General features: G+C 31.5%; 5 protein-coding genes across 10 annotated transcripts in view; all 5 read right to left on the bottom strand.

Annotated features, from left to right (window-relative positions):
• LOC133780260 (heavy metal-associated isoprenylated plant protein 28) overlaps positions 1-1296 on the bottom strand; it is a 1515-nt gene extending 219 nt beyond the window's left edge. The window contains exons 1-2 of the mRNA XM_062220102.1: positions 1086-1296; positions 1-248 (exon numbers count right to left, since the gene is read on the bottom strand). The exon at positions 1-248 is cut by the window's left edge and continues 219 nt beyond it. Coding sequence (XP_062076086.1) covers positions 1-248; positions 1086-1212 — 375 coding nt within the window. The 5' untranslated portion in view covers positions 1213-1296. The remainder of the gene's footprint in view (positions 249-1085) is intronic.
• A 9186-nt stretch (positions 1297-10482) lies between these two features.
• LOC133834369 (heavy metal-associated isoprenylated plant protein 9-like) lies at positions 10483-12654 on the bottom strand. The gene is made up of 5 exons (XM_062263962.1): positions 12305-12654; positions 12016-12178; positions 11731-11903; positions 11515-11605; positions 10483-11241 (listed from the first exon to the last, which is right to left on the bottom strand). Exons 1-5 carry the CDS (start codon positions 12326-12328, stop codon positions 10757-10759), a joined length of 936 nt encoding a protein of 311 aa, XP_062119946.1. The 5' UTR covers positions 12329-12654; the 3' UTR covers positions 10483-10756.
• A 16067-nt stretch (positions 12655-28721) lies between these two features.
• Positions 28722-31387, bottom strand: LOC133834368 (IAA-amino acid hydrolase ILR1-like 5). The gene is made up of 5 exons (XM_062263960.1): positions 30884-31387; positions 30582-30707; positions 29765-30079; positions 29387-29515; positions 28722-29212 (listed from the first exon to the last, which is right to left on the bottom strand). The coding sequence occupies exons 1-5, from the start codon at positions 31220-31222 to the stop codon at positions 28847-28849; spliced, it is 1275 nt and encodes a 424-aa protein (XP_062119944.1). The 5' UTR covers positions 31223-31387; the 3' UTR covers positions 28722-28846.
• Positions 31388-40488: 9101 nt separating this feature from the next.
• LOC133834366 (NAC domain-containing protein 91-like) lies at positions 40489-43504 on the bottom strand. Of its 3 annotated transcripts, none has more exons than XM_062263959.1 (6): positions 43073-43504; positions 42503-42783; positions 42133-42414; positions 41490-42026; positions 41102-41329; positions 40489-41014 (listed from the first exon to the last, which is right to left on the bottom strand). In XM_062263959.1, exons 1-6 carry the CDS (start codon positions 43251-43253, stop codon positions 40778-40780), a joined length of 1746 nt encoding a protein of 581 aa, XP_062119943.1. In that variant the 5' UTR covers positions 43254-43504; the 3' UTR covers positions 40489-40777. The 3 variants fall into 3 exon arrangements, with proteins under 3 accessions (XP_062119943.1, XP_062119941.1, XP_062119942.1); XM_062263957.1 differs by having other exon boundaries at positions 41484-42026; positions 43073-43503; XM_062263958.1 differs by having other exon boundaries at positions 40489-41011; positions 41484-42026; positions 43073-43502.
• A 3622-nt stretch (positions 43505-47126) lies between these two features.
• LOC133834365 (uncharacterized calcium-binding protein At1g02270) lies at positions 47127-51235 on the bottom strand. Of its 4 annotated transcripts, none has more exons than XM_062263953.1 (10): positions 51001-51235; positions 50713-50817; positions 50500-50632; positions 49933-50153; positions 49216-49292; positions 48999-49107; positions 48757-48910; positions 48136-48296; positions 47935-48042; positions 47127-47843 (listed from the first exon to the last, which is right to left on the bottom strand). In XM_062263953.1, exons 1-10 carry the CDS (start codon positions 51163-51165, stop codon positions 47601-47603), a joined length of 1476 nt encoding a protein of 491 aa, XP_062119937.1. In that variant the 5' UTR covers positions 51166-51235; the 3' UTR covers positions 47127-47600. The 4 variants fall into 4 exon arrangements, with proteins under 4 accessions (XP_062119937.1, XP_062119938.1, XP_062119939.1 ...); XM_062263954.1 differs by having other exon boundaries at positions 50500-50605; positions 51001-51233; XM_062263955.1 differs by having other exon boundaries at positions 48136-48246; positions 48785-48910; positions 51001-51232.
• Between the last annotated feature and the right edge of the window lie 20854 nt (positions 51236-72089).

Raw genomic sequence — 72089 nt, 5'->3', positions numbered from 1 at the left:
CCTAGTGAGAGCCAAAGAAGGTTTGGACATTGATATGGTGGAGATGTAGTCATGGTTTGAAGAAGAAGAAGAAGAAGATTTTGATGGTTCTGGCTTTGACTCTTCCAAAAAGTCAATGTTTTCGTTAGGGTTCCAAAATCTTGCTTCTTTTCTCTTGCTCTTTACAGTTGTTAGCACATCATATTTGTTACATATTCCCCAAACTGTTACCTTCTGTTGATTATAATCCACATTAACTGAGTATATTCCTGCCATTAATAAAACAAAATTAACAATAATTAGCTCGAGTTATTTTCACAAATACCACTTATTCTTAAACCATGAATCATACCAACAAATTAGTGATTAAAAGTTCACTCCCTTTGGTTTAATTGTAAACTATGAAATATAGTGGTTTGGTTTATTGGGAATAAATCATATGAAAATTATGGTAGAAAAAATAGTGATGGTATAAATCAATTATACATTAGAAGGTGGCATACATCTAATAGCTTTTTCTTCTGGCCCATTTATACAGTTCTACTCTTTAATAATACTCTCATTTTACAAGTTGGGCCTAGCTATTTCATCAAGAACAACATCAGAGAAAATCATTGATCAAATGCAAACTGACTTAAGAAAAGATTGACACCAAATATAAAATTAAATTTAGGGGATTTTTCATAAATATGGTTTTCATGTTATTATTGTGCAAAAATATGAGGATTATACTTATCCTAATTTGTATGTGAAAATTTATTAAAGAGAAAATCAAAGTACGAGAAACACAATTGCTAAATAAATAGATAGTGAAAACTTGATTAAGAGTAAAACTATGACATAAACTAACTTTTATACAAAAATATAGGAAACTAAACCCATAAAAGTGAATAAATTTAGAAAAAACCATAGAATAACTTTTTTTTTGAAAAAAACCATATTTTTGCAAACTTTATTAAAAAAACCCATATAAAATGTATATTCTTCTTAAATTTAGGAAATTTTCTCAAATTTTTTGCATCATATGTGATCATTCAAAAAGTATATACATATTCATAACCTTGTGATTAATAAGCTATTAAGAAATGGGTTTAAGTAAAATATACCTTTGAGATGAGATAAGGACTTCTTTATTTTCTTCTCACATCCATAAGAATAAAGTGGCACCATCATCTCCACATATTGAGCTTCCACATTATTTCTGTAAGCTGGAACTATTTGCAAATTTGCCATAATAACTATATATATATATATATCCACTAATCCTCAACTAATTAGCATCCAAAATCTTTGAAAATTCTCTCTTCTCTTGTTAGGTTTTTGTGTTTGTCAATGTACTAATGGATTTTCAAGGCTTTATATAGAGTAATATGTGGGTAGACAATTGAATAATGAGAGCCCTTAGCCTTTGATCCAGGAAAAGTTGACAACTTTAACACATTGGCATGCATGCATTGACCTCTCAATATACATCTTTTTCTTAATTTAATAATCTACACTACTTTAAGCTTTGATCATGTTAGTTATGTGCTTTAGTTAATCTAATCAAAAGAGGACCACAACACTAATTAAAATCAATTCTACTCTCTAGCTTTAAAGACACTTGGGTTAAGGGCTGTGACTTGGCAAAGTGCATAGCTGTGTCAGCAGTTCTTTTGGATATATGTATATATATATATATATATATGAGATTTTTTTTATCGGGACTTTACTTTAAATCTTACCGGTAGGGCTCTCAGTGTTTAATACCCGTGAACAGTTTTCAGCGCGATTCTTTTTTATGACCATGTATATTGTAGCTATTTAGAGCATCCTGCAAATTTTCAGAAAATTCCGAATAGTTTACAGTACTGAAAACTAGGTTCAAACATGTTGTTGCACGCGTGACTAATTTTTTTTATGCGCGTAAAACACAACATGTTTGAACCTAGTTTTCGATACTGTAAACTATTTGGAATTTTCTGAAAATTTACAGAATGCTCCAAATAACTACAATATACACGGTCATAAAAAAAAAAGTCACACCGAAAACTGTTCATAGGTCGAGAAACACTGAAAGTCTTACCGATAAAAGTTAAAATGAAGCTCCTATAAAAAAAAATTGTCCTATATATAATCAAAAAATTAGAGCTATATATGTATAAGATCCCTTTCATGGGATATGGATTTGGATTTGGATATGTTGATGTTGATTTTGGATCCCATGTGGGCTGTTTTTTCTTTTCCCTATTAAAGAACTTGGCTCTTTATTAAAACATTGGAACTTGATGAGAGTAAGTTAAATCATATAGAATATATATATATAGTATATTTTAGAGGTTAAAGTATGATGATGATGTTTCCCATAATGATGCCCATTAAACTTCTGTTTAATGCTCCTTTGGTACTCACAGGATCATCATTCTATTAGGCTTTCATTGGTGAAACCAACATGCACATGCATTTATATATATATATATACATATATATATATATATCACTACAAAATAAACTATTGCTAAAGAAATATTATCTTAGCTATTCTATTATTAAAAAGTCTGTGACTAAAAGTATTAATCACAAAAATTATAATTTGTTGTCATTAAATGTATTTTTAGTCACAACAAACTTTATTATTAAAAATAATAGACTGTAACTAAAACTGCATCAGTGAGAATTTGTGATTAAGTATAACATTTTAATTACAAATAATTTTTTGTCGTTATTAAAATTGACATTTAATCACACAAAATATATATTGTAACTAAAAAGTTACCACTAAATGTTACATTTACTTATAGTGTATATATATATATTTCTCTTTTTATAATAACTTGCAATGTAGAGACCAATGCACCTTTAAATTTATATTTAATAGTAACAAAGACTATGAATCATGTAGTTTGGTTCCCTATAGTCTCTTAGCTAGAACCATCTTTTTCATTAGTTAATTAAGTATACTGTCATAAATCAGTATATACAATTAGTAAATCTAGTATATAATTAAGCTAAGAGAGACATATATATATATATAATTAAGTATATATTAGTTTCTTTTTCATACAAAGAAAGAAAGAAAAAGTATCTTTTTCATTTAGATATAGTCAAAGAATTTGGCACAAGCATGGTTTCTTTTTGGTAAAAGAAAAAAAAAAAGTTGCTGAGTGCATTCATCATCTTCTCTTTTTGACATGTTACATGAATATATATATACTTACAAATTAAGCCATGATTAATTAATAAGTTGATCAATCTTTATATATCATATTATGTCACTTCAATCGTTTTCTTAACCTCGTCACTATGATCTTTCATATATATTATATGTATCTTTTATAATATAGGACAATTCTAGTTAAGCTTTTTATTGGTGTGTTCAGTATTTTCGATTTGTGAATAGTATTCAGTATGATTTTTTTTTATGACTGTGTATATTGTAGTTATTTAGAGTATCTTGCAAATTTTCAGAAAATTCTTAATAGTTTACAGTACCGAAAATTAGATTCAAACATGTTGCTTTCTACGTGCATAAAAAAAATTAGTCACGCGTGCAACATGTTTGAACTTAGTTTTCGGTACTGTAAACTATTCAAAATTTTCTAAAAATTTACAGAATACTCTAAATAACTACAACATACATGGTTATAAAAAAAATCTGACGAAAACTCTTCACGGATCGAAAACACTAAATGTCTCACCGATAAAACTTAAAATGAAGCCTCAATTATAAAATTATCCTATGTATATGTGGAGGTTTATGATGAGAGCGAGAGACAAAAAGACAAGTAAAGATGGCATATAGTAGTAGTAGGAGTAGCAGTGCCGGACTTTGCCGACTTAACATGCATATGTTACATATATATATATATATATATATGATATGATATGAGATATGATGATATGTGGTTTGTTTGGCTTGTTGAGATGAGTCAGATCTCAATTATAAGGGCTGGTGTGGGACCTTAATCCCATGTGAACCCACACCACACCATACCACACTATATTATTATTTCTTTCTTTCTCATAGTATTACAGAGAATATCATTTTCTTTCTTTAGTCCCACCTACGTCAGATTTTAACCGTCTTTTTCACATGTGACATCCACAAACATACACTACAAAATTTTTTAGTTTTAGTCTGACCGAAATTGAAGAATAAAGAAAAATTATTTTACTTATATTATCACTAAAAAAATTATAGTTAAAAGTATTGGTTACAAAAATTACAAATTAATAAGTTTTGGTTAAAATTATATTAACGACACATCTTATGATTATAAGTATACAATTTTTTAGTAGTAAGAAATTTTTTATTGTGACTAAAAGTAAAAGTGACATTTAATCACACAAAGTATATATTGTCACTGAAAAGTACTTTTATTTGTAGTGATACTTTACTATATTTTATAAATATACAGTAATATCCACACCATATCTATATATTCTTTTCGACTAAATAGAGAAAGTGTAATATTTGGAGAGTAAGATTAGATTATATATATATTATGTAATTGACTCAACCTCATAAGTTTGCAATGTAATATTGTGTAGGAAAATATAAATATTAAGAAAAATTGTAGTTCTATAGTGGTAGCAAAGATATTGTGAAGCTCCTACCACATAGATCTATTATGTCTTATTAGCATTGTTTATGTTGTATTGTATTCTCCTAATTATATTATTTATTTTGACATTGTGAATTTTCTCTTCTTTACCTGTTTCTAAAAAAAATTCATATATAAAATTTGTATATATGTTTTTTATTTTCTTGTTTATTGCAAGTTCGTATTTTTACATATTCTTTTCGATTAGATAGTTTTTATTAACTTATTTTCTTCTAATTTATAATTAGTATATCATCAATTGATTATTGATATATTTCTTTTAATTTTTTTTCTCTAATTAATCTCATCATATCTAATTCAATCTTATTTCTAAATATGACCTTAATCTGACATTTACAACTCAATCTCTAGTAGTTGGATGTATAGATAATAGAGACATATACCAACCACTAATACACCACCTGGTTGGTCATTTCCATATCACATATTAAACTTTATTTGGCTTATTCAAACTAATTAATTTTCTCAAACCACATATATTTTAGAGAATTTACTCATTTGGAACCATTTGTTTTTGCAAAGTATCGTTCTGGTACCCTCTGTTTTCAATAATGCTCATATGGTATCCCGTATTTTGAAAACATAGATATTTGGTATCCAAATTGATAAAATTTTGTCAATATGAACAAACTGTCAGCAATTATATATAATTTGTAGCTCGTATGATTGAGAGTAATTTGATTAAACTGATAAAATTTTATTAATTAAATTTGAGTTTAGGATACCAAATATGTACAATTTGAAAATACAAGTGTTATCCCCATTTCCTGCATGGACTCGGGACCTTCGTCCAGGCCCATTGTCAGGGGTTGTTAAGCATGCGGGCCCGGCCCAAGGCCTCTTGGTACGGAAGTGTCCGAGAGGAGGGGTATGGGTCGGGGGTGCATGTCTGAGCCCATCATGGGGGTCCGGCATGGTCATCTGGGTTCCGTCTTCCGGGGCGGTCATCCGGGAGACGTGCAGATCGTTCGAACCCCCACGACATACACGTCTTGGTCCCGGACCCTGCTACGGTCCGGGCCTGCGGTAGATGAAGAGGGACAAAAGTAAACAGACCCGGATCACATCGTCCCCCGTTGGAGGGGCCAAGCGTCCAGGAACCTGAAGCCACCTCACTCCGCGTGGGCGTTGTCCCCACTTTTCACTTGCAGAAAAGGCCAGCTCGGGATTGCACACCGTTGTTTCAGGTCTGCGCTACCAAGTACTCTGACTGGTCTTGTCTCTTGAATCTGCCTCGTAACTCGAAGTGTCCAGACCAAAAGCGTCGTTTTGTCGGGCGAGATATAGCTCTTGAGCCAATGTATTGGGCCTTAGCTGGTCTGGAATTTATGTATGTTGTATCTTTTGTATTGGGCTTCCACTAGAAAGGCCAAGAATACCCGTATCTCTAATGGGCCCGGGTCATACCCGACCCAAACCCAGTGTTCCCATAAGCCTATAAATACAGGCTATAGAACACTGTAAGAGGGAGGTCTCGTCAACTAAGATATAGTTACTCTGTCAAAACACAGAGAGAAACTCCATTGTAAAAGGTTTTTCAAGCTCTAATACTACAGACTCGTGGACTAAGACTAGTTAACGCCTCAACCACGTAAAAACCCTGTGTTAATCTTCTAGTTTCATTATTATTACTCTTAAATAATATTTATTAATATAGTTACCGAAAACCTCGGTTAACAACAAGGTACCAAATATGTACGATTTCAAAATGCAAGGTATCAAATAAGTATTATTTGTAAACACACGATACCAAAATAAAACTTTGCAAAAATATATGATACCAAATAATTACCTACCCTATATTTTATTATACTTGTAGTTCTTTCTACTATAGCAATAAGTTGGATAATATAAAAGAAAATGAAAATAAAAAAAAAATGGTTATGATAAGATACTTTGTTACTAAAAGATGACAGAAAAAAGTGCATGCAAAAACTTTAGATATAGAAAAGATAACACTTTAAGTTAAATTTTATTTTTCTCTTGTATTAATTTTTATTGGAACAGTACACAGACCCTTGAGCAATTTTTATTTTTATGTGTATGAAAGGGCTTGTTATGGATATGGTGTGAGGGGAAAGGTCGGTGTATTGTGGCTCATCTGTCATTAATACAGATTAGATAGCAGCAATAATAATAGGACCAGGATCACTCTACTTGGTTATATACATTTAAAGAGGGTGTTTCTATGGTAGGGTTAGAAAAAGAGGCGCTGAATAATTTTCCGCGTCATGTTTTTTTATGTAGTGTATATTGTAGTTATTTAGAGTATTTTGTAAATTTTTAAAAAAATTCGAATAATTTACAATACCAAAGATTAGGTTTAAACATGTTGTATTTTACGTGCATAAAAAAATTAGTCACACGTGCAACAACTTTTTTAAATCTTATTTTCGACTCTGTAAATTATTCAAAATTTTTTGAAAATCTATAAGATATTCTAAATAACTAGAATAAATACGATTATAAAAAAAATTATACCGAAATCTGATCGTGGTATGGAACACAAAAAAAGCATACTGATGCGCCTCTTTTTTAGCCCATACCAAAAACAAAAAATCTATATATATATATATATAAATGATATTAGTTCAATATACGTACGAAATGTCTCTTCACCATCACTGCCACATATATATATATTATAGAATAAAGTTTGAACACCTGACAATTCTAGTATAGTTGATTCGATTTTACATTTCAACTATTCTTTATTAGAGGACTACTTGTAATAAGGTTATTACTAAGGCTGGCCGGATATGAGTCATTATTGCAAGGGAAGTTTCAAAAATGAGAATTACTAATGGGATTATTGGTGTCTAATACCACAAGAAATTAATATCTTGTTATTGATGCAATCTAATATCGGATCCCACATATTTTAATTTAGTAAGTATATTATAGGATATCGCTAACCAACTATAGGTGTCACCTCATGTAATGTTGGACACTTTAAGATGCCAAATAACAACATTATTTAAAAATTTGACATCTTCGTAGTAAATGTACATTATAATTTTGATAAATTAATAATCTCGATTAAATTATTTTTTTGTCCGGTTTCAATTCAGGAGAAATGTAATAAATTAATAGTTCACTAAATTTATAATGTGATAATTGTTTAGAAAAATACATAGGTCTCACTTGATATATAAATTAATAATCTCACTATATATTCATGAAAATAATTTTAGTTTTTTAATATGGATGGATTCATGATTTCTATTTATTGTTAATACTAATTGATACATTAAATACATTGCATATACGTTTATATGAATTTGATATGAGTTTAGTAATTTAGGTATATTCATTAATTTTTTGATATGTATATATATATATATCAATGTATTTTCATAATTATTACTTTGATAAATTAAAATTTATTAACCAATAATGCACAAATTCATTAATTTATCATAATATTTTGATTAAATAATAAATTTTCATGATCCCGGTGTTATTAATTTATAAAGGGCTTTGCTATATATATAAAATATGGTTTTACGGTATATCTAAGTTTTTTTTTTTTTTTTAAAAGTCATAATTAATATGATTTTTTTTAAAACTAATTAACTTTTTGAAAATACAAAAAAATATGGCTTATTTATAAGCTTATACATTTATATGAGAATTTAAAATAAAATAAAAACTATAAAAATATTAACAAATAGAAATTCCTTTATATAGTTAAAGTAGCAAAAAAAACTATATGTGGTGTAATTTTTATATCATATTATTAATTAGGAGCCTTTCATTGACAAACCCCATAAATTTATTAAAAAAAGATGAGTGTTAAGAAGACTCTCTTGCTCACTCTTTTTTACATTCTCTCTTCAATTTGATGACATGTGCTATTTTTTTAAATCATATCTATTTTTATAATATAATTAGTCATGATATTTTAATTTTATTACAACTATATCACCATTAAATACTTATTATTCTATATAAAAAAGTGAATATATAAAAGAAAAATCATATAAATAATAACAATCAACTACATATAATAAGTTATAAAAATAAATAAATAAATAAGGCATATTGTCTATAAACATACATATATTGTATATATAATTCATTTGTAAAATATGAAGTTGTGATTTTTGTTTTTGTTGAAAAAAAAAACGTGAATGGTGATATTTAGATTAAAGACAATTTGTATGTAATTAGATATCTTTTTATGACTTGTTATATGCATATTGAATGTTATATAGTTTTAATTTTTAAAATTTTCTTAAGATACATTATTAGCAAGACATATATTATTAATGGAAATATATAGCTGAATGTTTTAAATTAAACTATTTTTTTAAAGTTCATTTTTTTAATATAAAAAAATGAAATAAGTGTGGTGGCATAATTGTAATAAAACAAAAATATTATGACTCACTATTTTGTATAAATAAAACTATTATAAAAGATGACACATGTTATAAAATTATAAAAAGAGTGCAAAAGAAAAGAGTATCTTTATCACTCCTACAAAAAAAGAGTAATGATATATACACTCAAAATATGCACCCAAATATTACACACAGTCACGTGTCATTAATTTTTAAAATAGTAAGTCCCAATTTAATAAATGTAATTAGCTAAACTAAACAGTTACATCACTACATATTTTTTTTGTTCACATACTCATAGAAAAAATAAGGTACTCATGAGGTCTAATTAGAACTCGTACCAGTTCATATTTATTAGTGTACGTTCAAATCAATACTCAGGAAAAAACAATCCAGCCGTTTCACACTATTGTACTTTTTTCTTTTGTTAATTAGTAACTTTGATCATTGACAATAACAATAATGCGAATTCGAAGAATTTTTTGGACACTAATAAAATTTATAATTTATTGTCGCTATTTAAATATATTTTTAATTACAACAAACTTTATTACTAAAAATAAAAAATTGTAACTAAAATTATAATAATAATTAAGTAAGACTAGTTATGATAAACTTTTTGCTGTGACTAAAGATACTTTGTTTGTAGTAGGAGTTAATTAATAATTCGGACCTTAGCCTTATATATTAAATGTTAAAAGTCAACATATACATGCTAATGTGTTAAAAAAATGACTCATATATCTCTGTAAGACTGTAACCATTATTGGCAATGTTAAATTGCAATTCTCTTAATTTGTTTGTATTTTAGCTAGCTAGTAACATCACATATAGAAAATGTAAGTTTGTTCCTAATAATATTCTATATATTTCTATTATTTTGGATTAATTAATTAGGTGATTAATCTTTAATTAAACCTATATGACTAGATACATATATAGGCAAATTTCATGATTTATATATGATGACTTAGTGAAATTTTTTAATAAATTATTATCTCAAATATATAATAATTTTAATTTTTTGGACAATAATACCTCAAGTATTTAAACACTCATTTTTTCTCCCAGTTTGAATTCTCTCTCTCTAATGTCTCTCAGTTTCTCTCTCATTCTAATATTGTAGATCTCGAAAAAAATACCAAAATTAAAAAAAAAATCATCTAAAACAGACATTTGAGTGAAAAAAAATATGAACTTCCAAAATTTTCGTCAAATTTGAGTGCAGAAGATCTAAATTGCATCCAAACTTTAATTTTTTAATCTTTTGAGAATATATATATGTAAATAAAGTTTGGTATTTTTTTTTTAATTTTAAGTGAATACATATATTTTATTGGATATTATTTCTAATTAAGTTTCATTTTTTTTTCAAATTTCAAATTTAGTTTACATGGATTAATGAGCCAATACATAGAATATTCCATTGGTTCATGGATATATATATATATATATATATATATTAAAATTAAATTCTCTAAATATATAACATGAAACAAACAAACAAGAAATATGAATCTAATAATTTTATATATTTAATAAACAACACAAGATACAGAATATGATTTATATTATATTAATCAATTTATAGCTAGAACATATAGAGAGAATAATAATCAATTATAGCTCTAAATTAATTAACCATTATTCATTACTACCCACCAAACTTGCTGACGAAAAAAATACTATCATCACCAGTGGTAGTGGTAGTATACACATCAATATTCATACATAATATATATATATATTAATTGTACATCATATATATAATAACATTTCTTTAAGTGTTATTATATCTAGAACTTGAACACAATGCATGCATTCATATTATGAAATGCAACATGCATTAGGATTCTCATCACTGAAAAGCTGAGGAGCTGGGATTCGTTCAATCACATACAGAGGCTGATAATAGTGAATCATTCTCTTCATATTTTCCTCTTCAACACTTCCGAAACCATTGTTGATCATCATCATCACTTCTTCACCATTATTTTCTCCTATGTTTTCATTATTATTATCAATATTCTTTCCCTCTTCGACCTTACTTGCTTCTTCTGCTGCTGCTGCTTCTTCTGGTTTTTTCTCTTCAGCTGGTTTTTTCTCTTCCTCTGCAGCCTTCTCTTCTTTCTTTTCGGGTTCGGGTTTGGGTTCGGGTTCGGGTTGGGGTTGGGGCTCAGGCTCAGGCTGTGGGACAATGGTGGCTTGTTTTTTAGTGCGTCTGTAAACATATTCCACTAGCTTGTTTGCGTCCATGGTTCCTTTCACAATGACTTTCCCACTACTGAGCTCAGTAACAGCTGTTTGAACTCCTGTAATATGAAAACAAAGTTATAATAATAAAAAGTTGTATATATATGGTAAAATATAATGGCTTAAGTTGTCTCTAAGTTTGAGCTAGGCTTTTAGCTTAAAAGGTTTATCTTTTTCAACTTGACACAATTATTAACAAGAAAAATTAGCCCCCAATAGTCAATTTCAAATAGGACCCTCCACCTTATATATATATATATATAGCCAAAATCTCTTTAATAATTCTCTAATGAGTCTTAATGTCAAACAGTTGAAAGACTCTTTTTTTTTACCTCTCATTTTGAGTATCTTGCTCTTAAGTTGCTCTGCACAGGCCTCACAGTGCATGTTTACACTCAGTTCAACAGTAACTGGTCCATCAACCTGGTGTCACACAACACACCACTCAAGTTAATTGGCTTATAAATATAAAATAAACAAATATATGGCTAATTTGCATGGAATACATATATATATATGTGTGTGTGTTTGTTTATAAAAAGAAATACCTGTGAAGTGACAACTTCTGGTATAGGCTCACCCTCAGCTGCTGGTAATGGGGACAACACTTTGGCTCTTCTTTTAGTTTTTTTCATAATTTTTGTGCAAATTGCTTGAGGCTCCACTATTCCCTTTATAGTCACTTCATTTTTGGCAAAATCTATGGCAACTGCCTCAACTCCTATAACCAAAACCAAATGTTACATATATGTTATAATTATACATCAAGGTTCTCTCATCATAATTAAATGAAAAAAATATATATTATATATATGTGTATATATTATTTTTACCTCTAATTTTCATGATAGATCTCTCAATCTTCTTGGCACAACCTACACAATGTAAGTCAATAAACAAAACAAAAGGAGATGGTGCTTTAGGCTCTTCTTTCTTTTCTTCTTTTTTCTTCTCTTCGACAACCTCAACTGGCTTAGCTTCTTCCTTAGCTTGTTCCTGGCTCATTGAGAAACACTCACAACAATCAACATATAGAACAATTGAAACATGAAATTTTGAAAAAGAAATAGTAATAAAGGGTATATATGCAAAAAAAAAAAAAAAGAAAGAAAAATCACTAACTTGTTGCTTAGCTTCTTCACCCATTTTCTCTTGTATCAAAATATTATCAAGAGGATATTGAATGTAACTAACTTGAACACAACAAATGTATAAGAAGATAATATGAGAGAGTGAGAGAGAGAGAGAGTAGTAGAAGGAGAGGAAAGATTTTATATATAGTGAGGTTTTTCTTCACATGAAAAGGAAAATTATGTGATTTTTATTCCTGATCACATGTATTGCCACTAAGCATACAAAGAAGGTTTATTATAATACTAATTATTTTGGGGGGGATATTATTTCAGGTTCCAAAGGCTGAAGAAGTAGAAAAAGAGGGAGAAAGCATTGGAGCTGGGGTGGCAGATTTATAGATGGATGAAGAGGCAGAGAGAGTGAGAAAGTAATTGAAAAGAGGTTTAATTTGGAGTGTTCACACATGTGTAAGATCCTCTCCTATGTGGACAACCTGGATACCTTTGGTTCCAAGGAAAAAAAAAGAAGAAAAAATCACTAAATTTATCAATCAATTAATCACAAAGTAAAATTAGTAATTTGTTTATTGGTAAGTTTGTGGTTTTGCCACATGTACATGACATTGCATATATATTTATTGGGAAAATATTATTTTGGTGAGTGTGGTTTTTCCGAATACACGATCGGCCTTTGTGTTTTACAAAATGAATCAAAACAGTATCTTAGACCTGATTTTGGTCAAAATATTTTCAATTATAAAATCAATTCTCGGGCCGTTAGTGATGCGATAGGTTCAGAGAAGTGAAAAAAGTGATCGAGGAGCTGAGAATGAAATATTATATTTGAATTTTCTTAATCAAAATTGGGTATAATGTAATATTTTGACCCATTTTGTTAAACACAGGGTCCGAATTGTCAATTAACAAAGAACAGAAACCGATCACGTGTTGGGAAAAAACACATGGGCGAAATTGATATTTTCCCATATATTTTTTCATATACAATTTGTTCAAAGCTTAGTTGGCTTACTTGTTATTCAGGCTACCTTGAGTTCTATCCTATATTTTGAGATTTCCCAAGTACAATTAATTTTCAATAATAAAATAATAATAAATGTTATCTCTTTTGTTTATTTTCATTTTTTTAAACAAACCACCCAAAAAGTACTTTTAAGTAAAATCCTTAAGCAAAGTACTTACCTTTGCAAAACCAACCAAGTTTTGGGATAGATGAAACGTGGAGATCCACACATTACAAAAGATACTCACATGGGTTTGCAACCACATATCACAAAGCTTATTAATCTCCTTTTTTTTCCCTCCAATAATTCTTTTGAGTTATTCTAAGCATGTTTTTTCTATAAATAGTCCTTTTTAAAAAATTGTCCTTTTTCTCAGTCATTCAATTAACTTTTTGAATATACCAAATAGTGACAATAATTTTTTTGAATGAAGTAGAGAACAAGTTAATACTACTTAATGGCTAACTCAAATAATGGTTAGGTGTGTGTGAAAAAGGAGGGGTTCAAATCGACATTGTATAGCTAAAATGTCAGCTAAAATTAATTCATTAAAAACCATTATATAGCAGAAAAAATCGTAGTAAAAGACATGAAATTTAGAATTAAAAGATAAAAAAGAAAAAAAATATATCCCAATGATCAATAACATGAGAAAACTATGTACACTATTAAAAAAAAATGATAAAAAAAAGAACTCAATATTAACAAGTATACCCTTTCAATACATTGTGATATATAACTTAGAGAAATTTGTGAAAATGACTTTTTTTTTTTTTTTAAAGTGATTTTGTACTCTAGTCTACTTTTGATAATTTTTTACAAAATGATCTCTATCTGAAATTCGACTAGTTGTGTAAATTTTTCGACCAGCTGTCTAAAATTTTCGACTACCTGTCTAAATTTTCTATTAGCTGTCTAAATTATGAGAGGTCATTTTGCAAAGAATCATTAAAACTAAGCTAGAATGCAAAATAACTTTAAAAAATAGATCATTTTGCACAAAAGAAAACCCTAAAACTTATTGTCAAAAACAAAAATTAATTCAAGATGAATTTTCCAATCCATGAGAAAAGGGTAAACATATGCTAAAAAGCCCTTTTTCTATTGTTGTTTTTTAGGTATCATAAAAGCTTTCTATAGTCTTTTCTATCCTTGTTCTTTTTTCCTACATGGAGGGCCATTTTCCAACTTACCAAAGATAAAACAAGTCCTTTCTGTCAATCTCAAAGCCAAATCATATTCCCATTAAAGAAAACCAAAGAAGATGTATATCATCCTTTATTAGGTTTTTTCTTTCCCAAGTTTTCATGTATATTTATATATAATAAACTTTGAATTAAAAAGATTTATTTTTTAGTATAATTTGGAGAAAGGAGGAGGCAGATGGCCCAATTTACTAAGATCATTACACGTGAGAATGACTCAGCTTGAAAGGACACTTATTATTAATTCAAAGTATTAAAAGTTTGGGTCCATATACATATACAATCTATATAATCTCATCAACTCAATTCTCAACCACTATTTTTCTTTTTTCTTTTCAGACAAACAATTTTCACCAACCCAACAATTATTTACTGTACCTGATATGCATGCAAGGGTTAAAATCAAAGTCTAGCCAAAAAGAAAGTCACAAACAACTCAAGAATATATGTAGGTTTGACTTATTGTACTATATTGGTTATATATATCTTTCTATCTTTTGAGGACTAATATTACTAATTATTTCTTTCTCAAAAAGGTAGTTAAGTTTATTAATAGAGATTCTAATTAAAGAAAATGGGGTCCCTACTATTGTTATCATGGGCGGTTAAGAGAATAATATATGGGAATCTAGATGTGATTAATTGGCTTTGTTATATGAGTTAAGTAATCATACTCAACCACCCATTAATTAATTTCTTAGTTTAATTATTATTTTCCTAATACTAAAGGTTAATGATTGAAAAAGAAATCTATTATTATGTCATTACAAAACAAAATTATATTAGGACACATGGCTTGCTCTTATTGGCTTCTTTGTCTAATTAGAATGATCATTAAGTAAAATACATGGATGAAGACAAGTCTATATTTATAGATCAAATATATAAGAATTTTATTAGGACATGTCATTGTGGTAGAATTATCATATTAATTCCCAACAAAGAATTTTAAAATGTGAGCAAATTTTGAGCTTTAAAAGGTAGAAGAACATGGTGATCTTGTAAGATTATGCATATTGTGTTCAAGATTCTAACATTAATTATGTGGTATAAATATATATATAGGGCAATTCTTCTATAGGGACTTCACTTTAAGCTTTACCGGTAGGGCTCTCAGTGTTTCTTGACCTGTGAACAGTTTTCGGCGCGATTTTTTTATGACCGTGTATATTGTAGTTATTTAGAGCATCCTGCAAATTTTCAGAAAATTCCAAATAGTTTACAGTACCGAAAACTAGGTTCAAACATGTTGATTTCCACGCGCATAAAAAAAATTAGTCACGCGTGCAACAACATGTTTGAACCTAGTTTTCGGTACTGTAAACTATTCAGAATTTTCTGAAAATTTGCCGAATGCTCTAAATATCTACAATATACACAGTCATGAAAAAAAAAATCGAACCGAAAACTGTTCACAGGTCGAGAACGCTGAGAACTCCACCGGTAGGGCTTAAAGCCCCTATACAAGAATTTTCATATATATATATATATATATATATATCTTGATACTTTGTATGCTTAGGTGGTTCCCTTATTAATTGTTCTACTTTTCTCTATGAAATTGTTCTTTATGTATGGAACAACTATAAATTTCTCCATAATTGGGGTAGAGATCTCTTGAAATATTCTATATATAATTTTAAGAAAAAGTTTAAATGATCATTGTTATATAATTATGTAGTAGACAGAATGTTTTCGCAGATTCAATTCATTTATATTCTTTAATTATATTGGGAAAGAAGACATTAACATTTAAGGAACAAAAGAATGTAATGTGGAGAGCACATGAGAAAATTAATTATTAGCTAGAATTTCACTTTTAATTGTCTCCTAATACTACCAGGCAAAGGTACAAAGATTCATCTTTTATATTAAAAAGAAAATGTGTTACGTAGATTTTAAATGAAGCCCTTTTATATAAATATATATATATATTTATACTAGGTAGAAGTAGTTAATGTGGAATGCATGTTTTCTTAGTTTTAAAGTTGTAAATATTACAATATATATAATAGAATGAATTATAGTTCTGTAGTATATATAAATATTTATATCAATAATCTTTATATATGAGATCTGAAGACAATGTTGATATAAATATATATTTACATGGTTACATAACGTATATATAAAATATAATAATATTTAAAAAGAAATTAATAATAAAAATAAAATAAGAATAGAATAAGTCATAGTGTATACAGTAATATACATGAATCAACTATTTTTAGTTTCTAATGTGCATCTTACAATGTCCTTTGGTGAATTTGATGAAGAAAAAAAACTCCAATTACTTTATAAAAAATAAACTACCACACAACTTTATAAGATAAAAAATGATATGTATGCATTTATTATTTTTAAATAAATATGATTTAATTAATTAAATTATCATAAAATATCTTAAAAATATCATATTTTAATTAATTTATTTATTTATTTTTGTTTAAGTTTATGTTTGTTCTAGTTTTTTAATTTGGCAGTGACAATAAAATATTATATATTATATGTTTAATATAATATTAAGTTTAAGTTTAATTAAATTTTATTTAAGTTATAAAATATATAATTTTATTATTTTAAAATAATTATCATTGTAAAATATCTCAAAAATATCATATTTTAATTTGTTTAATTATTTATTTAAGTTTAAGTCATGTTTACAATTTACCCATTAAATATAAGAATATTCTGTTAAATATAAAAATATTCCGTTAAAATTAACAAAAAAAAATAAAAAACTGTTAAAACTAAGAATTTTCATTGTCTACACACTCTCTATACAGAAGAGATGTAAGCTACTTTGACAAAAATGTTATATGCATCAAATTATATAACAAAAGTGTTCAATGTTGGAGTAGTTGTTTGAGTATAATAACCAAATTAAATACAAAGCTTACATACTATATTACTCAAAAATAAAAAATAAAAAATAAAATCCAAAGTACCGCACACAAATGCTTCAAATTTATCGTGTTTGCACTAAGAACATATGGTAGTCAACAATTCTTCAGAGCAATTTAGTTTTAAATATGAGGTGTCACAATTGGTTTGATATAGTATGAGATACACTAATTTGACAGATGATCTTGATTCTATAAATAAGGGCATGTTTGACACCTTAATTAACTATTAAAAACTGTTTATGTTCTAAAATATAGAAAATTGTTTTTAGAAAATAATATATGGTGTTTGGCAATTTAAGCCTTGGGCTAATTGTTTTTTTTTTTAAATCCAGGAGTTACATGATAAGAAAGTTATTGATTTGGACTAACTTCAGTAGGTTGAATAGACTCTCGTATTATGTCTATGCTAAGCAAAATTGTGGTTCCAATGCTGTGGAGATAAGTGTTGCTTATCGAACTAATCTACCGCAATAATTCTCCTTCACCGAGCCTAAGATTCACTATTCTCTCAAAACTACACTCTAATCAGGCTCTAAAACAATGCCACATGCCATCTTATAAAAATACCAAAAATAATAAATATGTAACAATGTTCTAATCTGATTATAAATGAGAGGGGGCTTACTCAATTTTTAAAAAAAATTTAAAAATTTCTTATTAGTTTGTAAAAATGTTTTAATACAAATCAAATAACTACCAAAAGTGAATTTTTATTCCTATAATGGGACAATTATACAATATAAGTTGGTTGGCAGTTATAAGCTGTGGTGATTGTGTACTATATCACGGTGAGCCTAGTTTTCGGTACTGTAAACTATTTAGAATTTTCTGAAAATTTCCAGGATACTCTAAATAATTACAATATACACGATCATAAAAAAAATCGCGCCTAAAACTATTCACGGGTCGAGAAACACTGAGAGTTCCACCAGTAAAACTTAAAGTAAAGCTCCGGTAAAAAAATTATCCTATATATTCATTTGTAATATTACTATAGCATTTTGTAATTTGTTCAATAATCTAGGTGAGCAATAAAAGAGCAAAAAGTGAGGTACATATTTATAAACTATCGAGATGTATTTGAATATTCTCCAACACTCCCACTTATTATATATATTATATATGAACTTGAATAGTGAGTTATGTACATAATAAAGCAAGTAGTGATAAAACTTTGTCAGGTACTTGTTCCTTTCCTCTCTGAACTTGACTTAGCAGAAAAAAAAAAGAAATGAAATATCTTATCTTAAAGAACTATCATGGATGGTTTGATTTTTTCAAATATTTTGAAGTATTGCATGATTTTTTCAAAATTTTGGAAGGATTACATGATGAAAAAACGTATATTTATTACAAAAATATAATACTATAAACTTTTCATTTTTTAAATATATGTCAATTTCTAAATATAACTAGTATCTCTTATATTGATTGGAAACAATATTAATTATGACAAAAAAATTAAATTCAAAATTAATATAGAAAAAAATATTTACTTATTGGTGATTTATTATACCAAATCACTATGTTATCACATTATCATAATTGTTAGTACTCATCTATGAGTAGTATCTTTAAGATTAAGATGTTTTCTATATATATATATATATATAAATAAGAAAGAGAGAGTAAAGGACATGGATTTGTTCAAAGGCAACATGATAAAAAGGGTTGTGATATACTTGGTCTTATACATGCATATATGAATGCCTTTATCCTCCACATATATATCTTTAGTTGAATGTGACATGATTTTGTTTGTTTGTTTTTCTTTTTTTGCTTTTTGGTAGACATATGGAGATGTTTCTGGATGGGTATTTGGCCAATGTAAATTTCTCACCAGTCAATGTTTCTTCTAAATGAAACATCATTAGGGTGTATGGGAAGGAGTACAAAGGGCAATTATAAGGGGTTAGGTGAGGAGGTATAAAGGGGGTTGTGAGAACATGAATGGTGGGTTTCCTTTTTGTTTTCTTAAGTAAATTTTAACAAGAAATTGGAGTATTATTTTGGTCACATTTTGATTGGACAACACCACGTATTGTTATTGGTGTAATTTAATATCAAATTTCGTATATTTTAATTTAAATTCGAATATGTGAAACTCTAGGGATGAATACGAGACAAGGAACTGGCAGAGAGTTACTTTCCCATCCCCTTTAACGATTTTAATATCTAACCTGGTCCCAATCCTTACATATTCCCGGGTAGAATCAGATATCCCCACATAGACCCATTTATTTAAAAAATTAATTTTATATTAGAACTTTAAATAAAAATAAAAGTAAATTATATAAAAATTAAAATGATGCACATGATTTATATTTCAAAATACTAAATATTATCCCAAATAAAATTTAAAATCTATAAAAAAGATACAAATATACTATAAAAAACATATAAATAAAGATGAAACAATATTAAAAAATGAATAAAATATTAAAGTGAGCCATGTTGAGGCCTCTACCTCATTTAACATTTGGGGACGAAAAAATTATCCTTATTCCTATCTTCGTCCCTACCCAATATTAGGAATGCTCCCCGCAATGCCCCATCTCAAGGAAAACGTGTACCCCTAGACCCGATATTAAATTGTACCAATAACAACATACATGATCAACCGGTGTCTGTATCAAATAGTATTGGATACCATAAGTTAGCTCATTACAATATTGACTAAATTTACATAAACATTTGTCACCTTTTTGGTTTCCTCTCTTATTGTAGCCAAATTGGCCACCATTTTACTCAAACTCTCACAAAAGCATGATAGGTCTTCTTTGATAAGGATTTACACTTTCCACTAGTAGAAAAAGATAGACTTTTCTCCACTCTTGTAGTTTATTATGCACTTTCTCTTATATTGCATTATTCTTGCTTCTCACGCCTACACAAAAATATTTATCATGAGATTGACTCTTCTAAAACTTCACAAACCATAATACACCTTCTTTATGCTCATTTTTTGCAAAAAATTATACATAAGTAATTCTTTTGCAAATTTATTGATATACATTATTTGGCAATGCCATATTATTACTTATCCTAATTTAGTTGATTTCCATATTCGCATGATTATACCCCAAAAAAATAGAGGGATATCTCCTTCTATATTGATAAGAAGATAATTAAGATAATTTACAATGCTAAAAACTGAGTTCAAACAATTTATTACACGTGCGCTTATTTTCTTTTATAAGCGTGTAAAAACAACTGTTTGAATTTTATTTTTGACACTATAAAATATTCAAATAAAGTTGAAAACTTACAGGAGTTTCGTTATAACTACAATAAACATTGGCATGAAAAAAAAGTGGGAAGAAACACTCCCACATACTAATTAAATATTTGTCAATTTTTTTTATAAATAAACCCCATATAAAGTAAGGATTTATTTAGTTACAAATTCAAACTAAAAATAGAGAAAATAATAAATAAAAAATTAGTGAAAATTTATTTTTTAGAAAAAAAAATTTTAAAAAAAAGTTTCCCGCCCAAATCGATGGTCGGGTTGAACTTCAATTTTTTTTAATTGGGTGGGTTACAAGTTGAAAAGTATCAACCCAATTATAAGTTTGAAAAGTGTCAAAAATCCACATAACCTGCCCAAATCGACCAATGAACACACCTAATTTTAATGGTCATTTACCTTTTCATTGCAATATCCACAATATTTTGTCGTTTTTACACTTAATATTGTCGTTTTCTTAATGCTTAGCTTTGTTTACTTTATGTCGTTTTTATATTATATGTCGTCGTTTTCTAAAAAGTAGTCGTTTATTCACAATGATGTCGTATGTTCGAAGGTAATAATAATATCACTTTTTTAACTCTATGTTGTCTTTCTAGCTTGATGTCGTTATATTTTTCGGTTTTGATTGTTCTTCTTCAATTTGCATTAATATATATTTAGAGTGCCTCTATATGTACTTTTTTTTTCTCAACACACTCATTCTAAATAAATCCTTCATAAATATTTTTTTTTTAAAATCCACATCAAAAATTTATTATTTTTAAAAAAATTAAAATATCTTTGACACTCTCAATTAAAAATAATAACTTTTTAAAGATAACAAAATTAATCAAAATGTTATTTTTAAAGAAAAATATGAATAGAAATAATTAAAAATTTATCTCATTATAATTAAAATTATTAGTAAAATCACAATATTTAACTTTTATGTTTGTAAAAATTAAAATATGAAAAAAAAAATCATAAAATTAATAAAATAATTAATATTTAAGTGTTATAGTAGATCTTTATTTTAGGTGTGCTAAAAAATATTTTTAATTATTTCTAGACATTTAATGGGATATTTATGTCAATTCACTAAACTAATATATTTAGAATTAATCAATTAATTAAAGTATATTGGTGTTCCTACTATAAGTTAGTTAGACAAACTAACGAATCAATAAACCCAGCAATTTCTCACACCAATTTGCACGACTTACATACTCAGAATTGCGTGACTTACGATCATACAGGATAGATTGCTAGATATATTAACTCGAAGGTTAATCTAAAAACTTATAACAGTAGTTGCCTTCAGATATGATCCATATTGCATGCTATCTCTACTTCGGAAATCTCTGAAGGAAGGATTTAGAAGAACATTTTTGATAATAAACACTCTAGTATTTTATTGTTTCGAAATTCTCTGATTTTTACAAGGGGGAATGGTGGCCTTATATAGCCACATCCTTCAGCAAACAAACAAACTTAACCAAACCACAAACTTAACCCATCCTAGTCAAAACCAACCATGGTTGGGATAGGATAAGGGATAAGATAGGATTCCCCGACAAAGACAAAAGCATAGGTAAGGGATAAGATTCCCCGACAAAGACAAAAGGCTAAACAACAAAGGGATAAGATTCCCCGACAAAGACAAAAGGCTAAACAACAAAACCTTATGGCTGAAATAGTTATTTAAATATTGTCTCATGACTAATTTCATAGTCAGAGTCATATGCTGGGTCTTCATGAAGTGGGTTCCATCCTGTCGGTTCTTCATCCTCGTCACTGCCAGCTGGAGGACAGGCGTCGTATTCTGTGTACATCACGTTCCATTCGTCCCCTGTGTAATGGAAGAGATAGGGGTCTTGCAAATCTGCAGATTCAGCATATGGGTTTTGTGAATCTTCAAAGTAGTCATTTCTCCGCAAAACTACCCCTTCAGTATCGGTCAATTTGTACAGAGACGGATATTTTTGTTCTAGTGTTTCTTCGAGTTTGGTGACCTGATCTGCTTCATTTTTTGACAGATGGAAGGCTTCAAGGGCCCTTGTTATTTTGCGAGTATAATCGGATGGGAATGTCTCCCAAGGATCATCGTCTTCTGGTTTGGGCCACAGTTCCGGAGGTATAATCTGGTTTTTCTCAAACAGACTCTTTTGGATGTCCATGTACTCTTGGCCTCCAAGACCACATAATGGTTCTTCTTTTGACCCGTAGACTTCGAATATTGGATTGGTAACTATATTCTGTTCTGCATCGAGCTTGGCATTGATGCTAAGGAAGAGAACAGTATAACAGTTCATTAGGCTGGCAACATTTGGGCCTGGTGGATAGATGAAAGTGGGCCTGTTATTTTGGACCTTTTTCCATTCTGCTGATAAGACCTTTTTCCATTCTTCCAGTGGGGCAAACCAGGACAAAATATCCATTTGGACTTGGTAGGCTGGCTTGAACCTTTCTTGGTCCAAGAATGATTTTATGGACGTGTGTAAGGCCATAGTTTGTACTTCGACAGCTATGGTGAAGACACTAGCTAGGTACCAGAAAAGGTGGGCTATCGGTTTTGGTGTGAAGATAGCATCTCGGAGAGGTAGGATTTGGGCAAATGGATACTTTGGATGGATTCCAAAGTCATTTTGTATGGAAGGTCCAAGCTTGGAGATCATGAGATTCTGGATGAAGATTGCTCTGTGGGTTGCTCTTTCTCTGGCTGATTTTTTGGATTTTTTTGAAAGGATCTTCTTTGTATCCCGGGGAAAAGATTGGGTGTGTGTGATAGAAGAGGAAGAGGCCATCATGAATATGATTGGGATTATATGTGGTGATTTTTGGATGACAATGGGGATAGTTTTTGGTGAGTATCCTGAGGCTAGATTTATAGCGGGGGGTGACCTGGATAAAAAATCAGCTACAGTATTGTTTTTGCCTTGAATGTGCTTAATGTCAAAAGAGTAGTTGTCAAACCAAACTGCTAATCTCAACAGTTGGCCATTTGTCGTTTTGCTCTTTTTTAGGCTAAGCATTCCTTTTGACGCGGCAAAGTCTGTTTCTACCAAGAAATAGTGCCCTATCAGATGGAATTCAAATTTTGTGATGCCCATCTTTATCGCCAATAATTCTTTCAGGGTAGAGTGATAATGGAGCTGAGAATCTTTGAAGTGGCCGCTCTTGTATCCACATATTTTTCTTTTCCCTGTCTTGTCTTGTTCAAGTAGGACCGCTCCCCAATACCGATCACTAGCATCTGTCTGTAGGATTCTTTTCCCGTCAGAAGGAATCTGCAGAGGTGGCAGTGTCTGCATTATCTCTTTTAGCTTTTTGACTGCTACAGTTTGCTCCTGTGACCATGGTGGAGTCTGCTTTTTAAGCATGTCGCTGAGAGGTCTTGTCAGTTCCGAGAGTCGCGGGACAAAATCCCGTAAATAGTTTACAATCCCTAGGAACTGCTGAATTTGCACCTTTGTGAAGTCCTTTTCGGGAAATTTTAGCAACTCTTGGGCTATATGTGGTTGGGCTTCATATTGGCCTTTGACTAGCTTCATCCCCAGAAAGTCAATTTGGGCTTGTCCGATGATCATCTTCTTTTCAGATAGCATGACCCCATGGGCTTCTGTGAGAGATATGAACTGGGCCAGAAGATTTTGATGGGCTTGCTCATCTTGTGAGAAGAGCAATATGTCATCAATGTAGATTAGGGCCTGATCTAGAATAGGGCCATAAATCTTAGTCATGGCCTTTTGGAACAGTGATGGAGCTGTTTTGAGTCCGAAGGGAAGAACAGTCCATTGATAATGGTGGTTCGGAATGCAGAAGGCCGTTTTGGGCCTATCTTCTTCTTTAATACCTAACTGCCAAAACCCTGCCTTGAGGTCAAATTTAGAAAATATTTGGGCCTTCGACAAGCTCGCAAATAGAGAATTTTTATTTGGTAGGGGGAATTTGTCGTCTGCCAAAAATTCATTCAAAGGCTTATAATTGATGACCAGCCTCTGTTTTCCTCGGGCCTGTTCTGATCTCTTGTTGACGTAGAAAGCATGGCATGCCCATGGAGAGGTTGTTGGTTCGACCAGTCCTTGTTGTTGTAGTTCTTTGCATTCTTCAGTTGCCATTTTCTGATGCTCTGGGTTCATACCCGGGTGGCTTGCCTTGGTAGGGTTAATGTCTTCGTTGAGCTTAAATGGTAAACTGATAAAGAACTGATGATTTTTCCAAAGAGGGTGGTCACATTTCTGGAGGAATTCAGCATGATTTGTGGCACACGAGTTTTCTATGAGTCTTTGTTTGACTTTAGAGAATGGGTCAGGAGGCATGAGAAAATAGTTTGGGATGGATTCCCATGGAGAAAAATGTTGTTTGTAACCAAGGCCACCAGGAAGAATTCTCAAACTCATTTTCTTAGTGTAGACATCAAACCCAATGATTAAATCTTTTCCTGGTAATTTTGAACCAATTACTCTATGAATAATAGAGCATCCTGGGAAGAACTGTAATTTGATCGGTTTACTGATGAGCTCTGTGCAGAAGATGTTTCCGTTTGCAGCGTGGAAGTATTGCTTCTCTTTCCTCCAGTATTCTGGAGGGAGAACATCAGGGTTCATCATGGTGTATGATGCTCCTGTGTCAAAGAAGGCTGCTACTTTGACTGGCCGAGCATACTTTGTAGGGAGGATCTGCATAGAGATGATTGGTGATGGTTGTATTGTATTGATTGCTGCCATGTGGTAGAACTCATCTGGGATCTTCTGCTGTTCGAACGCACATAGGGATTATGAATTGATCTCGTCATCAGTAGAGAAGATAGATTCCAGATCATTTTCTTCGAGCGATATGCCCGTTGTTTGTTGAATGTGGGTGATCAATTTGGCGGTTTTCCCTTTGGGGCATTGCTTGGCATAATGTCCCTTCTCACCACAGATAAAACATCTGTCAGACTTTTTCCTGAAAGAGCGTTTCCTCCTTAGAAACTTGAAGGAGCGGCGTTCTTTTCCCCTTGAGGACTTAAAGGTCCTAAAGGTTTTAAACCTTTTGCTGTGTTTCCTTTTTTCTGGACGACAGGAACATGCTGATTCTGACTGGCATTTGATTCGTAGCCCCTTTTGGCTGCAAACCTTTCCAAGCTTCTTGGATTGTTTCATAAATTCTTGGATAAATTTATGCTGAGAGCACATCTTCTCCAACGCCTTTAGAACTAGTTGATAAATTTCTCCAATTGTGGCATCAGCTAAGGTTCTTCCTGTTCTCGAGAGAAGTCTGAAGGTTTCTTCTCCTAGTGGTTCTGGTATGGAAGAGAGGAATGCCTGTTTTAGATTTGGGTCATCAATTCCACCTATTTGGTAGAATCGTTGAGTCATCTTTTTGTAATGCTTTTCCAAATCTCTCTTATCCATTGAACAACACTTTAGTTTAAAGAATTCTGCGCGAAGTCTTTCAGTGACTTGAGCATCTTGTCCGTAGAACTCAATATACAGGTAGGTCAGGGCATTTGTGACAGATGGAAGTTGCAAGAACGTCATTTGCCTGTAATCGCCCAGACTTGTCCACCAATCTTGTAGGGTGCCTGTAAAACGGGAAACAAAGCTGAGGAGAATTGTTCCTGTCTGTGCTTCCGATCTTTGTGATTCTAGGCTGAGCCATGCTTGAAACTCCTGGAACCTTTCGCGCCATCTTGATGGAGGGAGGTCATCTAAAGTAAAAGTTTGAAAATTTGAACCTTTACTTTTGCGTTTTGGGGGAACATGTGGTGTTGTTGATTCATTTCCACTTTCGTCTTCGCTTGTGATAATTGGTTCGGTCTGTGAGTTTGATTCAGCTGGTTGCACCATCAGATGTGGAAATGTTTCATCATCATCGCTAGACAAAGTTTTACTGGATAAGCTTCCGGAGTCACTCAGTATGGAATCCTCAGAAGTTGAGCTTATTTCTTCAGACCAGTCACCCGAAGAATTGTCCGAACTAGTCGAAGAACTTTGTCCCTCTGAGTCCGTTGAGTCCGTTTCACTATCTGCGATGTGGAGAGTGCTTGTATGGCGAATCATTCGTGACAAAGGGTTTACGGCTGGATGAACCATAAGTTGTTCGGGTTCCTCTGTCATTTGGCTTGGTGATTCTTTTCTCTTTCCCTTTTTTAATTTCTGTTGTTGGTTTTCATCAAGCATGCGCCTCAATCTTACAACCGAGTCTTCTTGTACAGATCCGGTAATAGGAAAAGGCTGAGAGGTTTTTGGTATTGTAGCAAACTTCCAAGGGACTGGCGTCGTAGCCATCCCGAACGGGGACAGAGTTCCCAAGTAGCTGGTTGAAGGTGCCGCTGTTGGTTCTTGTTGGCAGAACCTGTTCTTGAGGGATTCATATTGGGTTTTGAGGCTCTTCATCTCAGCTTCTTTTGCTAGAAATACTGGCATCGGAACTGAGTTTGCTTTGATTATAGCTAGAAGTTCTTCATAAGTTTGTTGGATCTTTGCAGTGAGTTTGTCAATGACAGTATTTTGGGATTGTTTTACTGCCGTTTCTATTCTGGTGTTTTGTAACTCAACTTGTTTCAAGACCTTATTTTGGACAATCATGTTTTCTGATTGCCAATTGAGAACCTCTTCGGCCGGAGATATCTTTTTAAGGGTCCCGTCTGCATTTCTAGTTGTAGGGTTTTGAACTTTTGGTTGGTGAGAGACTGTTCCTTGGTCATCTTGCTTGTCAAACTTCTTAAGTGGAGGGAAATTTGACTCATAATCAGCGGTAGTCATCATACATACTTGTGGAATTTGTTGGAACTGATTTTGAGCAGGAAAAGCTTCGCCATGATGTTGCATCCATTTTGCTGCCTTTTTATAGCATGGCAAAATGTTCTTTTGGGGAGCCGAAAGTGGAGGCTCTTGGGAGCCCGTGGGCGGAAGCTCAATGTTCCATCCGGTTGGTTCTGGAGGAGAGTCAGGTAAGCCTTTGGGAGTAGAATACTTGACTATATAGTCAAACTTTCCAGAGGGTTGGCCTAACAATCCTATTTCCTTGTCTCCTTGAATTAGCCGCTGCTTAAGTCGTTTTCCCGAGCTCAGACGTTGTTTTGGCTTTGGAAGGTCTTCTTCTGATCTTAGGCAACTTTTGCAGTCGCAAACATCCCAATACTTATGTCCATCTGAAGATTCAAAAGCATAAATAGGACTGCCTTGAGAATCGAAAGACTGGATTTCCACATCAGCCGGTGTGACAGATGTCATCATATACTGAGTGGTAAAGCAACTGGGAGCCTTGGTCTGAGTTCTGTCAAAAATTATTTCGACAGAGCCATCTTTCCGAAAATTAGTATAATTTAATATTAGGGTTGTGTTGGGCACCATGTTGAATAGTAATACTTTTAACTAATAGGAATAAAAAGGGAGAGAAAAAAAATTCCAATGTTTATTCCAGCCGTCAGTTCCAATTGTTAAGTGTGTTTGTGACATGTTGGTGAAAATACCAAATCAAATTAATATTTGTGGTGAAAGTACCTAATTTAATAGATATGTACGGCAAAAGTACCCAAGTTATGAGATGTTTGCGACAAAAGTAATTAGGTTATAAGCAAATTTGACATGACGTGGTGGACTTAGCAGCAAAAATTATTGCAATAAAATATGGACGGAAGATACTTTCGCTAGCAAAAAAATTAAGTCAGGTACATAAGTGCTACTAACATAATAATTTGATTACTTTCGTCGCAAATATCCCTAATAATAACATTAGGATTTAGTCCCTCAAATATAGAGCTACAGTGTTCTCAATTTGGGTCCCCTGAAATGTATATTTTTCAATTTTGGTCTGCAGTTGGATAGCTTTTGTTACCAAATACATTAACTTGAGGATTAAATTTTGACATTTAAATGACATGAACCTAATCTAAGAACCCCTCAAAAATGACATATCTCAAAATTAGGTATAGTTGATGGCCAAAATTGAAATTAGCTTCTGAAATATAAAATCCACACAAAAAAATCCATAATTTTTAACCCTACAAAATTTTAAACACTTTGAAAAAATGATCACATTTTTTAAAACGGGATTTTATCATTCATTTACTCTATTAAATAAAAAAATCTAATAATTAAAATCTCAGTACAACTAGCTATAAATACTAACTGTATTATATAAATATATATAATTATTGTAAGAAGACACATCATTAAAAATCAAAGACAAGGAACCTCAGTTTTTTCTAACTCAAAACAAATCTAACTGAAATAGTTACTATAGGTGCTCACTCAAATAAAGCTCAGCCAAAGCAGTATGCAATGCAGCTCCAACTGGAAGAACTTCTTCATCAAGAAAGAAGTAAGGGGAATGAGGCGAGTGTATCGATCCCACTTCCTCATTTCTGATTCCAATGCTAAACATGCTTCCCGGAATTGCTTCCTGATAGAAGGCGAAATCCTCACCCGCCATCACCTTCTTGTCAACCTTCACATTCTGAGGACCGAGCAAAAGGCTTCCAACTCTCTTCACATGTTTATGCAGCCGTTCATCGTTCACAACAGCTGGTAACAATGGATGTTCTTCTTCTCTCGTGCTGACATATGCGGTGCATCTATGCACCGCTGCCTGCCCTTGAATAACCTATAAGAGAAAAAGAAAAAAAAACATAAGAAATGTATAAGAAACAACTGTTATTTCCTCTTTCATGTAAATTATCATGTTATAAGTGAATTGATATTCTCACATCTAATCGACTTGGGACACTCTTGTGCTATGATTAAGATAGAATTGAAATTCTTGAAGAATATGTTGTACCTCCTTTAATCGGTGAATGAGTTGGTGCAAGCCATCAGTTGTGAGGCTTCTGAGTGTACCTCCGAATTCAACATAAGATGGACTTGCATTGTTTACAGTCCCACCACTGACATAAGTGACCGATAGAACCTTCATCAAAACAATGTATCAAAACTGTTCTAGAAAATATCCGTGTATATCCGTGTATTTGTGGATATATTCAACAATTTATATGAGCATGGTTACTCTACTTATTACCAATTGACCCAATACTTATTTCCATGCACCACATTCTACTTCTAAAACACTTTCCACATTCTAACAAAAACAATATGAACCAGAAATATATATGTTTTGGGAGGAAAAGAGAAGATCAAAATGGATTAAAACAATATGTACCTGACTGCTGAGGGGGTCAATTTCCCTTGACACAAGCTGCTGTAATGCCAAAATTGAAAACGAAACAGCGATGATCGGATCTATATTTTGATGGGGTTCGGCAGCATGACCTCCTTTTCCTACTATTTTTGCTTCAAATGAGCTAACAGCAGCTAAGAGAGGTCCTGACTTGGATCCTATGGTTCCAGTTGGTGATGTGAAATCTACGTGCATTGCAAATATTGCTTCAGCAACACCAAGAGCACCTTCTTTCACCATGTGTGATGCACCAGCACCACCCTCTTCACCAGGTTGAAAAAGAAGTCTCACAGTTCCCTTACAAAACAAACAAAGGGAAAGTATTTTGACACAAACAAAGTTGGGAAGGTTTTTGTTGACTCAGACGTTGCCTTTTCTTAAAAGGAAAACAAAAGAAGTTAGACAAGTTATTCTAACATAACAGTAACACTGTCTTTGAAGAGGTTCTTGTCTTGTGTCGTTCTCCAAATTTCAGATGACAACAAATGGGATTGAAAGTAATCTTTGTCCCTTCTTGAAGCTCAATTATATCTTACTTATTCTAACACGTCTTTGGGGAACAAGAAACTACAACAATTGCTATGGAACTACCCAAAGGACTTGACCATTTGAAAATGAATAGTGTAACCATTTGACCATTTGTGACACTTTTTTTTCTTTTTTGAAGCTAAGCTCCTCCCCTAACCCTACAATATGTAAAGAACTATACTCGACTTTGTTTGAGCAAATCAACCATTTGAAAACGATTAGTGTAATAACAATTCGATCATTTGTAAATCTAACTTGTACAAACACTAACCTGAAGTTTCTCTTTCCGTTGGCTTAGCAACTTAGCTGCACCAAGAAGCATTGTTGTGTGGGCATCATGACCACATCCATGCATCTTACCATCTATCTTACTCTTATGCTCCCATTCAACAAGCTCCTACATATCACCAATCAATGAAAGCCCAATCAATTACCAATACCAAGTACCGACTACTCATTCCAAAATCAATATCATTATCCATTTTAACTATTCAGATTGTGAGTACATCATTTGAAAAATAATGGGTAATGATAGCAAAAACAAAAGAAGAAGAAGAAATGAAGTTTGCTTACTTTTAAAGGGAGGGCGTCCATGTCAGCGCGAAGAGCCACAACTGGGGGAGAACCAGTGCCAATCTCAGCAACAATGCCGGTTTGGGCAAATGGGTATGAGTAAGAGACGCCAAGTTTGTCGAGTTCTCTTCGAATAAGAGCACTGGTGTTGTGCTCTTCGAATTTGAGTTCTGGGTTTTCATGGATTTGCCTTCTAATTGAGACTAACCAGTCCTTTTCCCGTTTGGCTGCCTGGAAAATCTCTTTGGCGTAATGGGTATGGTCAAGGTTGCAGAGAGCGGTAGAAAGGAGAAAGAGTAGGAAAATAAGCAGAGAATGGACAATCAGAAACGAACCCATATGGGTTTATAGCTCGATTTTGATAAATTTACAATCTTTACAAGATTTAAACATGAATATGTTGCAGATAGATAGGTTTGCTTGGTTGGTTGACCAAAGAGGTGGTTTTAATGGAGAAGTGTAGAGTGGACTGGTTGAACTTCCCTTTCCTGCCTAGCTCAGCTGGGCCTGTCGTGTGACAACTACCTATTATCCTTAATTTTGGTTTTTTTTTTCTCGTACATTTCTATGGCCAATTTCCATTTCTGGCTCATATACACAAAACGACACAGAGCAAAGCAAAAATGTATACAAAACGACAGCATCTCCAACAAAACGACAAAAGAGTTTAATGGTGGATAAGATTTTGGCTGAAGCATAAGTTGGATTTTCCAAGTACAGTTCTCTAATTCAAAAAAATAAAAATAAAATAAGTACAGTTCTCAATTCATGAAATATGTCCCACTTATTATTATCAACAATATATTTGATTATTTTTCCTTTTGGATTTCAATTTATTTTCCTCTTATCCTTTATTTAATACTTATATTTTTACTTGGTTTTGATATTCTTATAGGTTCTTTTCAATCAGCCAAAAGAGAGTGATAATTATGTTGGTTGTAGATTGGTGGTGTTTTGGTCTGGCTATTTATGTTGTTGAATTAGATTTCTTTTATTAGTAGTCTATGTATTCTCTAATTGACTCTTATATTTTAACGAGTTATTTTCTTTTTTTTTTAGAAAATGTTGTAAGTTTGTTGTTCAATTTCTAAAAAATATTCTTAATCTATATTCGTTGTTGTGTATTAGTTGTATATGCTCTTTACATGAAAAAATAACTTGTTGTTAGGAAAATATATATTGCTAGAAATGATAAAAAGATCTTACAACTCTAAGCAAAATATACAAACAAACAAGACTGATCAAATAATATTATAACTCTATGATTTAAAAATACAAATAGAATAAGAAGAAGTAAAAAAAGATAATAGAAAATTACAATTCTAAACAAAAGATACAAATAAATAAATAATGTTTGTTACAAAAGAAATGAAATGATTATAATTCTAAACAAGAAATACAAGTAAATATAGAAGAAGAATAATAATAAGAATATGAAAACCAATAGAATAGAAGGAAAGAACAATAACAATAAACAAAAAATTCTCACTCACACAACCAAAGTGAAGAGTGTGAAGGATCACCAACTTGAACAAGGTTTGAAACATTTGTCCAAAAACGTATTTCTTCATAACTCAAGCACTAAGGGATCTCTCTCTATTTTGGAAATAGCTTTCTGGAATTATCAAGCTTCTAGGTATTTTATAGCCAAGTGATCTAACTGATAGAAAAATTGTGTCTTACAAGTGAGCAATATGCTCCTATTTGTAGAGTTTAGAGACATCCTTTGAATTTCAAATTCCACCAACCTCATGGCTATTACAAATGATTAATTGGATGTTTATTGAATTAAAAATGAGATTTGATAATTATTTGTGTTTTTGGAGCTGTTCAAAAAAGTTGGAAAAACTGAAATTTTTGGTCAATCAACCACACTGGCAGCCTCTGGCCAATTTCAGCACATTTTTTTGTGCTGTTTTTCCAAACGGTTCCAATCTACTCCCAATTGATTTTGTAACCCCCAAACACAGCATTGGGGTTAAAATCATATCTCTAATAGCCATTTCACTTATGGCTTTAAGAAACTCAACTCAAAATTGTGTAATAACAAATCTACACAATAATGGACAATATTTAGAAGTTACAAATTTGTAACACCAAATATGTTACATATTTAGATATTCACATATATCAAAATATTGTAACTCTCTTTTACATGTTGCAATATGTGACACTCTTTGTCACATTTATTTAATTTTAAAACATAATATGTGACACTCTTTGTCATATTTATTTAATTTAAAACATTATATTATAAAATAATATAACACTTGTTTGGATTAAAGATTTTTCTTTCCTCGACAATATACTACATTTTGATCATCTTCAATGAAATTATCATTGCCACACAAAAAGTAAAAATTTTATTATTTTCAAGAAACAAAATGTGTTTAGATGATATTTTCTAAAAATATATTTTTTTAAAATATAGTGTACAAAAATCAATAAATATATTTAGAACCAAAAAATATGTGTGAAAAAATTTAATAAATAATAAAAGAAAGTGATGTGAAAGTGATAAAAAATAAAGGAAAAAATAATGTAAGAAAATGATGAGAGGATAAAGTGAGAAAAAAAGATGTGAAGAGAGTGATAAGAGTGAACATGAGAGAAAGTGGCAAAAAATAATTGAAAAAAAAAAGTCTTGAAAAACACAAAAAATAACTTTTTGTTATCAAATTTTTTTATTTTTTGTAATTTTGTTTTCAAAAATTATTATTTGAAAAAGGGATATTTGTGGCATAAGTACCTAATGTTTAGGTTTTGTACGCGGCATAGACCCAATGTTTATTTTTAGTGGCAATAGTACCCAAAGTCAATAAAAGTGTAATTCTGTTAGCTTCCTCCGTTTGGTCTCCGTTTCGTGATGACTGGACCAACACGTGTCACTCCGTGATTGGTCCAGCTCAATAATATTTAAAAAATAACTATGTTTTGGACCAATAAAAGCGTGACACGTGTCTGCCTAATTAGCTCATTAACAGACCTAACGGAGGAGACTGACAGAATTACACTTTTACTGACTTTGGGTACTATTGCCACTAAAATAAGCATTGAGTCTATGCCGCGTACAAAAACCAAACATTAGGTACTTATGCCGCAATTATCCATTTGAAAAATAATGCTTAATAACCTTATTTATTTTTCGAGAATAATTTTTTATTTTTATTATTTCTAAAAATATTGTTTTAATATTAATGTGAGACGCTATTAGTTTCCTTTCACTTTGGTTTTTCTTCTCTTTCTTCTAACTCCATTATATGTAGCCCAACCCATGGCATCTCGAGTTGCACAAATACTTTGTAGGATCGAATCCTCACGGGAACCCACTATAAAGAATGAGGACTGGAACAAGACATTTCACTATCCCAACATAGGGTCAGGGAGTCGGGACGACAGTCTCCACCTCGCTATACATGATTACTATATGAGGTTTGTGTTTGTCGGAATAGAGTTAGAGGGAGTTTAAATTAAGAGAATGTAAAATTCAAGTGTTTAAAGAAGTTAAGATTATCTTCAAATCAAGCTAAAAATAAAACTTATTTGAAAATACAAATTTTCAAACCATTAAAATTAAATTTACCAAACATAGATTAGATTTAACATTCTCATTCGTACCAAACGCACATATAGGAATCATTAACACCACCTATATATATATATATATATTCACACATTTACACAAAGTTTCTCAAATCTTCTCTATCCCTTTCTTGTTTTGAAGGAATTTGTCGTTAGTAATAATGAGAGGAAATCATTAAAGAAATTTTTTAAAAATAAAAAAAGAAAATATAAAAATCTCAACCCTCATAAGGATTCTCTACCCCACCCTCACCAAGGATTAGGCAGGGAAGGAGAAGATGATGGGTCAATAATAGAGGGTCAAAGTTGGGAGGGGAGGCATTTCGTGGCTTCGTGTGGATCACTAATCTTAACATAGTAAAAAGTTGATATTTGTAGAAAGTTGAAAAGGACTCTCTCCATTTCTTCTTCAATGAGCCTATATTTGGTAAAGGGAAAAAGAGTGGAAATAAATTATTGAAGAGAAAGGTGGAGAGAAATAAAAAAAAAAAGGGTGGAAGAGAAAAGTAGGGGTGCACATAATTAGTGCTAAAAATATATATATCTATTGATTTTAATGGTAAAAATAAATGAAATTTCAATTAATATTTTTATGAAATTAATATGATTTGTTTTATAAATTAAAATAATTAATTTTTTTTATTTTTAGGAATTAATTAGTATTTTTGCTATTTGAAAACATAGAAGAAAAAAAAAGAAAGAATTAAAATTGAGGTAAAGAATAAAAAAAAATGGTATTTTTGAGGTCCAAGCCCAAGTGAACCGGCCCAAAAGAGCTTAGGCCTGCTTGGGCTTTGTTCCTTTCTCCAGCACCAGCCAGCCACGTGGCACGGCCCAAGCGCGCCACGCATCCGACCCAGCCGCTGCCACTTGCCTGACGCGCCAGCATCTGTCCCATCGGCGCGTGCGACAGCTGCTCCTAAAATGTCTTCCACCTAACCTACTCCTCATTTCGACTTCCCCTTGTTTTCCAACCTGCTTGTTTTCCAACCTGCAAAGACAAATGAAAGATAATAATAATAATAATGGATTGAAGGTGGCTTTCCAATTGCACTATTACTATTATTAATATCAGTAGAATTTAGTGATTATTTTTAATAAATTTATATTATTGTTATATAAATTTTAAATAAATAAATAATATTATATATAAAATAATAATATAATTATATTAAATTAAAAATTAAGCGTTTATCATTTTTTTAATATATATTTTTAAATATAAATGATAATTTTTTTAATAAAAATTTAGATTATGTATTACATATATTATTATAATGATATTTTATATTATTTAAATTTATATTAACCAGTATAAATATTGGTTAGTTTATTAAATATTGTTATAATAATAATATTTTATAATATTTAAATTCATATTAATATAATTAGTAAAAAAAAATAGGATTATATATTATTATCATAATAATATTTTATAACATTTAAATTTTTATGTGATATTTGCGGCATAAATACCTTAAGTTTTCTAGTTTATACACTTATATACCTGAACTTTTTTTTACGGTAAATCATCCAACGTTACGTTTTTCTTGCATCCGTAACCACCTTCACCGTTAAATGCTGATTGGACCCACTCTAATGACAGATGTCAGTGTATTATCAGTACACCTTTTTATTTTTAATTAAAAACTTATTAATTTATTTTCAAATTATAAAAAATTATATTTTTAATGAAAACAAATAAAAAATTAGTTAAATTTAACCTAAATAAAAACTAAATTATTTTAATTTCAATTAACAAAATAAATTAAACTAAAAATTCTAGATGCAAAAATATATAATCTAGATTTATGTTCATGTTCATGTTCATCAAACACATTTGAGTCCAAAACTAAACCTAGTATTATCAATTTATCATTCTATACAAATCAATTAATCAACATACTTGCAGACCTCCCAAACCCTCCATAAGATGGGTATTTAAGTGAATAAACTCGAAAACTTAAGCTATTTATGCCGCAAATATCCTAATTTTTAATATTATAATTATTAAATATCTAGTCTAGTCTAGTACTGTATTGTATTTTTTTTGGGAAATTGTATTATATATTATTATAATAATGATATTTTACAACATTTGAAATTGAATTATATTAATATAATTAATAAATATCTATTTTTAATTAGTTTTAAAAGTATATTTCGTTAAATACTTAAAATTTAAAATTAACAAAACAAACCGTTATAACTAAGAATTTCCGTTATTTACACACTTTTTATATAGAAGAGATATAATATGATAACCTTTTTAAACATATATGATAATTTTTTAATAAAAATTAAGATTATGTATTATATATTATTATAATGTTATTTTATAATATTTTAATTTATATTAATATAAGTATTTAATATCTAGTTGTGTATTAAATAATAATATTTTATTATATTTGAACTCATATTACTATAATTAGTAAAAAATTAGGATTATATATTATTATCATAATAGTATTTTATAATATTTAAATTTATATTAATGTAATTATTAAATATATAGTCTTGTATTATATATTATTATAATAATAATATTTTATAGCATTTGAATTTGAATTTAAATTTAAATTTATATTAATATAATTATTATATATGTAATCTTATATTAAATATTAATAATATAATAACGATATTTTATAATATTTAAATTTATATTAATATAATTAATAAATATCTATTTTTAGTTAGTTTTAAGAGTATATTCCGTTAAATGTTTAGAGTATTCCGCTAAAGTTAATAAAACAAACCGTTAAAATAAAAAAAAAATCGTTATCTACACACTTTTTATATAGAAGATATTATTATTATTATTATTAGTTTTCTTTTAATTAATATTTTAGTAATTTTTATTTGTAATTCCTAATTTAGTTTTATTTTGTACTTTAGTCCATCTCTTCACCTATAAATAGGTGCACCCTTATCATTCTGAGGCATTTTCTCTCACACCTCTCATAATATTTTTTTTAGTTTTTCTCTCTAAGTTAGGAAAAATGGTTTTATCACAATTTTCTAGTAAAATTGTGAGAATGACTATTTACCTATGCTAGGGTAAATTTTGGTGAGGTTAGAGGTGAAATTTTGTATTTTGTAATATTTATTTATTATCATAAATGGTTTTTAAAGCCTAATATTTGAGTTTTATTATTTCTATCATTATTTATGAAATTAATATTTATTATTAATTTTATATAGATTTAGTTAAGCTTTTTTTATATAATTTTACTAAAAATAATTTATATTAATTTTATGAAAAATCATTTACTGCATTATCGCCAAAAATGGTATATTGTCGTTTTAGGATTCTCGTAACAATAATATTAATATGATATATTAATTTGTTATTTTGTGAGTAGTATTTTATTGCATATTGTCAATGATATTATATCGATTTTAGGTTTCTCATAACAATAACATATGCATGTATTTCAAGTGCGAAATTTTATTACTCAAATACATTTGTAAATTATCAAAGTAAATAGGTGACAAATATATATTGTGGAACCCCAATGTCTCACCAAGCCTTTTTATTATTTATTTTATTTTTGTTTTTAATCCTTCAAACAAACAAATCCACAAAAATATTGTTTATTTTCACTGCTCTTATATTACTTACCTTTTAACAGTTTTATTTGTCTCTTTGTTTCTTTACCTCGTGGAATCGACCGTCCATCTATACTACGACTACCGCTTAGTTGAAGTCACGTTTTGACGTTAATCATCACACGGATCAAGTTTTTAGGCTTCTGGTGCATCGGGTTTGGTTTGTGTTTGTTTCGGGTGGGAAAAAGGGGTACCAAACCCACTCAATTTTTTTTTTTTTTGCATTTTAGGCAATTTTCAGGTTTCAGGTGTTCTTGGGCCACCAATGGGTTTTGGGTTGTAACAAAGAAGGGATCTCACTATGTTCTAACCATGGGGGTTGGGTTGTGTCTATTAGGTGCTCACTGCGAAAGTACCGCCGATGATGAATGAGGGGGGTCAGCTGGGTCATACGCTAGTGAGGGTGACTGTGGTGGTGGTGGTGGTGACGTGGTCCTGGTGTGGTCCGTGCTCCGTGAGTGTGAGGGAGGCACTGTAATCAGCAGTGCACTGCCATGAGAGAGGTGAGGGATAGAGAAGGGTGGTGAGGTGAGGGTGAGGGACGGAGGTCGTGCGCGAGAGCGAAAAAAATGGTTAAGTTTTTTTCTAAGGTTTCAGACTTTTAGTTAGGGGTTTCATAATTTATTCAATTTTTTTTTTAATAATAATAAAAATGTTCGGGTTTCAGGTGTAACCCGAACCCACAATCTTTAGATTTAGAACCCAAACCCGGCTTAACACCTATCGATTCGGATCGGGTTAGACCCAAAATGGACGAATTTCGTAAAAAAAAATGAGTTTTCGAGTTGGTGGGTCAAATTTTCACCCTAGAGAAAAGGGAGTGGAAAAAAATCAGATGGGTCTCACTATTTTTTTTCCTCTCAAAAAATGAGAAGAAAAGTGAGTGGAATTTTTTTTTCTAATAAAAGACAAAGTTAAATTGCTAATGTATCCTTATTTTATTAATTTTATATTAACAATTTCAGGGGTATAAAAGTAATTATAAAACAATCTAATTTTCTTTCCTTAGTCTCTAGCATACAACTAGTGTAGAAATCATTTCTTTTTCTATCTTAAATATTTTCTTTCCCTCTAATTTTTTCTTTCCTTCCTAATTTCTTTCATCTCTCCCAAACATAGTGGTAGAGTAAATGAGTATTTAGAGAAAAATTAGAATTTTCAATATTCTCCCAAATTTTCATCTCTCCACTATGCACATTGTTGAAAATTTTATTAATTTTAAACTACCATTAATTTTATCAATAAGGTTGTGCTAAACAATGTATTCGTTTGACATTGGCCAAATAAGAAGAGCATGAATGGTACCAATGGGGGGACATTGATTCTCTCCTTTCTTGTCTTGCTATCAATGACTCAAAATATTTTACTTTGAAACAACAGCTAATTATTTTGCAAAAGTAATAATGATTTGTGCACACAAAAATACTAACTAAGAATCCCAAGCAAAATTGTGTTAGAGGTTGAATTGGTAGCTTATCAAATTCTTTTTGCAATGCCCAATAAGAGAACAATAGATGGCATCATGACATTACATAAACTCTTACACAAAACTTTTACATACACTGAATCAACATGATATGCCATTGTCATCTGAGTTTTGAATAAAAAAGAAAAGAAAGAAAAATCTTTAGTTATAATTTAACCCTATAATTTTCTATTATCTACTCCATACTTACTTCTTTGTCACCACAATAAGTAACTCGACAGGCAATTAATATCTCCAATTTGGAATGGCTTTGGCTCCATTCTTCAGTTTGGTGCAGCATTGCATCTGTCTCATGATCACCATCATCCTCCATCTCAAGCTAATAATAATATAAACAATGATACCATAACAAACAAGTGAGGCCAATATTCAAATTCAATGGCCAAACACACATAAAAATTGTCACATCCCACATTTTCAAAATTAATTTTACACAAACATTTCAACCACTTATATAATACCATGTTTACATAATAAACTCTATATTTAATGAAACAAATGATGTCGTAGTTACAAAAAAAAATGAAAACTTGTCTAATGCTAGTGTAGTGAAATAGAAGTATAATTTTTCTTAGAATATTATATTGTAAAACTACATTTCAAATTATAAAAAAATATATATTTAATTATTATATTAATTAAAAAATACCATTAATTTAAAATATAACTAAATAAGAAAATATAAAAATTTCAATCAAACTTAAAAAAAAATATATATTTTGGTTGATTGTTCTTTTTTGTTTTGTTTGAAAGAGCTTCCTAAAAGAATAGGTGGGCAAAAAATATATATTTTTGAAAATTCATCGAAAGAGGCGTATAATCCTCTTGCTTTAGCTTTCAACTTTGGTAATTATGGCAAAGTGAGTGAGCTATGTGTTCAAAGCTTCTTTTGTGGAAAAACTGAGTTATGGGCAACATAAGCTTAACTAATGAATATATATATATATATATTATTACATCATAAATTTATGTGAATATAGTGGCAAACTCTAAACCACTTAGTTATTCATCTAAATGAAAGAAAGCACCTAAAGTTTATGTTCATAGTTTTACACCAAAGCCGCAATCAAATATACTTCTACGTGACACAAAAACTGAAGTCATTCCAAGTTTGAATTATGCTATATACAAAAGATGTAAACTTGGATTTTAACAGAAGCTAGCATACAAAAGATGTACTCTACAAAAGCCTAAGTCGATTTAGACAAGTATCAAACTAGACATTTCCATATGCTAGTGAAGCTTATAAATAAGACTGCAATGACAACTACCCTGAACATCAACGAAAATAAACGGTTTGAGCCACCCAAAGAAGTCTTCAAGACCTTCTTGCCTGTATCTTGGGTTGGGAATGATCTTGTTTTCACTGTGCCATAATATCCTCTAGATGCTCCTCTCTCCAGTGGTTTTTCGGGGTTATTGGCGTGCTGTTCGACAGCTTTTTCCTGCTATAAATAACTCTTAACAATTCAGGATCCATGCAGAAAAGAAAATCCAGCAGGTCTATGTTATGTTGCAGATTCGAAACTAATTACCTCATTAACAGCTGGGTTTGGTTCCTCTTCTGGTTTACTTGAGGTTTTGAAGCTGCAGCTTATTTGAAGTTTACGCTGCAAGCGTAGTCTTCTCGGTGCACTACCGTGTCCAGCCATTATTTCATTAGTGTTCATTGAATTTTGCCGGCGGAGGGATCTGCTTCTTATTCTAATTCCAGTATCGTTACTCGCAATTGGTTTGGTAGGATCTTGGAAATCTGCCCCAGACTGCATAGAATGAAAACAATGTAAGGCCATATCCAAGAGAAAAATAAGGAGCACTGTGCACTAATTAGTAATTGCAGAAAAATAAAACAAAATATCTTCGTGAAAAAACTTGCTAGAACAATTGACAAAAAGTTCCTTCCGAGCTTCAACTCACATTTACATTGGCCACTTCAGAGTATGTTTTACAGTGTGACACATCATCCTCATCAGAAATCACACTCCCTGTATGGATATCCGTGGCCTGAATATTTTCGGTATCCAAATCTTGAGAAACACCCTCTTCAAAATCATTAAAAACGGAATTCAGGAACTGAGAAATATCGTCCTGCTCATTGGTCCCATGTTGACCAATGTCGTCGACAGAACTATACGCCCAAGAGGGTCCTCGCTCTGATTGCATAAGGGAATCCATGACATCATCCAGCTTATTGGCCACAGACTGACAATCGCCACTGGCAGAATTATACCCCCAAGAGGATCCAAGCTCTGATTGCATATGGGATTTCAGGAGCTGAGAAACCTCATCTGACTCATTGGTCCCATATTGACGATCAGCAGTGCCAGAATAATACTGGCAAGATGATCCTAGCTCTGACTGCATCTGCAGATGCAAGGGGGAATAAATTGTGCCATCTAAAACTGGCTCAAGTGGAGGAACATAAAACATACTCAAGTCTTGCCTCAGTCGCATTTCATCCTGTGGTACCAGGCAGTGGTAAAATGGAAAAAATTAATCACCTATCCAAAATGAAAGAAATCGAACTGAAAACAGCATCAAACATTGATTGAGACCCTTTTCTCACCTCACTTATCGTTTCCTCTTTCACTTGATCTTCTGCCATGGTGGCTTCAGACGCAGTTTCATCAGGTGTTTTGACCATGGGACATTCCACTCTTATCGAAGGCTTACTTGCTTGCTCTACAGAAGGCAGAGGTTCCGGAGATAGTGCTAGATCAGACTGCGTATCTTCGGGAGAATATTGGGCGGCGTTAGGAGATGACACCGCTGGTTCCGCATCCTCGCACTTGTAACCTTCAACGCTCTCGTCTTGTTTCTTGAACAAACGGCAAATGACAAAGGGATTCTGAAACAAGTTGAAAAAACGTATGAGAAAACAAGTTAATACAGTCAACTCACACTAAATTTAATGCAGCTAGACATTGAAGAACTACCTGGCCAGGGTTAGTTCCATCGAGTTCCTTCAGCGTGGGGCGGTATTCGTGCATTACCCAGTTGGTCCTCTTACCCTTAGGAGCACGCCCTGTATAGAAAACCAGGGTCTTCTTCATACCAATCTCAGTTTTCCCTCCAGACCTTATGAAACGATCTTTACCAGTTGCCTTCCAATACCCTGCATTTGTAGCCCGGTTCAACCTATTTCCAGTCGGGTATTTTCTGTCCTGAGGACAGAAGAAGAACCACTCCGGATCCCTTGTTGGAATCATTGACAAATCTGAGCACCCAAATCAAAGTATTCAAATTCAGACAAATATTTAAGAGCAAAGCTAAAGACTTTAACGAGCAAGATGAATTTAATTCGATTCAATCAATACCTCACAAAAATAAAAACTTGAAAATAACCAAAAGATCATAACTCGAAGAACACTATGAAGATCACAATGGGTAATACCCAATACCCATTAAACAAATCTTTCAAATTACAAACTAAATATAGAAACAAAAACGAAATTTTGCGATGAAAAACGAAATGGATTGAGAAACAAAAAAAAAAAAACTATTACCAGGCATGTCCCAAGGCTCCAATTTGCAAACATCGATTTCGCGAATGACAGAGACCTGTTCATCCTTGCCATTGATCTTCAACCGCAAGTAGAAATCAATAAGCTCCTCGTCCGTGGGTCGAAATCTAAACCCCAGAGGCAACGTATTCAGAGACGAAACATTCATTTCACCGACGGCCATTTCCTCACTCCGACCACCACAGCAAAACCCAATTCTTCACACTCAGAGAAAAAAAAATAAAGTAGAAGAAAAAATAAAATATGAACCCTTTGGACAAAACCCCTTAAAAAAGAAACCCTAGGAATCCCTAACAAGATTCTGCAAGTTCAGTCGAAATTTCGGATCAGAGCATGGCCCATGGGTTAGCTTTTTCTCTTCTAGAGGCTGAGCTGAGAAGATAGTGAGTCAGATCGCTGAGTTGGTCGAGCGAGTGATGAGCCTGTTTTATATATACCCGCGTTTTCTAATCCCATGTATATACCGCGTTAACTTTAAGCCCTCAATTTTCTCATAATTTCAGATATGCCATTGGCTCCGTACGACTACTATTACTGGAATGTTGTGAGTATATTCCGTGATTATCATTGAACACTCGGGGTATAATGGAGAATTCACATAGAAAGGAAATGGAATGCCAAATCTGCGTTGAGTTGGCAGACCAATGATATTTTGACACGTAAGCAACCGTGTTAACTGAAGTAGGTGGGCCCGGTTCTTCTGAATCTCCACACCGTAGGTTCCATGATCTTTCCAATTTTTAATGAAAAATAAATTCAAAATTATAAATATGTATTTAATATTATTATCCAAAACAATATTAAACCTATAAATATGTCAAATTTCTTTCTTTCTAGAAGTTATTTTTATTACAATAATTATCTTCTTCTTATTTTTGGATTGTAATAATGTTTGGTCAAAGCTCAAATAATGTTGTAGAACAGTGTACATTTTTTAAAATAATTATTATTTTTTATTTTAAAATTTAATGGTAATATGTGTGAACACGGTATAAAATAATAAAATTTAGAGGGGCAAACAAAACAAGTGGGCTAGCAACACAAGAGGGGTATTTTCGTCATTACAGATTTGATTGGGACATGGTTTTTGGTTCTGCAATTTTGAAACTTCGATGTTAAGGAAACAGACAATAGAATTAAAATTTTAAAAAATAGATAAAAAAAAGTAACTGTGGACATTAAAAATAAAATCTTAATATTCGACTTGAAAATTAGTGTTTGAAGAGAAAACCAATATAATATGAAAGTGACAATTTTGGAAAAATAGTATTTTTAGTTAAATATCATATAATTGAATTAAGTTTTTGTTTGCAATGAATGTTAAAATTAAGAAAATAAATAAATGATTAAAAAAAAAGCATCATGTGATATTTTTCAGAGTTAGTTTTAATTTAAAAGTAATTAAAAATTTATTAATTATATAAAAATAAATAAAATTATTTTATATATTTATTTGTAATAGAATCAAGAAGAAGATTAATTTATTTGGATTTGTAAAATATAGAATTATCACTAAATTTTCTAAAATAGATATCTGAATAGGACTAATTATTATTTTTACAATAAATTTTTATTAATTAATAAAGGATGTTGTAATGTACTCTCTCTTTACTTATAAAAGCCTTTATTTAATACATTATTACATCAATTTATTGTCACAAAAAAACAAGAGTTATTATATTATTGTTATCCACGTGGAGGATTGGGTTTCAAAAAGAGCCACATCGGTGAGACTCTTGTATTTTTGACTCGTAAATAATTTTTAACACGATTTTTTTATGATCATGTATATTATAGTTATTTAGACCATCCTGCAAATTTTCAGAAAATTCTGAATAATTTACAGTGTCGAAAATTAAGTTCAAACATGTTATTTTCCACGCGCATAAAAAAATTAATCATACGTGTAACAACCTGTTTTTAAATTAGTTTTTGACACTGTAAATTATTTGAAATTATTTGAAAATTTGCAGGATGGTATAAATAACTACAATATTTACAGTCATAAAAAAAATCGTATCGAAAACTGTTTACAAATTAAGAACACAAAAAAATTCCACCGGTAGGACTCTTTTTAAAGCCTCTTATTTATAACTTTCCAATAAGTAAATAAATTAATTAATAAAAGATCCAAGTGGTTCACCTTTGTTTAAGCTTTATCCTTAGCAAGTGTATGAAGAGTGTATAAATCATAAGAATATTTTTGTTAGACCTATAAGTCTATTGTAGCCTTATGACTTAGGAGCATAGAAAAAGATTTAGTGATTTGACAAAAGAAAAAGAATTGTGTCTAAATAGATAGAGACATGTCAAAGATTATTCATATAATACACTTTCACTTTCTCCCTCCTAAACTACATATACAATCAATTCTTTTTCAATAGCAAAAAATAAAATAAATAAACCAAGCTTTTTCCCTACAAACAAATAAAAAATTTATAAAAAAAGATTTTATCTTCCACTACCACCCATTTATTAATTAAAATATTTTTCTTTGAACTTTGGGCATTTCATTGTGTCTTGAAAGAAAACAAAAAGAAATGAGTCCAAAGTTGGTTTGGAAACTTTGTTTTTTTAAAATATATATATTATATAGGCAAACACCCACCCTTAATTAATGCATAAATATGAGTATAGTTATTTTTAAAAAAATAAATAAATAAAGTCTTATAAAAAAATTTAAATTATTTGACCATACTCACTTCTTTCTTTCTTTTTTTTTTCTACTTATTAGTGAATTTTTAGGGCTTTTATTGTATAAATGAAGGAAAATAAGATTTGAAAAGTAGTTTGTGGCTTTTAGCTATGTTTTAATGTAGCAAATATTATCCAACCTTGATTATTACATTATAAAAATAAAATAAAAGAGGAAGAAGAAGTTTAGTGTGCATCCATAATAAGAAGAAATTAATTTCCAAAGTGACCAAGTCAACCATATTCTATTTTGACCATAACACACACATTTACTTTCCTATATTATGTGAACTTTGGGCTCTTCATTAATTGATTGAAAAAAAAAAGCCTAGTTGAAAGTGGGTTTGAAATAATCTATGAAATAAGAAAACATTCCACCTTAATTAATGCATTATAAAAAAAATAAAGAAAAAAAATGGTTGCATCCACAAGAAGAGGAAATGGGTCTCTAATTAGTTTAAATGGTTCTTTGTAATATTGTAATTAATTAAGTTCTATAACTTAAAACTTGACATATTCCCTTCATTTTTTCTTTCCTTTCAACTCCTAATTTGAGTTTATGGCATTTTCTTAATGAGACTTTTCCACTTTTGCATGTAACCCTTTACAAAAGAAAATTTTAATAATAGGGCCATAAAGTGAAACATAGGTTAAACTTTTAAAACACCCACTTTTTTTTTCTTTGGTAGAAAAGAATAGAAACCTAAAGCTAGTAGGGCTTTTAATTATCTTATTGTTTTTATACTTTTATTCTTATTTTGTTCTTCCTCATTTTACTATTTACTAAGACTTTGAAATTAGTATTTATTTTAATGATGCCATCACTCTTACCAAATTCTATCACTTTCTTTTAGTCACTCAAACAGAGGGCATTCACTTAAAAATAATAAAAAAAATAAAGCTATATAGTTTAAAATAATCACTCTTAACTAATTTGGGTGACCTAGTTAAATTAAGGACACTAATATACAATATAATACATATTTAGATGGTTGTCTTTTTTGCTAAATTTTACAAAGATAAGACTTAAAAGGTATTTGAATCACTCCATAAATTATCTTTTTGGCCACAAAAAAAAAAAAAAAGTGTACACCTTGGCTTTGTTATGAGAAAATTAAACATGATAAACATAGAAAAATAGATAAATATATGGCATAATTGATCATGCTCTCATAGTTATATAAAAATGTTAGGAAAGAACTACAACAGGATTATGATGAATGGTTAGGATAATAGTGTACAATCTTGATGAATGGTCAAGATTGTATCATATCCCTATTGTAGAATTACCCAAAAATGTTATCTATTTTAAAAGGCTATTGTAGAAATAGAAGACCAGATATGGAGTTATATCAGTGTATTCAATTCAACTTGTTCAAATGCTGTTTAATTAGAATGAGTAAGCCATGTTGAAGAAGAGAAAATCTTGTGCAAGAAAAGAAAACCTTCTCACTCATCATCATGCTACAAAAAAGGGAGTTAATTGTTTTTATAAGGTTTTACATACAGCTATATTTACAAATGTACAAATCTTTTATAACCTTCTTCTTTTGCTTTCTTTATCTATCTATTCTCTTGTTTGAGCCAAATGCATCAGTTGAAAAAAGGACACTTCAAAGGATAGGAATGGCGTCTCATGTCGCGCCCTGTGCTAGCAAGTTTGATGGTGCAGCCACAGCCATTGATGAACATGGTTCAAAAGCATCAAAAACATGTCTGGTGGACTTTTAAGCTCATTTCCCATTTCATAATCTCTTCAAGGCTCTTCATGTGCTGGTCTCACATGTGAATCTGTGATTGAATTCACAATGGCCGGCTAAGAGATTGGTTGTGAACATGGCATCCTAATAGGCGAGAACACCACGGTGAGTCTTGCATGATCAGAGAGAGAATAGTCATCTGGCCACCTTCCTTTCTCCACTTCAGGAGGAAACAAAACTGCATTTTTTACACTGAAACCAATTGTCTGTTGCTTGCTATCCTTCATACCATCCTCTTGAACCACTTCCTCGCTATATTCATCACGTTGTTCAGACGCTGCAGGGTTCCAAATCCGCTGCTGCAATGGCATAATTGACAACATAAGTACTTGTTATTACTTCTTGTCTAGTTCTACACTCTAAGATAAAGCATCATCAGAAGGTGTTTACCTGAAATTCTTTGAAGTCAAGAACTCCATTGCCCTCTATATCAGCTTGATCCCACAAATCCTTTGTCTCTTCATCGCTGAGTCCATAGCAATGGCCAATCAAATTCAGCTGGAGAAAACATGAACAACAATCGATCAAATACATGTCATTACACTGCTCAAACCAATATCATAATGTAAATGAACTGATCAAAGATCATACCTGTCTAAGTGCTTCACAGAAACCTGAATAGTTGATGCAATCGCTATGGCTATCAGCCTTGAGAAATGCAAATGCATCATGTTCTGTCAGTGAAGCTCTTCTTAGAAGATACTGAAAACACAAAAGGCAAACCATCAAAGATAGAACAAACCAGAAGCTAAGGGCCTGTTTGGCATTGTTTTCTGTTTTTTGTTTTCAAAATTTTGTTCTTAGAAATGAGAACAGAAAACTGTTTTTGTAGTTTTCAAAAAATAAGAGTTGTTTGGTTAATGTTTTCTAAAAACAATTTTTTTAGTTTTATTTTTTTTTAAATCTTAAATAAAAAATTAACAAATATATTTACAAAGAGAAAAATATTTTAAAAATTTGTAATAAATAATGAGATAAAATAAGTTGAAAGAAAAAATGATGAAAAATAAGAAGTAAAGTTAGGAAAAAAAATTTGAGAACAACAGAAAACAACTTTTTAATGTTCTCAAAATTTTCTGTTTTTTGTAACTTTGTTTTTAAAAATTGTTTTCTGAAAACAATGTCAAACACCCTTACTTGTTTTCAAAAAACAGTTTTTAGTTTTTAAAAACAAAAAACAGTTTTTTAGTTAAGGTGCCAAACACCCTCTAAATCTCACAATCAAAGGCCAAAAACTGACCTTGAACATGCCAAATACTGCTTCAGTCCAACTTGTTCTAAGGAACTTGCGGTAGCTATTGGGATTAAGAAGCCAAATGAAATCAACACCGCATATGTTGCCACGATGGTTGCGATGGCTGACCCACTAGATAAGAAATTTGAAGAAAAAGAAATGAGCAAATCCCAATTTAAAAAATCAAACTCTTTGAGTGAAATTCAAGAAACCATGGTACCTTGTGTGCATCTGCATCGTCATACTGATGAGCGGTATCATAAGAAGAAACAAATCCAAGTGACCTAAGGAACTTGTAAACATGTCCTCTTTTGCTTCCATTCCAATCACTGGAAAAGCATACATTGCAAGAGAGAAGTTAGGAATGACTTGTGTACAAAAACAGGAGAAAACAATGAAAAGAAACTACTTTTTCTATGAACAAAATATAATAATACCCGCAAAGTATAATTGGCATGGAATTAAGATTGTTCTCCTTCTGATAAGATTCAACACATTGCAGGATTTTGTAGACCTGTACATTCAATAACAGGCATGATATGGTCAGCCTAATACACCATCATGAACATAGTAAGTGAAAAGAAAAAAAATAATTGCAAAATAGCCTTGTTTTGATTATATTTTGCAAAATGACCCATCAGACAGAGTATTTCAATAGGATGTCGAGTGTGTTAGAGCTTCTCCAATGGGACGGCATATATGTATTTTGGTGTGAAATTGACATCAAATCAATTCCAATGAGACGGAAAATAGTATCATTTTGGTGGAATGTTAAAGTATCTCACCTGTTGTAGAAACGCCAAAATACCTTTTTTACTTTTTTTCTTTTTGCTTTTTATATTAATATTTTATAAATAAATAAATGCATAGTTACATTATTTTTTATGTATAAGATAAAATAATATGATAATAAATAATATATTTTTTTGTGTAAATTTTAGTGTTATGATTAGAATGGAAAAAAAAATATGCTGTTAAAATTTCACTATTTTGGTGTTGAACGAACACCAAAATAGCTTCCGTGATTGGAGTTTCTCTTAGACAAGGTATCGAGTGTGTCTGGGAGGTCGCCTATTTTGCAAATAATTATAAAAGAGAGACTATTATGCAAAGTGTAAAGTTCACAATGAGAAAAAAAATGTAAAGTTCATTACCTGATGCAATCTAACAAGACACAAACTTGCATCATGAGGGAATAACAAGTGAGTATTCACAATGAGAATCTCCTGCCTGGTATCATTGTTTCGACATTGTGAAACTGGGGAAGCTAATTCAACATGTAACAACTGAGCAACACGGTCTCCACAATCATTGAAATGTAACTCTCTACAGTTGAGAACTCTAAAGAAATCCTTATGAACTGCTGTGAGTAAGCCTATTGAAAGAGAACAATGCACAGAGATGAGCACAGTCAAAACCAGATTTAGATATGTTAATGAATCTACAAAGGAAAAGGCCAACCCCAAACTCAGCAAACCAAACCAGAAAATTGGAAAACAGAATTTGCAGAAGTCATTCTTCAAAATAGAAAAATCTAAATATAAACTACTCCTTCTATGAAGTTTGAATTTTGAAGAAAGGTGATGTATGTATGGAGATCATATCAAGCAACTTTTTTCAATGAGATTATTACACTTTACGACCGAGTAAAATTATGATTCACGTGGTAATGAAAAGCTTTTGAATCGAAAAAGAAAAAGGGAATAATCAAGACAACATACCATCACCACGATTGTTCGTACGACCAAGTTTGAAACTCATGTAACCGGCAGCACCAAGCCTCTTCTCATATACATCAACAAGTTCTTCATTTCCAACCCAAAACTCCTGATGATTAAACCAAAGAGTTTGAATCTATGAAAAAGAAGAAACTTTTTTTGTTTTAAAAGATAATTTAGACCAGAACAAAGGGTGGTTTTTGTTTGATTTTTTACCTGAAGGCAAATGATGGAAGATCTTTCATACAACAACCAATCTAAAATGCTTTGGTTTCTGGTCATCCAAAAAGCTCTGTAATCGCTTTCACGGCAACTGGGGTCCTGGTTAAGAAAAACCCAGAAAAGGAAAACAACAAACAAAAAAAGGGGATTCAACACAAAGTTTTTGTATTTTTAAGAATAACCCATTTGAGGAAAATGGTAAAGATTGAAACTTTAGGATTGGTATGAGAAAACCCATCAAAGGAAAAAAAAAAGAAGAAGGAAGAATTGATTATTACAAACCTCATGGTTGAGACGTTTGTAGATAGGGGCAAGAATGTTAAAAGTGGTACATGTAATATTACAAGGTTGTTGAAGGTGTTTTTGGTCTCTAATGGCGGATGAGATTGCATAGCTTCCTATTCTTGATATTCTTCCTTTCATCTTTGTCTTCCTCTCCTTTTTCATTTCTCTAAAGGTCACTCTTCCCACCAATCTCTACCCTTTATATAAATATGTATTTAATAAATATAATATAAAATAAAAATAAAAATAAAAAGAACAAAACAAAAACAAAAACAAGTTGAAGATTTTCACAACTAAGGCCCTAGTTGCGCCCACCGAATGTAAAAAAATGGCCGAAAAACTATCCAGGGAAAAACAACTGGCTTTATATAAACACACACACACATATATATATATATATAATATGTATATATTAAAAAAGAAAAGAAAAAACTGATTGGCCTTTGTTCTAGTGTAGAGAAGAAAAGACAGGGTTCATCCTTATTAACGGAAATACCGGTAAATGTGAGGTTACCATTTTAACCACGAAAATTATACTATATAACTCTAACTATAACTATAGAGATTATATATATATATATATATGTTATAACTATAGAGATTATATATATATACATATGGGTGCACCTATATTTATTATGAAAATATAATATTGTAAATTTTTTTATTTTTTAAATATATATAAATTTTTAAATATAATTAGCGTCTCTCATTGACTGAAAACAACATTAATTATGACAAAAAAAAAATTAAATTCAAAATAAATATTGAAACAAATATTTACCTCTCTTGACTTGCTATACCAAATTACTATATTGACACGTCATCATAATTATTAATATGTATATAAATATATATATATGTATATGTATTAGAGGGACACAAACACATATAGAGGAGCCAATATTATTACTCGAGGACGATGGAGATGGAGCGACCTTGCATGTTGCTAAAGGCCAACCTAATTCTTGGTGTCGTTTTATAGTTTATATTTGACTTATTAGTGTGTTGTGTGTGCCACAACATATATATATATATACATGTGTTATATATATGTATAAATAATGATATTGAGTTGTTTATATACGCACCACAAACCCCATTTATTGTTTTTTATTTTTTATTTTTAACGGTGGAGAATATATAAAAAATATATATATATATATAACGATGCTATGCGAATATATATTATCATATATTCTTTATGTGTGTGTGATATTGTTTTAGTGATTATTATTATTATTACGTGAAAGAAGAAGAAGAAAAACGAGATGTTGTAATATTAATTAAATCGTTCTTGTTTAATCTAATAGCTGTATAAAGAAAATTATATGATTATGGGGTCTTCTTAATCATAGATATATACATAACGAGAATTCTATGGTTGGGGTGGCTTATATTTCCGACTTGTAAACAGTTTTCGGCACGATTTTTTTTTATGACAGTGTATATTATAGTTATTTAGAATATCTGTAAATTTTCAGAAAATTCCGATTAATTTATAGTGATAACAACTAGGTTCAAACATGTTATTTTCCACGCGCATAAAAAAATTAGTCGCACGTGCAACAATCTGTTTTTAAACTAGTTTTTGACACTGTAAATTATTTGAAATTTTCTGAAAATTTGCAGGATGATCTAAATAACTACAATATACACAGTCATAAAAAAATCGCACTGAAAACTATTCATGAGTTGAAAATACAAAATAGTCCTACCGATAGGCCCTACCCTAGAAATTTCCCATATATATTATTATATAATTTCATAGATGATTGAGATTGTTATAAATTGTATATTTTGATTGAGATTCGTTTTCTATAACACTTGTACTTGTACGTGTAGTTTAGTGTCCACCTAGTTGTGATATATAGTGCTATTAATTTATTCATTTTGTTTTTCGTTTTGAATTTTGCTTCTTTAGAGAATAATGACATCTTATCATGCATTGTAAGTTTGGTTTATGTAATTAAATTAAGAATTAATGTATTCTAAACTTTATTTTGTGTAATTAGGCTTCAAATGATTATAGGGTAAACATGATACAATCTAATAAGACAATGATTAATGCATTTCTTTTAAAAAAATCTTTTTTAAAAAAATAAAATTAATATGAGGAATTTAGAACTTTTAATAAAATGCATATATGTATTAAATTTTACATATAATTTTTATTAAAAAAGAAAAAAAAAAGAATTTGGCCTCCCTAGAGTTTGCCGTCCATGACTAATGGGGACTAATTCTTGACCCCACTAAAATATTAGATGTGACTTGACAAATTATCATATTTATTTTTTGATTTTTTTTTTAAAAAAAAGGGGTGAAAATGATTAATTATGGGATAAAAAAGAGTGGTGGCAATTGATTTGAGGAGAATAAAAAGATTACGTGGATTAAAAATTAAGCAAAAAAGAAAAAAAATATATTATATATTAGGGGGCCACCATAGGCTACTTTTTTTTTTATGATTTTCATTGGCCGAAAGTTGGAAAAGGCTGCTCTAAAGAGAGTCATAGTTAGATTGTGTTGATAACCTATCACTGATTTTAATGCCTACTTCCTTTTTTATATTTTATATATAAATATATTCCTCCTAATTTTGGACCACTTATATATTTTAATTTCAATTATAATAACTCCTAGTGATGTGATGATATGTTATAGTATTATCAGCTTTGATTAATTAGTTTATTCGATTTGTATATAAGATTTAAATGTAATTTTAATTGGGAGTGGTTCAAGTTCTTTATATTGATATTCCATTAGTATTGTTTTCATTTAAAATTTAGTCCTCTAATGTTAATGTATTTTGCTTTTTTTATTTATTTTAATATAATTGTACTAGAAGTGTTCGAGATCCAAACTAATTCAATTATTCAGAACCAATCCAAACCAATCAAATTATAAAAAATTAAATTGGATTGAATTGAATTGAATTTGTAAAGTTAGATGTTAATTGGATTAAATCGGATGATGGATGAGACTATGAAAATCCAATTAGAAACCGATCCAATCCAATTAAGAAAATATATATTCTTTTTATATATGTTTTATATTAATTATAAATATATTTAATTTTCTTATATTTTTTCATAGTTTTTAGCACTTGGAGATGTTATTGTTATTGTTTTCATGTTATGTTATTATAACACTTTAGTTATTAGTTTTGAGACATTAATAATAAAAATTTAATGGCTAATATTTCAAGGACGTAATGTGGCAATTGTAAAAATTTAATTTAGTATTATTACTACATAGTGTCTAGTTTTTTTTTACTTGTTAATTTGTTTAATATTAAAATTTAGTTTCAAATATAAAATAATTCATCCAACAATTACAATTGAATTAGATTGGATTTTTAGATCAAATCTGATTGGATTGGATAATAATTTCGAACATCCAACATTTAATTGGATTAGATTGATTATGAGTAAAAAAGTTATATTGGATCAGATCGAATGAGCATCCTTAAGTTGTATCACGTACGATTAATATAACTATGTTTCTTTTAGGAAAAAAAAAAAAATCTAATGTACAATTCTTTGCAATGAGAAAATCATCGTTTAGTTAAATATGAGAATATATGCCTTAATAATTTCGTATGACACCTTATAAATTTACATAAAGTGTTTTAACTAAATGCATGCATTTTCAAATAATAATAATAATAAATGCATATATATGCTTGTTTAGTTGGAGAAAGCATTTCCATTTTAAATTGAATATGTTTTTGAGGCTTTATTTGGACCTTACATTTTAAAATGAAAAAAAAAAAAAAAAATCCAAAAAATTTCATTTTCTCATATTTGTATTAAATCAATAAATTACGGATTTTATTTTTTAGAAAAATTAAAACTTAAATGTAGTATACTTTTTTAAAATTTACAACAATTATAAATACATAAAAAAAATATTAAGAAAAATCTCTTATTAAATTTGTGGAAAACATTTTTCTTTATTTTTTTTCTTATAAAATTGTTCCTTGTTAAAATCCAATATTCAAACAAGACGATAAGTTTTTTATTTGATCATTCATTTTTGCTGAGATATATTCAATTAATATTCGTTGATTCTTGATAAATACATATCTTATATTATATATACATGCGATGTTTCGATCGTTAATTTAAGTTTTACTTACAATGACTTTGAACACTAGCTTGATAATGAAATCACACCTACTATTATTCCTTTTACACACTTTTTTTTAAAAAAAATAAAATAAAAATAAAAATTCCTTTTACACCTTGCTAATCTGAAAATAAAAATATTTTTTCTTTATTATTTAGAAACGAGAAATTATACTATATTGATCTCTTGAATTTTAGCTAAACATCATTACTTAAATTATTTTTATGATAATTTTTTTACTTAATTAATTTTGGTCTAAACCATATTTTAATAAGACATTTTTACTTGTATTTTACAACAATAAAATTTTAATTATTTTTTACATAATATATATGTAACACTTTTTAATATTATTTATTTTTAGTTTCGAAACTAAAAATGATAATAAATTAATCAAAGTTATATTATTTGTAATAAAACAGAGATTAAAAAAGTCTTTTATTTAAAAAAAATAGTAATTAAAGTCAACTACACATATATATGTTTAATTTTAACATATCTTGGAAAACAGAAAATTATCATTTGACTTAAAATATAAAAACCAAATATGATATTAATTAATTAAGAAAAATCAAAATAACATTTTCCATTAGAAAAAATATGAGATGCTAAATGGTAACTTTTTTTTAAGGGCATATTATAAATGCAAATATTAATATCAATTAAACATATTAACATTAACTATATGACTCCATAGTAACTTTTTTGCATGTATATCTAGCTTGAGGCAAATCTTTTTTTATGCCAAATATTAATTTGACATTATATATAAATATTTGGTCGGAATTTGACATTATATTTGGATAACTAAACATATGATAAATAAAACACTATCAAGTAAAAATAACTGTCTATAAACAAATTTCTAATTAATTACTATATAACTTCAAAAAAAAAAAGTAGTTCAAATTATATCTACTATCTAAAATACAAATGTAAGACTTACATAAAAAATTAATATACCGATCGAGATCCATCTGTATTAATTTGTAGTGCATAAACATCTTAAATGTTCCATAATAATGTTATGCTTAAGAATGCATATTTTTTGTATGGGACAAAGTTCTTGTTCTTGACACTCACCGCTTTGTTTTGCCTTTTGTATCTTTCTAATTATTTGAATTTTTTTTATTTATTATTATTTACGGTCTCCAACTTTGATGGAGATTCCCCGCTACTAGCGGAGAATGCATTTCTGGCCTTTCATATACTACTTTACATCATCTATAAAATAGTATGCCTAATCTCCGTCTTTCGAAACATATGTATGATAAGTGTACTTAAAATATGCACTCAAACATTACATACAGCGACGTGACAGTTTAACTTAATCAATCATATTTATCAAAACTGAGACTCACGATTTTAGAAAGCAGTGTCACGTCACTATGCATAATATTTTGATCCATATTTTAGGTGCACATATCATTACTCATTATATATAAATAATGGGAAAGAATATTATTATAAATGTAACAAATATATAAATATATATATATGAGAATTTTCTTATAGGAGCTTCACTTTAAGCCCTATCAGTAGGGCTCTCAGTGTTTATAACCCGTGAACAGTTTTCAGCGCGATATTTTTTTATGGCCGTGTATAATGTAGCTATTTAGAAAATCCTGCAAATTTTTAGAAAATTCCGAATAGTTTACAGTACCGAAAACTAGGTTCAAACATGTTGTTGCACGTGTGCCTAATGTTTTTTATGCGTGTGGAAAACAACATGTTTAAACATAGTTTTCGGTACTATAAACTATTCAGAATTTTCTGAAAATTTGCAGATGCTCTAAATAGCTACAATATATACGGTCATAAAAAAAAGTCACGCCGAAAACTGTTTACGGGTCGAGAAACACTGAAAGTCCTACCGATAAGACTTAAAGTGAAGCTCCTATAAAATAATTGTCCTATATATTTATAGTGTGGTTGTGATGATTATTGTTGATAGAAGAATATTGGAGGGACATGGTTGTTTAACATGTAAGAGACACAACTACGTCACTCAAAAAAATGTGGGATCGCATTAACACAAAAATATCTAGTTTAGTAACCTAGCTATGATCTAGTTTAAATTGTACTTTTTTTTTCAATGATAAATGTTTTCAATAAAAATTTCACAAAATGATTCAAAAGGTCGGTACTCAACAGTTGAAAATAACTGAGATAATAAACTGATATAAATGGGTCGGTGCACCCCCAAAACAATAAAGATATAGCTGTAAAGATAAAAAAGAAAAGAAAATAAAAGATAATTATGAGGATGACGTGTCATAATTCTCCATGGTATGGACAAAGGCCACGTGGAAGTACACGTGGAATGAGTAAGATATGGTCCAATAGTAATGAATCTTAGCTTAATTAGCTTGACTTTATTAGGGTTGTGAAGATTCTTTTTTTATTATGATAATGATGATAAAAAATAAAGCAGATTCACTATTTTATGGATCTTCTAATAAAACGGAAAGTTGGTTGATCATATTTATTATTTGATATGTTTTGTATTAACCGAATTTAATCTAAAATTGTCGTTGTTGACATTAAATAATAATAATAAAGTTGTGGGGTTCAGGTTTTATAATAATTAAAAGAAAAAATTAGGGCTCCACTGCTATAAAACGACGTTCTTTTTAGTTGGGTAGTTGAAGTCACGTTCTACTTATTTTATATAAGAAAAATGAAACATATTTATTGATGTTAAACGACAAAAAAACTGGTACGTATGTATTTTACTTCTACTATCCTAACTAACACATGCATATACTTTATTTTGTCCAAACAAAAGTTTTTTTTTTTTTTTTTGAAATAAGTCCAAACAAAAGTTAAGTTAATTGATTATGAAAATCAGTGAATTGAATGTTCAAGGGACAACCAGGCTGCCAAATTTTGGCCATTTAAGAAAATAGCTAACTTAGCAAGAGCATGAGCCACTGAGTTAATTAAGCTTATTATTATAAGCCTTATAGATATATACTCAGATGAATCTCAATAAATCAGAGATGAATTTAAGAACACAAATCAGTAAGACTAATTATCAAACAGTTAGAAAACGAAAAATATGAAAGCATAAATCAACACAAGTCTATAAACTTGTTGAGTCTAATTTATGTCATGTTTAGGTGGTATTTTAGGTAGTCTTTTATGTTATTTTTATTTCATTTAGTGCGAGTTTATGTTTTTATTTGTTTGTTTTGCAGTTTTTGTGATTAAAAAGAAGATTTGAGTACTCGGAGGAAAAATGTCCAAAAAGAGAAGAAATATCAAAGTTTCGGTGATATTTTTTACTAAGGATGGATCTCGACGTGATTTGGAGGCGTTTGTGATTTTTCGAGCTTAAAAATGCATGACTTGAAAAATGTCTTAAGGGCTGCAACATGAGTGCTTTGGAGCCGCAGCCAGCCCTTTAAATAGAATCGATGTTTTGGAGCAGAGACTTGAGCTGCGGCATGGCTAAGGAGGGTCGCGGCGCGCCTAGCTTTGGCTGCCCAGGAAATTTGACACGGGCTGCGGCGCTTGAAATGCTGAGCTGCGGCCCACATTGCTTCTGACGAAAAATAAAAAGGTTTTTAACCAAATTTCGAGAGGAGATAAAAGAGACTTTTGGAGAGGACGATTTTGGGAGCAAGGAAGACATCGTGGAGCATCTCCATTCACTCTTTAGAGTTCTTTTTCTTTTACCTTAGAATTCTATGTTATTTTTCATTGTTGTTTATGTTTAGAATTATGATTATGAACTAAATTTTGTTTCTAGGGATTTTAATGTAATCACTTGGATCTTTGTTATGTTCTATGAGGATTTCGTGATTCTTTCTTCACTTCTATTCTAAATTATTTGATCTGTTCTTAATGCTTGTGAATGCTTGATCACCATTTGAATGATTTATGATTTTGATTCGAAATCTGAAAAATGAGAATTGATTATGCTATGATTGAATAATCACAATTTTCATATTGGATGAAAATACCTATATGAATTGTGTAGTTTTAGGATTATTGTGATCAATGCCTTTTATATGTTGGAATTTACCACAGGAATGTAGAAAATTCACATGTAAATTGAGTTCTTTGTTTCTTGAAAAAGAGTAAGAATCGTTTATGTTAATCCACTATTAGTTTAGGAAGAATAACTGTGAAGTCTGATTAATGTAATAATAAAGTGAATAGTTGATGAAATTAAATCCCTAGAAACAAAATTTAGTTCATAATCATAATTCTAAACATAAACAACAATGAAAAATAACATAGAATTCTAAGGTAAAAGAAAAAGAACTCTAAAGAGTGAATGGATATGTTCCATGATGTCTTCTTTGCTCCCAAAATCGTCCTCTCCAAAAGTCCCTTTTATCTCCTCTCGAAATTAGGTTAAAAACCTTTTTTTTCGTCAGAAGTAATGCGGCCTGCGGCTCAGCATTTCAAGTGCCGCGTCCCGTGTCAAATTTCCTGGGCAGCCACCCTCCTTAGCCATGTCGCGGCTCGAGTCTCTGCTCCAAAACATTGATTCTGTTTAAAGGGCTGGCCGCGGCTCCAAAGCACTCATGCCGCGGCCCTTAAGACATTTTTCAAGTCATGTATTTTTAAGCCCGAAAAATCACCAGCGCCTCCAAATCACGTCGAGATCCATCCTTAGTAAAAAATTATCACTGAAACTTGGATATTTCTTCTCTTTTTGGACCTTTTTCCTCCAAGTTCTCAAATCTTCATTTTATTCACAAAAACTGCAAAACAAACAAACGAAAGCATAAACCCGAACTAAATGAAAGAAAAATGACGTAAAAGACTACCTAAAACACCACCTAAACATGACATAAACTAGACTCAACAATACTGATTCAGAACAAGATCAATGTGATCTTGAACCTAATCCAGTTTTAGGAACCACTATCTCTTCTTTATTCAATCAGCAAAATGAGTACAAGACTTCAATGGAGCTTCTTGGAACAATCTTGGATCAAACTCTCTACACACTCAATCACACAAGTGTTTTCCTCTCAATCCCTGAGCAAGCACTTTCCCAACAGTTGTGCTTCTCAATACAGTTCCCCAAACCCAGCTCTCACAACCTTTCTCAATACTCAATCTTGATTTCCACACTTGAGCTCTCTCTTCTAATCCGATCTTTTTGTTGTTTCATCTAAATTTTCTCTGCTCTAACAAGTGGATTCAACTTGTCCTTTTTTATAGACCAAGGAAAGAAATAACCCTTAAGTTAATGAGGTTATTATGACAGTTGTGAACCAAACAACCCACTAAGAGAGTAGTTGGGATGTGGAGAAACTACTCCCATAGTTGTTATTCGGCACCTTAAGGTGCCCAACACCGCATGAGGTGACGTGTTATGAATGGTTAACGATGCCTCATAGTACTTATTAAATTCATATATGTGGGACCCGATATTAGATTGCACCAATAGCGATATGCAATTTTCTTGTGGTGTCAGGCACCAGTGTTGCCCCTTAGCAATTCTCTATATCTATAGAAGCACATCAAAATGCAGAGAATTAGACTCATGATGCATGGCTCCTGAAGCACATCAATAGAAGAAGATCGCTTCATAAAAGTCAATGGCATGGGAGGAGAAGATTGCTAGAGTGAGTTGGGAATATAGACTATGAATAACAACTAATTTGAGTTGTTTAGTGTAGTGACACAAAAGATAGATGTATCATATACCTCGGAAGATGAAATTATTATTTGGCGTTGTTGACTGTCTTTTTTGCTATCAACCTTAAAAAGAGAGATTAAAGAAATAAATAACAGGAACACAAGGATTTTTACGTGGTTCGGGTTATAAATGTTAGAGAATATATTTTGTAATTGCTCAATGGAAAAGTGGAAAAACCAATATACAACTCTATGCAAAAATTACAATAGACTAGATGATAGATAAATAGGTTTACAACTCAATGACCAACAATACAAGTGAGATACCAATAAATATGTAAATAGAAATAGAAGAAGAGGATTACAAACTCAATGCAATAATAATACAAGAAGAACAACTGAATGTAAAAAATCAATGGAAAACACAAACTCACACTCAACCAAAGCGTAGAGTAGTGAGGATCACCAACTTGAACAAGGTTCAAAACGTTTGTCCAAAAGCTTATTTCCCCATATTCTCTAAGCACTAAGGGATTTCTCTAGGAAATAGCTCTATGGAATTATCAAGCCTCTATGGTGTATTTTTCAACAAAGTGCTTTGTGGATGAAAAATGGTGTGTCATACAAGTGAGCATTAGGCTTCTATTTATAGAGTTTGAGATACCCTTTGGATTTCAAATTCCACCAACCCTCATGGCTGTTACCAATGTTTAATTAGATTAATATGGAATTAAAATTGAGATTTGGGAGTTATTTAGGTTTTTAGAACTGTTCAACACATTTGGAAAAAACTGAAAATTTGGCCTGAAATGCACCTATGGCCACGGCCAGGGACATCAGTGGCCGCGGCCACTGCTCTCTGTCCCCCAGGCTGCGGCCACCATCATTCAGTGGCCGCGGCCACAGCCCATTTTCAGCACTTGAAAATGTGTTGTTTTTCCAAACGGTTCCAAACCCTCCCAAATGATTTTGTAACTCCCAAAACACATTATTGGGGTTAAAATCATATCTCCAACAGCCATATTTCATAATGGCTTTATGAAATCCAATCTCAAATGTGTAACATATAATATACACATTATTGGGTAATATTTGGGAGTTACAAATTTGTAATTGATTTTGTAACTCCAAAATATGTCACATTTGGACACACACATGTGTCCAATTTTGTGACTCTCAATAATATGTTACAAGATGTGACAAATCACATTTTGTCACATTATTTAATCTAATATTATATTATATGAAATAATATAACATTCCCCCACTAGATTAAATAATCATTTTTTGTAACACTTATTTAATCAATTAAACATTATATTGAAATATAATATTCCCCCACTTGATTAAATAATCACTCTCTATAGAAACCTTTGCATTGGTGCATAAAATAAAATGTCTTTCGACTTGAATTTTACCTTAGTGTAATTATCACAAAGTTTGTTGAAATTTTGGTTGCCGAAGCATTGAACCACTATCCCTTGATAACAAACCGGTGATAACACACACACCTTTGCTATGTTCATGATTAGTGGTGAAAATTGCATTATTTATTTACTTTAATAGCCAAAATAAATTAAGTTTAATTAATATTTTCATTAAATTAATATGATTTATTTTATAAATGAAAATATTTAATTATGATTTAATTTATTGTTATTTTGTAGGAATTAAATATGCATTTTGTCACAAAGAAAAGAAAATAAATAAATAAGTAAAGTTGAAGAAAGGGATGAAGAAAATGGCATTTTTGAAGGAGTTTGGCCCAGCCCCGAAGGCCCAAACGAAAGCCCAGGCCTGCTGGCCTTTTCTCCAACTTCAGCACCATGTGGTGCCTTGCACTCGCGCCACGTGTCCTAGCATCACTCCTGCCAGCCAGTCCACATGCGCCACGTAGCATCTTCAGCAATGCCCATCAATTCAACTTCCTTCAGCATTCCACCACGTGACCAATTCAATATCATCTGCCAAAGGCCCAGTAGGCCCAATAACGTGATCCCCAGCAATAGTGTGACCTACAGCCTTCAAGCAATAACGTGACACCTGTCCTCCAAATTGCTTCAACAGCAGCAGCCGCGCCACGTGGCGTGCTCCCATTGGCTGCGGTTGGGTCAACACTTCCAGCTGCCACCAGCCCATTTTGTGTGCTCTTTGGGCCTTGGACCTCCCATTTTTAGCTTTAAAGCTCAATTTTTTTTGGTGTTTTAGAAAAAGAGCAAAATGACCTTACACCAAAATAGCTAGGGTAATATTAATAATAAGATTTGATTTTTTTTAATCATATTTTATCATTAATATTTCAGATTTATTTTGTAAACCCCATTTTGTTGTTTAATTTCTTTTTAGTCATTCTCTCCATCTATAAATAGGGACACTTTCTTCACATTTGGTATGTAATTTTTAGAGTAGAGAAACTATAGCAAAATTTCCACTCACTTTCTTCTCATATTTTCTTCTTAGAATTCTGTGAGAATCATGAGCGTAATGGCCTAATCTTCCTAGGAAGGTTATGGATGATTCCATATGCAAGTGATGTTATTTTGCTACTTTGATTTACTATGTTCTTAATGTAATATATTTGAGTTATTTATGTTCTTTCATTTCTATTTTTATTTTGTTATCTTTATTTACTTATGCTAATAGTATATAGGATTAGTCATGCTCTTTCTATGTGCTTTTAATTAGTAAAAATAATATTGATACATAATTTTATGTCTAATCTTCTATTGCATTATTGCCCTTGGGTATTTTGTCATTTTTAGATTTTTCATAAGATTAACATTGTGCTTTTAAAGTAAATAATTTTATAACTCAAATGAACTTTTGTTAGAAAAACTATGGACTTTAATGTTAGATTTTCCAAGTAAATAAATGTTGGGATGTGAACTATTTACTTGTGTATTTTTGTAAATCAAGTAACCAAGTAACTAAACAAGTATATGGATGATTCTTGAAACCTTTCATTTTCTCAAACTCTTGATTACATCTTACATTTATTTCATTTCTCTCATTTCATCACTTTATCAAAAAAAATACAATACCAAAATCTCAAACCTCTTTCCATTTACAATTTTATTTATTTCTTGTTACTAACTTTTTGTGTTATTTTCTACTAATATTTTGATTTTAAGTTACCTCCTTGTGGATCGACCGCCCGATTATACTACAACCACCGCTTAGTGGTTGTCACATTTTGGGCATTAAACAGTTCACTTGAGACCTCAATGTCTCGCTTTTGCATCGTTAATGTCCATGTGCACATTCCATTCATAGACTTTTCTTGAGAATGACTCCAAATTCTCATGAGGGGCGTCACCACCCCTAGGTCTATATAGGTAGAACTCTTACAGTATTTTGTTACCCTAAAATACTTGTCTTTTCAAGACTGAGTTCTATTAAAAAAAAAACCTTTCGGTTTTAACCCTCATTTTGGTAGCACACTAGTACTCATATCTCAGATGGGACAAATTTGAGTACTACTCTCTATTCATTTGATTGACTTGTTATTACCTATTGAACCTAATACTAGTTTGGTTACTAGTATTAAGATAGGTTACCATCAACCGTGAATCTCTTTAGGGAGTCGAAGTCCCACCCCTTGAAATGTAGAAATTATTCTATTTGAATCATTTTTTTTTCTCATGTATGCATACTTAGACACTCTCATTATTTTATTCAAACTTTGTTGCTAGCCATAGTTTGATTAAAATAGTTACCCCTTTAAAATAGTGATTTTGACCATAGTCAACACCCCCACTATTTTATAGTTTAATATCCAAGATAAACATTTGAATATTATTTCTAGAAATCTCTTTGTTTCTAAAATTCTCCTTTATGTTTTAAATTGATTCCTTCTTGAATCAAAATATTACAAACAGTAACTTTAGATACCAAGCATGTCTAGATTTATCCATTCTATATATATATAGCCAATGTGATTTAGAATGTGGAATTCCAAATCACCTATTTGATAGAATGACCAAATTAATCAACTAATTAACAACAAAATAAATTGATTAACTTTGGAGTATCACCCCCACATTTCTCATATAGTGACAATAAAATATCACTTTAAAATAGAAATATCTTCATTTCTAATAAATCATTTATCCTCCAAGATAAATCTAGACCTAAGATTCTCAAAGTTCATCATGAGTCCTTAAGCTTCATGATAAACACTCAATGGATCAAGATAAAAATCCTCAATGTTTATCTTGATTCATTTACTTGCTAAAGCAAGACACATTTATTTGAAAGTAACTTTCACTTGGTTGCTTTCTTTTATATATTTCACAAAATAAAATGTGAACACAAGTGTAATGTGAGAATTTCTCAAACAAATAATCAAATTATGAAATAATAGGTGTACACACTTACCTATTATTTTAACAAGTTCATTTTGAAACTTTGTTAATGTCTCACACAAATGTCTCATAGAAAAATAAAGAATCATCATAGAATAATATTTTAATTTTATTGATAGCTTTCAAGAGTACAAGCTTTATTACAAAATAACAATTTTCCCAACAAGGCACATAAACATGGTAATCATGCTAGAATCTCTTCTTCCTTTTCTATAGCATTTACCTCATTCTCATGTGGGTCCTTTCGGTACCTACACACTCTAACATAGTGCCTGGGTTTTCCACAAACAAAACAATGACCTCTCACGTCTTTGAATTGTCCATGATCTTTCTTTGGACCTAAAGGGTTCCCACTACCCCTTTTGTTGTTGTTGTTGCCCTTTGGATGCTTGTGTGAAACTGCATTGGCCTTGGAAGTCTCATCTTTAGACTCATTCACACCCTTGTCTCTTATTCTCGATTCCTCTTCAATTCTAATGTGTTTTTGGATCTCTTCCAAAGTGTAATCCTCATTCTTATGGAGGATTCTTTTCCTATAGCTCCTCCAAGTTGGTGGTAATTTTGCCACTATTGCACCAACTTGGAAGGCCTCGGGAAGCTCAATCTTGAGAACTTTCAACTTGTTCACAATCACTTGTAACTCATGACTTTGAGGTAAAAGAGTTTTCCCATCAATGAAAGAAAATTCAAAATATTGAGAAATTAAGAATTTTCTTGTACCTTCTTCCTCAGCCTTGTACTTAGTCTCCAAGGCATCCCAAATCTCCTTCGCGAATTTGGTATTGGTATAGAGATCATATAGGTTATCGGATAGGGCATTAAGGATATGACCCCTACAAAGAAGGTTGTCCTCTTCTCTCTTCCTTCTTTTCTCCACCTCTTCGGGAGTGTCTTTGTCGGATGGCTCGGCTAGAGGTGCCAAGGATGACTCAAGGATGTAGGCTATCTTGAGTGTTGTCAAAAGGAATTTCACCTTGTCTTGCCACCTAGTGAAATTGGATCCATCAAACATATCCAACCTCACTAAGTCTTGGTTCATGATCTTTATGGTCTCTCCTTCCATCGAAACAAAAAGGATTAACCTTTTGATTGTTAGAGAATATATTTTGTAATTGCTCAATGGAAAAGTGGAAAAACCAATATACAACTCTATGCAAAAATTACAATAGACTAGATGATAGATAAATAGGTTTACAACTCAATGACCAACAATACAAGTGAGATACCAATAAATATGTAAATAGAAATATAAGAAGAGGATTAAAAACTCAATGCAATAATAATACAAGAAGAACAACTGAATGAAAAAAATCAATGGAAAACACAAACTCACACTCAACCAAAGTGTAGAGTAGTGAGGATCACCAACTTGAACAAGATTCAAAACCTTTGTCCAAAAGCTTATTCCCCCCTATTCTCTAAGCACTAAGGGATCTCTCTAGGAAATAGCTCTCTGGAATTATCAAGCCTCTATGGTGTATTTTTCAACCAAGTGCTTTGTGGATGAAAAATGGTGTGTCATACAAGTGAGCATTAAGCTCCTATTTATAGAGTTTGAGATACCCTTTGGATTTCAAATTCCACCAACCCCCATGGCTGTTACCAATGTTTAATTGGATTAATATGGAATTAAAATTGAGATTTGGGAGTTATTTGGGTTTTTAGAACCATTCAACACATTTGGAAAAAACTGAAAATTTGGCCTGAAATGCACCTGTGGCTACGGCCAGGGACATCAGTGGCCGCGGCCACTGCTCTCTGTCCCCCATGCCGCGGCCACAGCCCATTTTCAGCACTTGAAAATGTGTTGTTTTTCCAAACGGTTCCAAACCCTCCCAAATGATTTTGTAACTCCCAAAACACATTATTGGGGTTAAAATCATATCTCCAACAGCCATATTTCATAATGGCTTTATGAAATCCAATCTCAAATGTGTAACATATAATATACACATTATTGGGTAATATTTGGGAGTTACAAATTTGTAACTGATTTTGTAACTCCAAAATATGTCACATTTGGGCACACACATGTGTCCAATTTTGTGACTCTCAATAATATGTTACAAGATGTGACAAATCACATTTGTGTGACAAATCACATTTTGTCACATTATTTAATATAATATTATATTATATGAAATAATATAACAATAAAAGAACCTTAGTCCACGAGTCTTTGGTACCAAGAGGATTGGAAGCTTGTTATGGCAAGTTCCAATGGTGTATTCTCAAGCAACGTTTAGATTGCTCTGAGTACAAGGTGTTTTCTCTCTAAAAAACCGAACCCTTTACAATGAGACTCCTAACCCTATTTATAGAGGTTGTGATCATTAATTTTAATCATCAGTAATTAATACACATTCTTCCCATTATTGGGGGATTACTACCAATTAAATGCATTGGGCTGCTTTGAATAGAGACCACGACCCAAGCGAGATCCAAGGGGCCCACTACAGAAAGGTACTTACTTTATGGGGAACATGCCCCAAGTACTATCAGGGCGTGCTGTAAATACCTCCATGTTAGACGACATAGTAGGAGTGCAAATTGTCAAGTCGTACACTCGACAACACTGTGGACGGATCGCCAAAAAGGTTGTCAAACGACCCTTTGGCGCTGCAAACCCGCAACGGCTGACACCTAGTGCAAATCTTAGGTTCGAGGACCAGAACCTCAGACATGGGGGACGACTGACGAAGAACTATTGTCGTAGTTGTTTCACCTGGAGAACCTTTAGCTCCGAGGACAAACTTCAGAGGGTAATCTAACTCTAAGGTACCTACGACCTACTAACTGTAACACTTTACTTCCTTAGAGTCTTTACTCAGTGAGTTTAAAACGTGCAATTAACTCGCTAATCGAGGTTTTAGGTTAAAAATGTGGCTAAACTGTAATAAAAGTCATTTAATATGAAAATGTAGTCATTCATTGAAATTATAAAGCGTTATACATTTGGGATCCCAAAATACCGTTTAGAAAATACATTTAAGGTCGACTAGGCGACAAATTCAAGTCTATACATTGCATTTTCCCAAAATAACACTGGCTGTGACAACTAGGTAGGCCGAACATGTACACGTCACTTCACGCTCTCCGTACTCATGGTTGGTCGACCTTTCCCTTGCCCTTACCTACACCATAGAGCACCCATGAGCCGAAGCCCGGCAAGAGAACTCAACACAAATAATCAACATATGCATATCTATCAATCAACATATAACAAAGCAGCCAACAGGCTAAACATATAGCGGTCGTGCCATTCCAGGTACTTTACCAGGCCCTGGGTTCGCAGTCTATACCGTGAGGATGACTCATGCATTTGTGAAGGGTCTCAGCCTAGCGGCTTGCACTCCACGTGCTCAACATCGCTCCCAGCCCTTGCCGTACTCGGCCTTGCACTCCACGTGCTTAACGCCATTCCCGGCCCCTTGCCGTACCCGGCTTCTTGTCGTTCTCGGCCTTCGCCGTTCCTAGCCTTTGTCGTTCATTCACGAGTATGCAACACATATCATATAATCAAGAAATACTTAAACAAATACAAAACATAAATAATAGGGCTATGCCCTGCAATTCAATCACATAGGGTCGTGCCCCACAATACAAACTATAGGGCCACACCCTGCTCTATGGGTACATCATTTTTCTTACTTGTGTCCCAAGCTTCTTGAGCACCGAAATCCCGAGCACAGTCCTCTAACTCGAGCCTCGCTGAAAACCTAGTCACAACACACAAGTAACGCTCTCGTTACTAACCAATTCATAATTGTACCCCAGAACCAATCCCGTGCTTTCGGGACCTCCCGTTTCCCCATACAAGGTAGCGAAAGCATCCCCCGAGCCCCCTGGGCCAAGGTCCTAAAAACACAAAATCCAACACCCTGAAAATGGCCTAGCACCGCGGCACAGCCCTACAGGGGCCGCGACGCCCAGCAGGGGCTCCTTATCCAGACTCGTCTCAGCGCCGCGGCACAGAAGAACAAAGCCGCAGCGCTCATACGCGAACCCAGAAAACTGGGTTTTTCCTACTATTTTTCCCGAGCCAAAACTTACCTAAATCATTACCCAAGTACACCCAAGTTCCAATTCGACCCAAAACTCCAAATAAATAGTATAGCAACTCATAAACACCAGAAACACACCCAAACATCCATCATAGCTCAAAATCACATAGTGGTTTAAAATTCCACAGAAACTTCAACCACGCCAAAAAATTCACTTCTAAATCAATGAAATTCTTACCTTAAGTAGGAATTCGACCCTGAGCTGCTTCCAACCCTACTCCAAGCTCAAATCCTCTGATTCCCAAGCTAAATCTTCACAATTATTAAGCCACAAATCCAATTTTTCAACATTCAATCCCAAACTCTCAAGAACAAGTAAGGAGACTCAAAATCAAGGATGAAACCTTACCTCTGTGTTAAGCACACCCTTGAGCTGATTTCCCCAGGCACAGCAAGTAAAATTCTTCAGTTCTTAGTCTAGAATCCTAAAAGTTCTTCAAGCTCTTAGTCACCAAGGAAAGGGAAAGAGAGTGTCGAGTATGAGAGGGAGAGAGAGACCTGAGAATTTTCTTTTTTTTGTTTCTTTTTCTTTCCTCTAAGTCTCTAGAAAGTCAGCATCTAAAAATACATGTATATCCCTTAGCCAAAAGTCCAATTTACCCCTTAAGTACATCTAAATCCTCAAGTTCCACAAAGGGCAATTTCGTCATAAGCCATATCCCGCTAAGTCCTCGAGTACTCCTACAAATGTCCGTTAATCCCGGCATACTCAAATCATTATTAAATTACTACCCATTACTCAATAAATCCCAAACTCATATTATATACCCAAAATAACCCTAGGCTCCTCTCGAACCGGGTATTCGACCTCGTTGTGACTTTCTAGATAAACTGCTCCCTAGGACTGTCTCAGATCGTGCATCATAGATATATCACCACTCACTCGTGGTGTCAATCACAATATTCATAAATATAACATTTTTGCCCTCAACAGGCTGAAATTACAAATATGCCCATAACAACCAAATGGAGCCCACATGCATATTTAATTCACCTAAATATGCATTTCTACTCACATAATCATCAAATTCACATATTAACATAATAAATCAATTATTGCGCTCCAGACACGCTAATCAAGGCCCTAAGCCTTATTAGCGAATTTGAGCTGCTACACTAACTGTCAAAGACAAGGCCTCACCTAGGAGGATCCTCGCCCCGAATAGAGGCCTTGGGGAGTAACATACCCCGAAGATGTCTATGAGCGTCCGAACCAGTCACTGTGAGTTGCCACGTGTTGGAGGTGAACATACAGACAACATGTCTGTAAGCCTAAGGGTTGAACATCAAAGTTGGTATGCCTAAACATGCTTTGAGGGTTTAGCCTTGGGGTGAAAATATTGTCCCTAAAATAACCAACAATCAGACTCCTCGTTTGTAGAACCGCTCCTAATAAATTAACTCTTATGTCCAGAGGAAACACTACGAACCATCTTTCCCTCTCATATGACTCCAAAGCCTCTTCCACCGACGTTGATCCCGATTTGATTGCATGTGCAATCTTTCTCCCCAAAACAACCACCGAGTCTTCCAGTGCAACACTAACTCCTTGTCCTAAATTGGGAGTCATTGGATGCCATGCATCACCCACAACCATCACTCTTCCTGAATAAGCCAACGGATTAAGGCCAAGCCACAACCATCAATCGGCCGTGGGTGCTCTGATGATCGTACCGTCTAGTGTATGATCAATGATGTCTAGTAGTGTCTCGGCAGGCCACCCTCGTAGTAGCTCTTTCCATTGCAAAGATATGTGTCATCCTCATTCGAAACTTTTTGTCTTTTATTTCCTTTTGGTTTAGCTACTTTATATAATTCCAAGTTATTTAGTAATTGTTTAATTAATGAAAGCATTAAAGTTCGAATATTCATTTGCATGTCTAAAGAAAAATTAAGAATAATCAAATTATAAATAAAATATTCTAAAGTCATTACATTCAATAAAAATCAAAATACTAAAAGAAACAAACTAAAATATTGTTCAAACAACAATAAAGTTTTTCTTTTAATAAAAACTAAAGAACTTTCAAATAAAAGGACTTTCTTCAACGCTTTCTAAAACTAGACACTTTCTCTATCTTCTTTCTAGTCTTTTTATCTCCATCAGCAAGTTCTTCTTAATTGCTCAAATGTCTGTAAAGAATAAAAAATATGATTGGTGGTTTCTAAACAAAGATACCGAACGATACATTATAATCTACTATTTAAGCTTAAGATAAAGGCAAATCATATTTACCTTTTTCACGAATGTGGTCTTGATTGTATATCCTCATAGACAACATCCCACATATCACTTGCGTATTCAATATCTTCGAACTTTTTTCATGAGCTTTTCTTCCATAATGCTAAGAATATAAAATCTTGCCGTGTGATTTGATCTCATCCAATCAACATATTTCTCATTTTCCTCTTTCCTTGCATTCCATGATGGCATATGCAAAAATCGTCTCTCATTAAAAATATGTTTTAACTGTTTAGCCAGAAAAATGAATAAATTTGAATTTATCCATCCACCTTCATCCTAATCAGATAGTTTAACTTTGTTTATATGATCATCAATCATTTGATGCATGAATGGACACATAATGGGAAAGTAGTTAGGTGGCAACATTTTATGACTAAAAATAAAAACCTCCTCCTTCCATAACAAAATCGAAATTTCTCCATCAAAATCATGATCTTTGAGAGATATAGAACAATATGCAAAACATTGTTTCAAATGTGCATGTGCATGGCAACTTGTTCTCTTTTTTTTTTTTTGGATCTGATTTTTTTCTTCAAACCTAGCTGTAATCAGTTACAATTATGATCAGTTAAACTTTTTTATTTGGATTTTATTTTTTTCTAGGTCTGGCTAAGTAACTAGTTACCATCGCAATTGGTTTTGTTTTTTTTCATATTTTTTTTTCAAACCTAGTTGTAA

The sequence above is a fragment of the Humulus lupulus genome, chromosome 5, assembly GCF_963169125.1.
Source record: "Humulus lupulus chromosome 5, drHumLupu1.1, whole genome shotgun sequence".
In the NCBI taxonomy this organism is placed as follows: domain Eukaryota; kingdom Viridiplantae; phylum Streptophyta; class Magnoliopsida; order Rosales; family Cannabaceae; genus Humulus; species Humulus lupulus.
This window is presented reverse-complemented; position numbering and strand designations above follow the sequence as displayed.

Coding starts and splice junctions, on each gene's coding strand:
- LOC133834369 (XM_062263962.1), bottom strand. CDS start 12,328: ATGGGTGAAGAAGCTAAGCAACAA. Junction 12,179..12,304: donor GTGAAGAAGCTAAGCAACAA/GTTAGTGATTTT, acceptor TCAATGAGCCAG/GAACAAGCTAAGGAAGAAGC. Junction 11,242..11,514: donor CAAGATACTCAAAATGAGAG/GTAAAAAAAAAG, acceptor TTCATATTACAG/GAGTTCAAACAGCTGTTACT.
- LOC133834368 (XM_062263960.1), bottom strand. CDS start 31,222: ATGGGTTCGTTTCTGATTGTCCATTCTCTGCTTATTTTCCTACTCTTT. Junction 30,708..30,883: donor TGGACGCCCTCCCTTTAAAA/GTAAGCAAACTT, acceptor GGTGATATGTAG/GAGCTTGTTGAATGGGAGCA. Junction 29,213..29,386: donor TCATTCACCGATTAAAGGAG/GTACAACATATT, acceptor TTTCTCTTATAG/GTTATTCAAGGGCAGGCAGC.
- LOC133834366 (XM_062263957.1), bottom strand. CDS start 43,253: ATGGCCGTCGGTGAAATGAATGTTTCGTCTCTGAATACGTTGCCTCTG. Junction 42,415..42,502: donor ATGGAACTAACCCTGGCCAG/GTAGTTCTTCAA, acceptor AACTTGTTTCAG/AATCCCTTTGTCATTTGCCG. Junction 42,027..42,132: donor AAGAGGAAACGATAAGTGAG/GTGAGAAAAGGG, acceptor CTGGTACCACAG/GATGAAATGCGACTGAGGCA.
- LOC133834365 (XM_062263953.1), bottom strand. CDS start 51,165: ATGAAAAAGGAGAGGAAGACAAAGATGAAAGGAAGAATATCAAGAATA. Junction 50,633..50,712: donor CTTCCATCATTTGCCTTCAG/GTAAAAAATCAA, acceptor TCTTTTTCATAG/ATTCAAACTCTTTGGTTTAA. Junction 49,293..49,932: donor GTCTTGTTAGATTGCATCAG/GTAATGAACTTT, acceptor TTGAATGTACAG/GTCTACAAAATCCTGCAATG.